The sequence below is a fragment of the Castor canadensis genome, chromosome 1 (genome assembly GCF_047511655.1).
Source record: "Castor canadensis chromosome 1, mCasCan1.hap1v2, whole genome shotgun sequence".
Taxonomy (NCBI): domain Eukaryota; kingdom Metazoa; phylum Chordata; class Mammalia; order Rodentia; family Castoridae; genus Castor; species Castor canadensis.
The window spans coordinates 26,962,019-27,022,966 of NC_133386.1; the positions used below are offsets into that span (position 1 = coordinate 26,962,019).

General features: G+C 39.7%; 2 protein-coding genes across 2 annotated transcripts; both read left to right on the plus strand.

Annotated features, from left to right (window-relative positions):
* Nucleotides 1-6,500: 6,500 nt before the first annotated feature.
* Ifngr1 (interferon gamma receptor 1) lies at nt 6,501-30,166 on the plus strand. The gene is made up of 7 exons (XM_020180397.2): nt 6,501-6,777; nt 15,410-15,524; nt 18,162-18,328; nt 19,821-19,993; nt 21,450-21,636; nt 27,175-27,296; nt 29,045-30,166. Exons 1-7 carry the CDS (start codon nt 6,690-6,692, stop codon nt 29,621-29,623), a joined length of 1,431 nt encoding a protein of 476 aa, XP_020035986.2. The 5' UTR covers nt 6,501-6,689; the 3' UTR covers nt 29,624-30,166.
* Nucleotides 30,167-40,408: 10,242 nt separating this feature from the next.
* Il22ra2 (interleukin 22 receptor subunit alpha 2) lies at nt 40,409-56,885 on the plus strand. The gene is made up of 5 exons (XM_020180402.2): nt 40,409-40,497; nt 42,335-42,470; nt 43,727-43,905; nt 53,688-53,857; nt 55,000-56,885. The coding sequence occupies exons 1-5, from the start codon at nt 40,437-40,439 to the stop codon at nt 55,180-55,182; spliced, it is 729 nt and encodes a 242-aa protein (XP_020035991.1). The 5' UTR covers nt 40,409-40,436; the 3' UTR covers nt 55,183-56,885.
* The last annotated feature ends 4,063 nt before the right edge of the window (nt 56,886-60,948 follow it).

Here is a 60,948-nt window from a genome sequence, read left to right on the forward strand (position 1 = left end):
CATACAACAAAAGGCAGATTGTCAAGAGAAAATCATACAAATTTGTTTAATATGTAAGTTTTTCATGACACGGGGCCTTCATAAAGAAAGACCCACACAAACAAGGGATACTGTTAGGTTTTCATGCTAGGTTTGATGCAGAAATGGATAGTGTGGAGAAGAATGGACAACGGGAATGGTATCTAACAGTTATAAACTGGTAGGAACTTAGCAAGGACTGTTTGTTCAGATTCTGCTCTGTGGCCCACTTCTAGAGAGAAAGGCATGAGGTCAGAGAGTCCTTTCACTTTTGCTATTTCTTCAAATGCCAAAGTACCATGTTTAGGAAGGTAGCATGTCCTAAACCCCATCAGTGGCTAATGCCTAAAATATGAACCAAGGAGGGTAGGGCATGGTGGCACACACCTATAATCCCAGCTACCCAGGAGGCAGCGATAGTAGGATAACAGTTGTAGGCGATCCCTAGCAAAAAGTTAGGGAGATCCTTTTCAAAACCAAGCCAGGAGTAGTGGCAACATGGTTGTGGTCCCAGTTACTGGGGAGGTGGAGGTAGTAGGGTTGTGCTCAGAGGCAGGCCCTTTTCAGTTTTTCACAAACTGAAAAAACAAATAGACCAGGGCATGGTTCAAGTGGCAGAACTCCTGGCAAGCACGAGGTTTGGAGTTCAATCTCAAGTATCACCAGAATTACAAAACAAAACAAGGTGGTGCTTAAGTCAAGAGGTATGTGACACAATTGAGATGGTGAGCCCATGGCTCAACTGTGAATTACAGAACACAGAGAAAATACATTTCTGCACAAAATTAAGGTTTTTGAGTAAATGTGACTGGGGGTTGGTATCTGAACTAATAAAGGGCAAGCTTGAAAGTTAATTTAAGAGCAATTAGCTGATTTCAGAAGGATTTACATCCCCAAAGGTATTTGTGTTTTCAAGTGAAGGAGGAGTGAGCCCTCAGAAACATGGAGGCACGGGGCCTTGTCTTTCTAGTGGAGAAATTCATTTACATTGCAAATAAACCCTTCTTTGTACTCCCAAGGAGAATTTGTTTATACTGCAGGACTCAGGTTTTCATATCTCAGAGGGGATGGGTGACTCTTTCTGGAATACAAATGTCCAGATTCATTTTGGAGATGGCCTTGCCTCAGTAGACACCAGCATGTGTATGATGACATCATTGCAGGGCCTTTGGGGTAAGAATTGGGGGAAAGGGGAGCAGGCATGATTGGTTGCTATAAATAACTTACATTCTGCTCTGCTTTAGAAATTCAGTATTGGCCCTCAAGACAACAGTAATAAATACAGATGCTAAAAATTTAACAGGAAGCATGTCCTTGCTTAGGAGTAATAGAAATAAAATTCTTTCTGTTGACCAAACAAAACATGCCTCTTGGCTGAACCCAGTCACGTACCTGCTACTATAAGGTACACTCAGCTTTTTGAAAAATGAACTGTCCTATTGTGGTTTGAGAGGGGTCCAAAAGATCCCTTTGCCCAAAGCCAAATATGGCATTTTTTTACTTTCCTCTCAATAACTCCAGTGTTACTATGGTGATAAGAATTGTTACAGTGCCAAAATATGTATTTGGAATGCTAACCCCCAAAAGATTATCAAATACTGATGGCCACAAATTAATTTGTTCAGCCATCATTACCCAGAGCATCTGCCTACAGAATATAGGACAGTTTACCTAAATGTTGACAAAAGATCAAAGTGGAGCTGGGCGTGGTGGTACACATCTGTAGTCTATCTCAGCACTCAGGTAGTGCTAAGTAAGTCTCAAGTAGGAGGACTCTGGGTGTCTGCCAGCAGTGAGAAGGCTCAGACACTGGAGTGGTGAGATCCCTTTCTGTGTACAGACTAGTGAGGAAGACACACTAAAAAAGAAAGTGATGGGGCACTGAGAACAAACTGCGCACTTCTTTAGGTTGCTCAGTTCCTTTTAGCAAAAGTTTTTATGTGATGCTGAGAATTACTTTCTCAAAGAACGTGGGAGCTGTCCTTTTTTTTTTTTTTTGAGACTGCCCACACGTGGCTAGAATTTAAGTTCAGTGAACTCTTTTAGTTGTAAGGAGAGAGATACTCTGATTGCCTTTAGGAGAAGGGATGTTGCATAGATGAGTGGCAAAGTGAGGAGAAGAAAGTCAACAATGAGCGAGTCTCCAGGGACCACAGAGGAGGACCTGTTCATGGCAGTTCCACCCAGCTGCTACTGCATCTGCAAGATCTCAGCATGGTCTTATTCTTATATCATCCCCTCCCCCCGCCAACTCCCAACAAGGCATCTTCTTTGCTTGCTACTCTAGTCTTCTAGCTTCTGTGCTTGAGCTAGTAGCCTCTTCTTTTCTCTCCACCCCCTCTACCAGCCATTCTCTTCTCCACCTGGGCTTACATTCCAACTCTCTGGATAAAAACTTACTTAGAGTCACCTGACATTGAGTAAGAGAAGAATTTCAGCACAGTTAAGAGATAGTCAAATTAACAGTGGCTTAAATCAATAGTGGTTTATGTTTCCTCTCATAACAAGAGTCCAGAAAGGTGGGTAGTCACATACGTTGGTCATCAACTCAACACTCAGCCATTAATGACTCAAGTTTTCAATCTTCTCATTCTTCCAGTTTTAGCTGTTGACTTTTCATCTTCTATCTTATTGTCTTATGATTGCAAGATGGCTACCGTAGAACTAGACTCATTGTGTCTATATTCAAAACAGGGAACTGGAAGAAGATCAAGACCACCTAGCTTTCTTGTTGCATTTGTTCTTTCTATGAGATGAAAAAGTACTCCAAGAACGCTCTCCAAACTTCCTACATTCATACACACATACTTTTGCTTATGTATCATTGAAAAAACTATGTCATATGACTACACTTAGCTGTCACAAAGGTTGGGAAAGAAGTATTGAGCTTTTAGAGCCTCTACAGTGGGAAAACAGTGAGAGTGGAGAAGAGCTGTTAGCAGACAGCTAATGAACAGTGTTTGCCACTGTGCCACTCACTGTATGTGGCATCCATCCTAGGCAGTGCTCTAAAACCAGCCATCTACTAGATGACTTTGCTGTCTATGGATGGATAACTGTCATCAAGCCAGGGCTTGGTCAGACATGATCAGATGTCAGCATGACAGCTAAGAAGAATGTGTAGGACAAGAATAGACAGTGCTTTGTTTAGTACTAGTATGACAGCCAAACACCTTTGCATTCTCATTTGACACCCAATTATAGCTTACTCAACCATAAATTTACCCAACCTGCTTCTGTTCCACATCTTTCTATAAGCTTGTTCTGTTCATTCATATATTTATTTGATAAATATTAAAGGAATGATAGGCACTTGTCCAGGAGATATGGCAGTGAAGAAAATAAGGGATTTAATTTCCAGAAGTAAAGAGAGCTAACTGAAAGAAATTTTATACGTATGTGTGTATACACATATTATGTACACATACACATATATGAATATCTTAAATCTTAGACTAAACCCTTTTTTATGCTCCTATAATCCTGTTGTTACCTTACTAATGATTTCCACAATTTAAGTAATTATTTGTGGAGAACATATTACACACATACACACACTTATACACACACACACAATTTCTATGAACTGTCCAGATGGTAATAAACACAACAACAAAACAAAGTTAAGTAAGGGGCAAGGTGGAACCAGAGCCCTGGACAAGTGTGAGAACATCAGCAAGCATATTGGCTATAATTTACATAATGAGCTAGAGAATTCAGAACCGTATGCTTCAGCTGCACACTTTCAAGCTGTGTCCTGTAAAGGGAAGCAGGTACTTCCTGTCCTGGAGAAAAGGGGAAGGAAGTGCACAGCTCCAGGGCCCAAGCACAGTGTGTGCTACACCCAGTCCCTGTTCCCACTGGATCATACTGTGCTTCTAATTTATTAATTTATTTTATTTAGCCTATTAACTTCTAAGCCATACAACTGTGGCCTTCAAAATGTAATCCTGTTCCTGAGCAACAACTTCAGTGTGTACTTGTCTTTGGAATGATCACCCTACATTTGCTTTCTTGGTGTTAAAGATTCACCTGAGGCTATAGTAGGCAATGATATATACTTGGATAGTCTCCAGCCTTTAGGCATTGGCTATTTAAGGTGGAAGCCACTGCTTACTTGCTTCTGTGTTGGCTTTACAAGATTTATATACTGGATTTAAAAATATGTATATTTTATTGATATTCTTCCTACCCTTCTTAGCCTGTGACCTGCCCTGCATACCCAATTTTATCAGTATACAACATAATTGCCACTTCCTTTACACAGAGTCTCCTAAGAACTTAGACTAAGTTAAGTCCCCATTTATGCCCCTTTAATCTCTTTGCGCTCCTTGGGAATGAAGTCACAATTTTGGTACTTATATAATATTTGTTTAATGCTTATCTCCCTTAGTAGACTGTAAACTTCATGAGGGGAGGGCAGGGGCCATGTCTGTCTTGCTCAGGTCTGTATCTCAGTTCCTAGCCTTGCTGAACACACATGGAAGCACTCAATAATATTTAGTGAATTAACAAGCATCTTTAGCCTCCAAGTGACCAGCACAGTGCCTTGGAAAAATGTTCCACAGTGGATGCTGTGATGATAAAACGTTGCCCAAATCCTTCTTCAGGAATAGAAGACTTAGTGCCATCTCTTCTCTGCCACAGGGGGTACTGCTAGTAGATACCCTCAGCTGTTAGCTTCTTTGGGGGAATAGCTCAGCTAGTCATGAAAGCTCCAAGCCATGTCTTCATTTAGAGGTAGCTTGCATTCAGTGCTGGAACTTACAGCCATGCCCTCATACCCATTCCGGACACCTCTACAAGGCCACCCCAACCTCAGAGCTCCCATGGGGTTTGCTGAAGTCTTTGTTGGGATGGCATCACAGATCAACTTCTTTCTCTGCCCTACTTCTTCCACCTCTTCATGAGGGTTTATATCAACAAAATTCCAGGAATAAATGCCCTACCCTTAATCCTCACTTCAAAGTCCACTTCCTGGTAAGCCTGTGATGGGCACTACAGAAACATTTGCAAACTGAGTATTATAATTGCTCCTACTCTATAAATCCTAAAGATAAGTTATTTATCCTTGCATCTCTATAATGACTAGAAAGTGCCTTTTATATGGGGCACATCATAAATACATCAAAGGAAATATCCTCCAAACTCAGTCAAGATTCAGTTAAAATCTTCCTGCTCAAAGTATGGTCCTCACACCACTGGTATTGGCATTCCCTAAGTACTTTGTCAGAAATGCAGAATGTCAGGCCCCAACCTGAATCAGACTTACTGAGTCTGAGTCTGCATTTTCACAAGATCCACGTGGTTCACGTGGACATTGAAGTTTGAGAAGTACTGAGCTAATTTATTATCTTAAATTAGCTATTTATTTATATAAATAAAATGACCTAGCTGATAATTCCTATCCAGTTTGTACAGTATCTTTATAAGTTTTTTTTTTTCTAAAATTTTGCTTAAAACTAGTGTAATGGTGTATTCTTTCATTCAACAACTACTAATGGAGTGCCTGGCAAAGATTTCCATGCTCTAAAGCTTACATTTGAAGAAGGGAGAGAAAAATAAAATCAATGTGCATATTGCATGTGTGTGTGTATGTGTGCGAGAAAGAGAGAGAAAGAGGGAAAGAGAGAGAAGTGTTATGAAAAAATAGGGTCAGGTAAAGAGGATAGGAGGAGAGTGGGTTGCAATTTAAAATTTTTGCAAAAGACCACGATAAGCAGAGAACTGAAGCCGGTGAGATAGTTAACCACATGCATATTTGAGCACAAGCCTTGAGTGTTATAGTAAGAGCAAGGATACCGAAGTGTCTGGAGCGGAATGGAAGAGATGAAAACTAAGATGTGATGAGAGAAGCAAGAGAGCAGATCTTTTGATGAGCGAGCGGCTGCTTAACAAGTCGCTATTTGACATTTCACGGCTTTTTCTCCAGGAATAAAGTCGTTTTTAGCCAAACCCATTCGATTTAGGTTGTGGGAGTTCGCACAAACCATTTCACCAGCGAAGCCTTAGGTTCCTCAAACAAAACTGCCAGAATTAAAGGCCTTTCAAGGGCTCGTTCCATTCTAAAACCTCAGGCTCCAAGACGCCTAGATGGCTAAATAAGGATGGTGACCGGGTGTGGACCGACTAAGGCAAAGGTCTGCAACCCCAGGACGCTACACAAACAGGAAGTGGAACTTCGGAACTTGGTGCCAAGCTGAAACAGCGTAGTAACCTTCGCACCCAAGTTCCTCGTGAGCAGTATGCGTGATATTGGTCGCGAAGGCCGTGTGCGTGGCGAGAGTCAGCTCCTCCCCGACGCAGCCGAGTCTGCCTCCCGGCGCCCCCGCCCATGCCCTTGCCGCCCTGGCCCCGCCCACTCAACGCCCCGCCCACACCCAGGCTCCGCCTCGCCAGCCTGGCCCCGCCTCCCTAGGCCCCGCCCCGCTGTTCTCCTCGTCCACTCCAGGCCTTCAGGTCAGAGTCTTGGCCCCGCCCTCATCAAATCCCGCCTCCTCCCAGAACTGTCTACCAATCCACGATCTGCTTCGTTGCTTCGTCGTCTCGACCCGGTCTCCCGTCGGAGAGCCGGCCGGGGTGGCGGACGTGACGCCAGGCTAAGGCTGGAGGGCCGCGCGGGGCGTCTCCCGCAGTCACTCCGGCCCGGGCCCGGAGCCATCGGTGGCAGCATGGCTCTCCTCGTTCTCCTCCTGATTCTTACAGTGCAGGCCGGGACCTGCGTTGCGATGAGCACCGCGGAGCCAGAGCTGTCCTCGGGTACTGTGTCCCGCGGTGGGTGGGAACGGGAGAGGGCGGGAGGCCGGGGCGGGAGCCGCCCCAGCCGGGAAGGTCCGGCGGTCGAGCCGCCCCCGCTTCCCCGCGGCCACGCTCGCCCTCGACCGCAGCACCCGGTCCCGGCCCTGTAGGGCGGCGGCCCTGGTCGCCGCGGAGGCGACACGAGTCACTGCGGTTTACACACTTGCGTTTCGCCTCTTCCGTCTCTGCCCACGCGGCACAACCCGCTTCTCAATATCTGCGGTTCTTTTCGTCTGCCTTTTAGTAAGTAAATGTTCAGGTCAGCATTGGATCCTTGGCCACAGCGAATGACATAACGACTTTATTCTCGGGGTGTGCCCCCAATCCCTTAGGGTCGGGAGAAGTTGTTCTGAGAACTTTTAAGTGGCTGTAATTGGTCCTGAAGTGGAGGGGTGCGTGCACTTGCTACCTGATTTGCTGGACAGCAGGTCCCTTTTCACAGCTTAGGTCCTCTGAGCATTTGATGCCCTCCTGACTGTGGAAATCTCCCAGGAAGCAAATACTGAGGATCGCTTTTCTGAAGCCCACAGTAACCGTGATTCGGCGCTCCAGGGAAGTCAGTAAAGCTCTTCCACCATCCCTCCCAGACCTTAGTCTTGAGCGACTCTGCCCTTTCCAGTTAGCTGCTGGAAGGCCTGGGGAGGCCTCCAGGCCCGAACCTCAGTGTTAGGAATTCCTTCATGAGATCCTATCCCATCCTCCTTTGGCTAGATCTTAAAGTCAAGCAAACAAATATTTAGACATTCCTTGGGACAGACACGATGCCAAGTTCTGGGGAAAGACAATTGTGGTTCTCAGAGTCTTCTTTAAAAAAATCGTGATTACCACAGCCAACAGTTAGGAAGCATCCAGCAATGTTGTGTTTGAACGCATCTCGTTTCCACAACACCTGTAACACTGGTGCTGTTGTATCCATTTATGGATGAGAAGTTGATGAGGCACAGAGGTCAGCCCCACTGCTAGAGAGGTCCGTGCTACTCAGTAGGGAGCTGGGTACTTTGGCTCCAGAGTCCAAGTATTTACCTCTGCCAGCTGCCATTAACTAGGGCACATTAGTCATCTACATGGACAGTTGCAGTATATTGTGACAAGAGCTTGAACCTATGCATAGGCTACAGGAAGGCATGGGTGTTTGACTGTCCCAGGGAGATACAGAGCCACGTGTGTCTGAAGAGGTGAAAGTGCTGAACTGGTAGAATAAAGAGTGCTTTATCACAGACTGTGTGTGTGGATACAGGGGAGATACTATAGGTGGAGAGGGAGGAACTAATTAATGAAGTGCTTTATCGCTTGTGTATAACAGCAAGGGATAGAAACATAGCTTTGACTAACTTCTCCAAAAAGAGTTGTTTATTGGCTTTGAGAATCCCAAGTTGAACAGAAAATCAGAGATGCCAGTGGGGCCTTAGGAAGCTTGATCAGGAACTCAAACTGCTAGATTTCACCCTTTCATGTTTCTGAGTGTCTGTGTTGACAGCTTTCCCTACTTGGCAGAAATCACGGATGCTAATAGTTATAGGGTTTTAAAATTCTGCAGCTTCTTCTAGTCTAACAAAATCCCTGGGGAAGGCTGTGATTTGCCTAGCTTGGTTAGGTGCCAGTTTGTGTGGGAAGACAGGGTTGAAGGGGGTGGGGGTGGGGAAGTTCCCAGAAGACGTGTGATGTTCCTGAAAGAAGAGCAGGTACTGAGCCTACAAAATAGAGGTGGCTGTTCCTGGCTTATTTTACATTGGGGAATGGCTTTATGCAGGATTACATAATGTCATTTGAAAAGATCAGCCATCTTATAAAATAATTTGAGGGTATATGTAGAGGAGGGGGCCCGTTAGGAGGCTGTGTTTAATTCCGGGGAGGAATACATAAGCAGTGGTAATTTAGATGGAGGAGGGAGGACCATTTGATGGACAGTTTAGGAGGCAAAATCAGTAAGGATCTGATTGGATGTGGGCAGAGAGGAGGATGACTCAGACTCCAGGCTGGGACAGAGTACTAGACCAAGTGCCAGGTTCTTCCTCCTGAGCGTGGGGCTCATTGTGACTGCACAGTTTGTTCACCCTCAAAGCCTGTCCTGGGAGTGGGGTTGTCTGCCTGCCTCCCGTGGGAAGATTTGTAGCCTTCAGAGTGCTCTTATTTTATACACACACACACACACCTTTTTTTTTTCTTTTCAGTGCATTTCTCTAGGTCTTGTGTTCCATATGCTTTCTTTTATTAGCACGGTACTGTTGTGCTGGAGGTGCATTGTGACATTTATAAAAGTACTTACAATGTATCTTAGCTAGATTCTGGCCCTCCTTCTCCTGTCTCCCCTTCCCTCTTCTTAGAACAGTTTCAACAGAGCTCATTTTTCTGTTTTCAAACATAAGTACATAATACTTCATATTTGCCTTCCTTTCACCCTTTCCTTATGCCCTCCTCCTCCCACTGGCAGCAACCCCTAGACAGGACCTGTCCTTCATTGTTGAAAAAGACATTTTTGTTTAAGATAGCTAAGCTATGCAGGGAGTTTCATTGTGACATTTCCATGTATGTATGTATCTATTATATCCCAAATTGGTTAATCCCTCCATTTTAGATTTGCATTTCCATTATGACTAAGGATATTGAACATATTTCCATGTATTTATTAGCCACTTAAACTTTTTTTTGAGACCTATGTGTTTTTTTGCCCATTTATTGACTATATTATGTGTTCTTTTGGTGTCCAGTTTTTTGAGCTCTCTGTATGTTCTGAATATTAATACCCTTTCAGGTAAACAGTTGTGAGAGATTTTTCTCCTGTTCTGTAGGCTATCTCTTCACTCTGGTGATCGTTTCCTTTGCTGTGCTTTTGAATTTGATACAATCCCATTTGTCAGTTCTCACTCTGATTTCCTAAGCTAGTGGAGTCCTATTCAGAAGTTCATTGCCTATGCAATGAATGTGTCTTGAAGTGTTTTTCCTATGTTTTTCTGTAGTAGTTTCAAAATTTTAGCTCTAACATTGAGGTCTTTGATCCAGTTTGAATTCTTGAGTTTATAGGATAGGAGATAGTTTCAGTCCTCTATGTAGGCATATCCAGTTTTCCTGCCATTTGCTAAAGAGGCTGTCTGTTTTCTTCAATGTATAGTTTTGGCTCCTTTGTCAAGGATCAGATGGTTATAGCTGCATGGTCTTATTTCTGAATCCTCTATTCTATTCCATTGGGCTACATATCAGTTTCTGTGCTATTACCAGGCTGTTTTTGTTGTGATAGCTCTGTAGAATTGCTTTTTCTAGTTTTGTGAGGAATACCTTATGGGGATTGCATTGAATCTGATCTGAGAACATGGTGGGGGGGGTTCCATCTTCTAGTATCTTCTTCAGTTTCTTCAGTTTTTTCATTGTAGAGGTTTTCGGCCTCTGGTTAGTTTATTTCTTTCTCTTGTCTTATTGCTCTGGCTAAGAATTCAAGTATTATGTTGAATATACAAATAGTAAGAATGGACATCTTCATCTCTGATTTAGAGGAAATGCTTTCAGTTTTTCCCCATTTTACTAAATGTGGGCCATAGGTTTGCCATATGTAGCCTTTATTATGTTGAGATATGTTCCTTTTCTTTCTAGTTTTTTTTCACGGCTTTATCATGAAGTGTCAGAGGCTTTTTTTGCATCTTATTGAGATGATCATGTGATTTTTTTTTCCTGTTCTATTTCCATGCATTGATTTGTGTATGTTGAAATATCCTTGCATCCCTGAAATGAAACCAACTTGATCATGATGTGTGATCTTTTTAATGTGTTGTTGACTTGATTTGGTTTGCAAGTGTTTTATTAAGAACTTTTGCCTGTATTCATCAAGAAAGTTGTTCTGTAATTTCTGTTTTTATTGTGTCCTGGTCCTGGAGCATTTGGTTTGAGTCAATATCAGATAACTTAGAAAACAAAAACAAATTTAATTACTAGCCCCTTTACCCTCCTTCTCTCCTTCTTTTTCTTCTCTCTCTTTCTCTCTCTCTCTCTCTTTCTGTCTCACTCTCTTTTTTAGAGATAGGGTCTCCTCACTATGTAGGCCCAGGTGGCCCCAAATTCTCAGCCTCCTGAGTGTTGGGATTGCAGGTGTGCACCACCATGCCTGACTCCCTATATCCTTAGTTCACAGTTTGTTCTTCCCACAGGGAGGATGATGTACCTGGTATAGTATGCACATATTTTATACAGTCTTTGCACACTATGTGTACAGCCCTTATTTCTGTCCTCTATGCACACCTAGGACATCACAGTATTAGACTATAGTCCACAGGTGTCCTTACTTTGCCTCCCTTGCCATGCTACATCACTGGCTACTATTGCCGAGCTGCTCTGGCTACTGCTCTGTGGTCCTTGCAGCATTCCCATGGCCTAGTCAGCAGCACTGCTGCCTCATCTGTTGATCTCTCCCTTGATGGCCTTTCACATCCTCTCTTCTGGCTTATCAACTTTCCTACAAAACAGTTGGCTATATATACCCCGAGCTCCCCCTTCTTTTCTACATTGTAATTAGAGCTTAGTGAGAAGCTGATACTTCCTTGCTGGGTTTGATTTTTGTTAAGCCTTCGGCTTTGTGTTCTAGAGTTTTGGGAATTAAATCTTAAAGTGGTAAAGTTTATTCTGGCTAGCATGCAGACATAACACCAAATAATTCTGAGCCCTTTTCCAAAAGCAGTGAGTTACACAAAACTGTCTGGGCATTTTCAAGGGGTGGCAGAATCTCTAAGATTATTTCAGTCTATGCAATCATTCTAGTAGAATCTTTCTCTAAACTCCATAGATAGTAATATTCTCTTGCTTTTTCTGCATATATTTTTATTTATACAATGTAAATATCTTATGGTAAACTGTAATTATAATCTGGATATATAGCAATTTAAACTTCAGGTTAAGAAATCTGAAACTTAACAAGAAAACTATCCTATCTCTTTATCATGGGATTTTGGCAAAGACAACAAAGGCAGATGTCTAATAACCACAGGGTTTGTCTTCTGGTAGTATTAAAACCACAGTTACATCTTTGGTGTGAATATGCAATAGTTTCTCTTTTAGTAGTGATTTCTGTCCATTGAAACGTCTTCCTCCTACGGGTTTGTCTTGATTGCTTTCAAAGCTAAGGCCTTGTCCTAGCCATGCTAGGCTTTTATTTAAATTATGGGAGCCACAGCTTGGTCCACATTAAAAACTAATGCTGCACAATCTGTTATTGTTTGTGACTTTATGATGTATGATTCAGAAACCCCTTCTAAATGTAAATTCACTTCGATATTCTACAGTTTTTAAATTGACTCCTATATTCCTTTTCCTCAAAACAGGAATTTCAGATTGAAAATATACCATTATAAAGTCATTTCTACCAGGAATATTAAAAAGAGGGACTTAAAAGGAAGTGAGGCCAGGTGTGGTGACTCTTGCCTCTAATCCCAGCTAGTTAGGAGGCAGAGATCAGGAGGATCATGGTTTAAGGCTAACCTTGGCAAAAAGTTAACAAGACTCCATTTGAACAAATAAACTGCTGGCATATTCATGTAATCCCAGCTACATGGGAGTCTTAGGTAGAAGGATCTCAGTTTGAGGCTAGCCCCAGACAAAAACACAAGACCCTATCCAAAGAATAACTAAAGGAAAAAAAGGGCTTAGGCATAGTTCAAATGGTAGAGCATTGACCTAACAAATGTGAGACTCTGAGTTCAAACCCTAGAACCACCAAAAAAAAAAAAAAAGAAAAGGAAGTAAGGAAGTGAAAGACTTACTGTTGGAAATCGGGAGGAGGAAGGTCCTTGCTATGTAGAGACAGAAGCTTAGTGAGTTGCTGTCACCCTCAGTGACATGGAAAGTTGAGGATGTGCCTAATGAACTGTGCAATGTAGCTCAGGAGATCTCTGAGCAGTGCTGACAGTGCCACCTAGTTCTTTCTGCTTCTTGTCTACAGTATGAGCCTAGACAGATTATTCTGGAAAGAACTGTTTAAAAAAGAGAAAGAAAGAAAACAGGACCTGATAGTTTGAAAATTGTCAGCCTCTGAAAAGGCAAAAAATGCTAAAATAAGGAAATTGGCTTCTAAAAGGATCCCAGGCTGGCCTCAAAGTCATGATCCCCATGCCTGAGCCTCCCAAGTGCTGGGATTACAGTTGTGTACCACCATACTTGTTTTCATTATGATTTTTCTTAGCATCAAGTACTTCTTCAGTCTGGTTGCAAAATTATGATTATTTGTATGATTTGTTATTTGACATTGATGTTGAATTGATCCTGAGAGACATAGGAAAAACATAGTTTTTATTTGTATTTAAACAATTGATTGTAAACTGAAGCTAGGTTGTTTCAGGAAGTTGGGGTACAGACACAGCATAGGGGAAAGAAAACCCACAAAACTCTTTAAGGAAGCCTCCTTAATACTGCCCCTGCAGTATTTGGGCAGAGGACACTTTACCAAACCAAAGGAGAAGAGCCAGGGCTAAATCTGGCAAGACCAATGGTCTGGGCTCACCGTTGTGAGTTACTTAGAGAACCCAAGATAATAGATTCCAGCAGGCATCTGCAGTGTTGCAAGAAGAGAAGTAGAAGGTTTGTAGGTGTCTGGGTACTGGCTGCAGAAGGGTCAAGGGTTTGAGTCTGTGAGACAGTGCCTAGCTTCAAAATCTCAGTCTGTTGGCCCAGAGTGTTACACTATTTTGTTAAATAATATGGATGTTAGATATTTTGGCAGTAACCAAATCTATTCTTGAGGAGCATGAAATAATGCAATCATGGTTTACTAGAAAGCATTGTTTGTAAATTAATTTTTCCTCCTAAATAAAAAAAGTATAAAAGCAAAGAAAGTCTCTATAATTTAATTGCCTATAAATGCATATTAGTTACCTAAATGACTTTATTTTTACAGTGTTGAGGATCATACTCAGAACCTCAGGAGTGCTTGGTAAGCACTCTTGTCACTGAGCTATACTCCCAAGCCTCTAAATGACTCTTGATCTGTGTTCTGCTTTGAAAAAATAATGTATTTGTTAAGTGATTATAAATTAAAACAGTGTGACACTTTGGGTTTAAATATTGGAATTCTGATTTTAGGAAAAACATAGAGGTTTTCTTCCACAGTAAGCAAATACCTTATGCACAAAAAATTAATATGTCACTTGATGGATGAGGAAATCTGAAATAATTATGTAGCAATATAACCAGGAAATAGCCCAGGCTTTTTAATGGCTGACCCAGGGAGTATTTTATTTTTTATTGCAGCAGTCCAGGAAAGCATCATTACTATCCAGAACACCTTGGAAAAATGGAAAGTTGGGCTTGGATGCACTCACATTTGTTTTTAAGCAGGTGCTCTACCTCTTAAGCCACACCTCTAGCCCTTTTAGATCTGGTTATTTTGGAGATAGGGTTTTACTTTTTGCCCAGGCTGACCTGGACCACAGTCCTTCTATTTTATGCTTTCCACCATAGCTTGGATGATAGATGCATGCCTCCACACCTAGCATTTTTTCATTGTCATGGGGTCTACCAAACTTTTTTGCGCCACTGGCCTGGCACCACAGTCCTCCCAATCTCAGCCTCCCAAGTAGCTAGAATCAAAGGTGTAAGCCTCCAGCACGTAGCATCTCAAAGTTTTGAGGATGATGATAAGTTATGTTTGGAAACCATGGTATCTACCCATATTGCCATTCATTTAGTGATTTTAATTTCATAAGTAAATCATGTTTAATGGAGTTTCCTAGTCAGGTAGGATGGAATGACCTTAAATTTGAGGTCATATCACTGTCTATGTCTATTGTTCATCCATCTACTCTCCCATGTGACTCTTTTGAGCCTGACCAACAATTTTTTTTTCTGAAATGGTTTAAAAGCATAAAGGCAAAAAGAAATTTTGACTATGTTTTATAAAATCCTTCATGTCCCAGGAAGTAAAATGTGAATGGAACTGGAATTGCCCATGACTGCTTCAGTCAGTAACTTTATACATTTTTTCTGTTACAGAAAAGGTGTTAAAGGCATAACAGTACGGGGTGTGGAGTTAAGAGCCAGGTGGCATTGTAGTATGAAATTGACCATTCCTGGTTGGCCAGTTCTTCTCTAGACATAGATTATAGTCTGTGCTACCATATATCATATTCTAGTGATTAAATGCATTAAGGATCATTACCACAATAGGTGGTGCATTTATTTATAACTCCTAAAACATGGGAATTTATTGCCTCTGGCTACATTTGTTTCCCTTATATCACAGTGGTGTTTCTGTAATTTAATATGAATCAGAGCTCTTCTGTATGTTTTTCAATAAAATACATTTCTTAAAATTTACCTTTAAAAAACAACTTGTGTAAATTTAAAGTATTTTACACACACACACACACACATCTTTCCCTCAAACTATATTCAAGCAGAGCAAACAGACATTGTACACACTCATGGGATACTTCAATACATAATATATAATATGTAATGATCAAATCAGACTTTATTCTTCATTGAAATAATTGTATCCTGGTGATTTCTACTTTTCTTCAAAAATACATATTTGACTAAAAGGGCATCTTAAAAGATTTTATAATGTTAATACATTAGTTTCTCACTATTGTCCATGTTACTTTTGGATTTCTTACAGTGCCTACACCAACCAATGTTGTAATTAAGTCTTATAACTTGGACCCTGTCCTGTGTTGGGAGTACCAGGCCATGGCACAGATTCCTGTTTTTACTGTACAAGTGAAGAACTACAAGTGAGTGTTGCTTTTTTTATCCGTCTTACTGTTTTTATCTAAATCTTTGCACATTCCACAACTCTCTGTGCTCAGAAAGCTGGACTTTTTACAGAAGTCTAGAAGCATGAAGAATGCAAATTAGTTTTTTGCAGAGTACTTCCTGCCTCTTATTTCTTCCTCCTGTCAACATTGAAGTAGAGAAATCTCACTAACTTCAAGGTTCTTTCTCTCTAGTCTCTTAATAAAGCAAAGATTTATTAATTTTTTACAAAGAGCAACTAAACTATTGCAATGAGTGGAAGCAAAAGGGAACACCACCTTGACAGAATTTAGCAGTGACTCAGAATCAACAGTTACAGCCCATGTCATCCCAAACTCGAAGAAAGATAGCAGTATGATTGCTTATGATTTGATTGAGGTTAAAAATTTTTGACAGGCACACTACAAAGTCAGTGTTTGTAGATACAAAACACCAGAACATGGTGACTTTTGTCTCATTATTATTGACATGTGGCTTGGGCATTTGACTTAGGTGTTAGCCCTCAGATACCCTTGCACAAGTTTTTTAAAGTAAATAATCAGGGGGAGAGACTTTCTGAGGATAAGAACATCCCATAACCCACTGGTTATTTCCATTATTATTGTGATAGGTGCAAAATTCATAATTTTTTAAAAGATTTATTCCATATTTCACTTAGTAGACTGACAAACAGTTCAAAAGTTTAGACTGGAGATGTGGCTCAAGCAGTAGAGCACCCACTCTGCAAGCATGAAGCCCTGAGTTCAAACCCACAAACTAACTCTGTTTGAAAACTAAAGAAAATAAAAGACATTCTCATATATTACTGGCATGAGTACACAATAGATCTGGCCTTGTGGAAGAAGTTGAAAGCATTTCACACAACTTCACATATTTACTTCGGTTGTTTTGGGTTTGTTTTTTGCTTTTGGGGAGGGCGGGGTATTCAATTGTTTGTTTGGTTTGTTTTGGTTTGGCAGTTATGGGAATCAAATCCAGAGCCTTGATCAAGCTAGGCAAGTACACTACTACTGACCTATGTCTCTGTCTCCCATGCATTTGCTTTTTGACTTAAGTCCACTTACCCTTAAAGTACACTGATAAAAATACAATTTAAAGAGCTTACCCATGTGTATGAGATTGATTGAACAAGTGACTATTCACCACAAAAATGGAGTACTACGTAGCTTTAAAAAATGAAAATTTCCAGTACTTGTATGTAGTTATTTCTGAGATATATTATTAAATTAAAAAGAAATTAAGCTCAATAAAGTATATATAGCATACTCCTTTGAAGGTAAGAAAGAATGAGAAGAAATATTCATGTAGGTAATTTCTGAATTTAAACAAAAGAAATACAGGAAGTGAAAATCTGAAGCTAATGAAATTGGCTCCCTATAGGGGAAGGTAGCAATGACATGGAAATGGGAGAATCTCCTGTCATCTCTTCCTTGGAGAAATGCTGGCTCCAAGGCTGAGCCAGGGGAAAGAGGAGGTTTTGGTTTTGGGGAACTTAGGGGCTTTTTGGTTTATTTTAGTGGGATATTTGTTGTTCTTTTGTTTTTGTGGTGATTGAGCCCAGGGCCTCATGCACACTAGGCAAGAGCTTTACCACAGAGCTACACCTCCAGAATGGGAGAGTACTAGGCAGCTAAAAAGTCCCCTTGTGACAGAATTTCTTTAAAAGTTGATGGGGTCATGTCAAAAAGATCCAGGAGTCACCTTGACTAGACTCTCTGGCCAAAGATTGAACAGTTTAAGTAGCAATATGAATAAGAACATACACATGGAGATAAGAAAGGAACCCATGTCTATGTTATTATTAAATAGTAGTCATAATAACAAATGGACAAAATGAAAAGCTCTTCCATGAACAAATAACTTCTAAGATTTTAAGGCATGGCAAATGAAGCTAATAGTTAAGATGCCATCCTATTCCTATAGTGCATGTTTTTTTTAGTAAAAAGATAATAAATTTCAAAAAATTGACTTCAGAATCTTTGTAATGTGTTTGATCTTATAATTGTGTCACACCTATGTTAATGGAATGAAGAATTCTTTATAAAGCATATTTTAAATATTTAAATAGGAAATGTGGTTTGTATAGGTCTTCTATTTTGAATTGAGCTCTCTTTATTGTAAAAGAATTTGTAGTACAAACTAAATATCCTTTATCTCAAATGTTTGAGACCAGAAGTGTTTAGTATTTCTGATTTTTTTCAAGATTTGGGAATATTTGCATATACATAATTAAATACCTTGGGGATAGGACCCAAGTCTAAACAGAAATTCATTTATGTTTAATATGCACCTTATACACACAGCATGAAGGCAATTTTATATAATATTTTAATTTTATGCACAAAACAAAGCTTTATGGTGTAGAATTTTCCTCTTGTAGTGTCATGTTGGCACTCAAAGTTTTGGATTTTGTAGCATACTGGATTTAGGATTTTTGGATTGAGGATGCTGGACTCATAACAAAAGAGTAAGAGCTTCCTACTTTGTCTGACTTCTTATTTTAACTCAGCTTTTCCTAGCCACTCTTTGCTGTGAATGAAAAGCAAGGCACAGTTCAACATTATACGGTAACAACAAAAATTATCTCTGTATTTCTTTATGGTGTTTCATTTTAGGAGTGGGGTATGGCTTGATGCCTGCACCAACATCTCGCTTCATTGTTGTAGTATTTTCCAACGAGTTGTTGACCCAGCAGATCCTCTCTGGGCCAGAGTTAAAGCTAGGCTTGGACAAAAAGAATCTGCCTATGTAGAGTCAAAAGAATTTACTTTGTGCATCCAAGGTAAGTAGAATGTATACATGTGTAAATTTTAAATTTGAAAATGCATGTGTCTTCTGTGTTTTCATTAACATATGCTACAAATAATCACAATGCCTAAGAAACACTGGAGGAATTCAGAGAATCACTATCATCCCTGTCTCCCGAGCCCCACAAGGAGATGCCTTTCACTTGGACCCTTCTGAACCATCAGGCTTCTACTCTTCACAAGCCTGGATCACTGCTGTCCACTGCACTTAGCACTTTCCCTCCCTGTCTGCTTGATTTATTTCAGTGTTACATTTGCAGAGGAGTTTGTTACAGGGCTCTCATTCGTTCCATCTCTGCTAAATCCTTAAAAACTCTTGAGGATTTTCATAGCAACTTAATCTGTTAAAAATTTTAGAGATCCTTCATCTCTCCAAACTCCATGATTTTCAGCCCCTCACTCTTCTAGCATCCCACACCATAGCATACCTCATCTCTTCCATCCCCATTACCACCAACTCCAGAAGCTTCAGAATCTGACCATGACATCCCCCATGGCAATGATAGCCTCACTTGGAGTAAAAGAGCCTTTAGTGGCTTGCCTTTCCTCCTGGGCTAGTCCTTCCGTGCAGTCTGTTGCTTCCCCTCTTCGATGACTTTCCTTTTATCTTCACTGCCTTCCCTGTTCAGCTTCTGTGCTTTGCTGCTCCATCTACTGCCTTGTCCATGATCTCCACAGCTTTGACTCTGCTTCTGCTTTCTAATTGCGCCACCTTGGGCTTTCCATGGTTCTTCCTCTGCTTGCCCTGTATGTATTTTGATTACTCAGAGCTCCTGCTACTGTCATCTGATACACACCATCTATACATCAAATTTGGCCCTCACAGATTTATCAAGGGTGTTCTAAGTACCAGAAAGTATGGCAGGCCTGAGATACATGGTTAAGGAAAAATACAACTACCTTGCACACAGTAGGTGACAGTAGATATGTGAAGCTTAGATAATTGGTTCACCAGCAAAGTCCCAAACATCAGACACATCGCCAGTTCTTGTGAACAGTTGAATGTCTATCTGCTTGTGATTTCCACAGTAAAAACTGAGCTGTTAACAAACTTTTATAGAGCCTCCATATCAGGTACACTGACTTTCAATGAGAGAAGAGAACTAGAAACCTTTTCATAAACAGTTTTTGGAAACTAGCTTTCTTAATCTACAGGAGAAAGATAAGTATTTAATAGACCTTCTATTACATCTGCATTTATTTTTACAACCAGATGTATTTCCCTGGAGCTACAGATGAAATTAAATTGCTAAGGAGGAGTTTGGATAAGAGAATTTCTTGCCTGAGATTTATTAAACATTTCTTTATGAAATATATTTAGAATGTCTTCTAGATCTTTATGGAGTAGCTTAAATGTGGTCCTTCTTAGAAAAAAAATAGAGTGAGTTGGCTGATGGATTTTGATGATTTTATGAATTACACTAGGAGTTCCAAGACCAGTATTAATTGCACTTCTCTCTCTGGCAGGAGAAATTGGACCACCTACAGTAGCTCTCAGAAGGAAGGAAGACCATGTCATTGTTGACATATTTCACCCATTAGTCATCGTAAACGGAGAAGTGCAAGGAACCATGTATGATGATGAAAATGCCTGCTACATATTCGAGTACAATGTGTATGTGAGAGTGAATGAAAGTGAGGTATGTGTTTCTATTGCCTCATTTTCAAAAATGGAAATTACCCTGTATTAGCCTAGGTTGTTTCTTTATGTGGTATAACAAAGTGGAATAGTTATGAATAGTCCACAAGATTCGTGAATCATGATTTTTGTTAAGAAGAAAACTGCCCGAGTGCTGTTGAAATTACCTGCTACAGACTTAATTAGCACCACTGACCACATGAATACATTTAAGGTTTTTCTTGGCCTGGCGCTGGTTGCTCATGCCTATAATCCTAACTCAGAGTACTGGGAGACTGAGATCAAGAGGATTGCAGTTGGAGACCAGCCTGGGGAAAAGTTCAGGAGAATCCATCTCAACCAGTGACTGGTGCAGTGGCATGTGCCTGTTATTCCAAGCTATGTGGGAGGCGGAAATTGGGAGGATTGTGGTTCCAGACCAACCTGAGCTTCTCAGTGGGAAAAAGCTGGGCACGGTGCTACACTTCTGTCATCCCAGTGATTGTAAGAAGCATTAAGTAGGTCCTAGTTCCACATAGGGTTCCTCTTGGAGCATTCCTTACTCTCAGTTACATTTCTTTCTTATCCTCCTCTACACTAAATTTTAAGGCACCACCATACTACCTGTATTAGTCATCTTCGTGTTACTAAAACAAAACACCTAAGACAACTTCTTAAAGAAAAGGTTTATTTAGCTTACCCTTTCAGAGGTCCAAAGGCATGGTGTATGCAGCTGCTTAGTTCTGGAGAGGGTAACCAGTGGTAGCACAGCACAAGTAATTGTATCTCCTCTATTTTTCTGTACTGGGGATTTAACCTATGATCTGACACATACTAGACAAGCACTGACCTATACCTGTAGCCTAAGTGGTTCCATCTCAAACCAGAGCAGAGTGGGCGAGACTGGGTTCTCATAATCTCTTTTAAGGACATGCCCCCAGTGACCTAAGGACCTCCCATAAGGCCCTAAGGTTCACAGCACTTCCCAATACCCCCACACTGGGACCGATCCTTTAACATGTGGACCTTTGGGGATCACTACCAAGACACAGCAACTCCTTTGTCTTCAGGCCATAATCCAGGTGATCATGCGCTGAGGCTGGCTGAGTGGATGGTGAGGTACCAGTGCTTCAGTCACTTCATCTATCACTGCAGCCTTCGTGTAATACCTCTAGTGTGCTTCCTGTAAATGCGTTTATCTCTCTCCAGCTAAATTGTACCACTCTAGGAGTAGAGTAAATGAATATTTGTTGATTTAACAGCTCATAGTGAACATTCCTGCTGCTTGAGGCTCCCATAAAGAACATTTTAATGGATGCATATCATCTTGCTATGTGGAAGTAACAAGGGGAATATTCTTTCTATCAAAGCTGTTCAGAGATGTATAATATTCACCATGCATGCATTTGCTTTAGGTGTTTGGCCAGGATAAGCACACTGTTTACATTAAAAAAGCCATGTTTTTTTCCCCTGTCTAGACCCCAGATACAAAGCACGTGCACCTGGAAGACGATTGCAATGAGACCCAGTGCCAGCTGAGCATCCCTGTGTCCTCCCTGAGCTCTGACTACTGCATCTCTGTGCAAGGAGTCTCCCATAAATGGGGTGTCACCACTGAGAAGTCCAAAGAAATTTGTATCTCCATTTTAAATAACACCCTAAAAGGTAAGTTCTTGCCATGTTTTTCTAAATACAGAATTTCAAACTAAAATACAAAAAGAGGTAAATTCATTTTCAATTTCAGTAAATCCCTCTTTCTTCACAGAAGCTCAAAATTAAATATCAGTCTGTTTCTCAGGCATTAAACTACACAAAACAATTTAGAAAGCGATGTAATAACCTTTTGACCCAGGAAAGAAGGAGTACATAGCAAATATGTAAAATTATGTGCAGAATGTGTGCATTTCAGATGTTCACTACAGATAATTTGTGATAAAGCAAAATTTTCTGTAGTCCGATAAAGCAAAATTTTCTCTAGTCCTACCACCCAAAAAGATACCCCATTACTCACAATTCAGAGTCCCCTTCCCATGGCATTTTCTTTGTGATTTTTCTACGCAGCCATGATTGTATTGTAGAGTATATAATTTTGTATCCTGCCTTCAGTATGTACTTCAGATATTTTAAATTTTTATTTGCAGTGTCTATAGAATATTTTATTATGTAAATTATATTGTTTTTCATTCGGTGTTCCGTCATTTTGAACTGCTCAGATTATGTAAGGTTTCGCTGCTAAATCACACCTGTAGATTGTGTAGATGAACACATTTTGTACTTTGTTATGATGTTTTTCAGTATCTTTTCTGGGCTAGACAATATGCTAAAAGGTTATAGTATAAATGCCTTTTTTAGAAAAAAATAAACACAGTATAATTTTTCATGGGAAATTTCCATGTGAAAAAATGAACTTGAAAAAGGGGAAAAACATTTCCAACAGGACAAAGTATGAATACTCTTTAATACGAACAGGGAAAGCCTGGGCATGTCCCGAGCAGTAGAGCACCCGCCAAGCAAGCACGAAGCCCTGGGTTCAATGCCCAGTATTGCCAAAGCATGTGTGTATATGTGAAAGCAAAACACATTTCAACATCAGATCAGTACAAATAATATGATCTCGATGAAAACCAGGAGAAGGAGTATAGATCCAATTTGCTACAGTAATACTTTAAGTGGGGAAAAAAATGTCAAATTGAAACCCAAACAAAACTGCCTTTTCATTAAGATTCTTAGGAAGCCAAGTTTAGACTAAAACTATCTAAAAACTGAGCCAGGTGCAGTGTGTTGTGCCTATAATTCCAGGTACCTAGGAGGCAGAGATCAGGAAGATTGCAGTTTGAGGCCAGCCTGGTCAAAAAGCAAGACTCCATCTCAATAAAAAAGCTGAGCATGGTGCAACACACCTAATAATCTCAGCTATGAGGGATGTCAAAGGTAGGAGGCTCTTGGTCTAAGGCTGACTCCTAGCAAAAATGCAGCCTCCTACCTAAAAAATAATTAAAGCAGAAGAGCTGGGAGTGACTCAAGAGGTAGGGCACCTGCCTAGCAAGCATGAGCTCCTGAGTTCAAACCCCAGTACATACCTCCAAAAACAAAAAAATCTAAAAACAGAAAATTTTGCTATGATGGACCTTTAAAACCATATACATTTTTTTCTAACTTATCAACTGTCTTTAAATGGTGAGATTTAATACTTCTGCCTACGATTATCAGTAATAATATTCATTCCATTTAAACTTTAATGATCAGAGAAAAGAAGATACTTTGCTTAAGATAAATACATCCCTTTGTTCAGCTGTCTCTCAAAGTGCTGTCCTTAGCTTCACTTGTTTTGCAGTAGTTAAATTAATATAGTACAGTTATCTTGAAAACGTAGTTGATTAATATCAGCTAACTTTATGGCCACACAGAAGTACTGAAAATAGTCACTGTCTGTAGAAAATCAAGGTATATGTTTTGCTTTTTATTAATATGTATTATTGTAGATATTGGTGTGGCTCAGTGTGATATTTCCACACATGGTTATAGCACGCACTACCTAATCCAGCTTCCCCATCCACTCTCCCTTCCTTCCCCCAACCCTTCCCAACATCGATTAGTCACTGTTCTGCGTTCAGTGTAAAAGAGAAATGCTGTACTTGTCTTGTGTCTGGCTTGTTTTTCTTAAATGATGTCATCTAATTCCATCAGTTTTTCTGCAAATGACAGGATCCATTTATCTGCTGGGTTAGCACCTACCCTGATTATCGTAGCTATTGTGAATATGCCACAATAAACATGGGCATGCAAGTATCTCTTTGGTGTGCTCATTTTATTTCTTTTGGAGATGGGATAGCAAGATCATATGGCATATGTATTTTTAGTTTTTTGAGGAACCTGCAAACTGTTCCCCTTAATGGTTATACTAATTTGCATTCCTAACAAAAGAGTATGAGAGTTCCTTTTCCTCCACATCTCTGCCAGCCTTTTGTTGTTACTGTTTTGGAAATAGTCACTCTGGCTAAGATGGTGTCTCATTGTAGTCTGGATTTGCATTTCCCTGATAGCTGATATTATCAAGCATTTTTTCATGTATTTGTTGACCATTTGTATTTCTTCTTTTACAAGTTTCTATTCAGATCATTTGCCCTTTTAAAAATAGGGTTGTTTGGACTTTTGTTAAGCTTTTTAATTCTTTATGTATTCCACATTAACCCTCTGTCAGATGAATAGTTAGCAATTATTTCTCCCATTCTATAGGCTGTCTCCATTCTGTTGATTGTTTCCTTTGCTGTGCGAAAGCTTTTTAGTTTGATGAAATCCCATTTGTGAATTTTTGCTTTTGTTTCCTGTGCCTTTGGGGTCCTGTCCAGAAAATCTTTGCCCATATCAATGTATTGAAGTTTCTCCCCTAGTTTTCTTCTAGAAGTTTCAGTTCCAGGTCTTAGATTTAGGCCTTTGATCATTTTAGTTGATCATCGTACAAGATAAGAGATAGTTTTAATCTTCTGTGTGTGAATACATAGTTTTCCCAGCAGCATGTTTTTTGAAGAGACTGTCCTTTCTCCAGTGCATGTTTTTGGTGCATTTGTAGAGAATCACTTGGCTCTTGCTGTGCAGGTTTATCTCTGGGACCTCATTCTGTTGTGTCTGTTGTTATGTTTTGGTGACTGTGACTACAAAGTCACAGTCTTGAAATCAAGTATTGTGATGCCTCCAGCTTTGTTCTTTTTGCTCAACTGCTGTGGCTATTTGTGCTTCCATATGAATTTTAGGATTGTTTTAGTTCTGTGAAGACTAAAATTAGTATTTGGATGAGAATTACATGAAATCTATAGATTATTTTGGGTAGAATGGACATTTTAACAATATTAATTCTTCTAATCCATGAATATGGATCTTTTCAGTTTTTTTTGTTTTGTTTGTTTGTGTGTATATCTTTAATTTCTTTCTTTAATTAAAAAACCAGTGTTTTGTAATTTTCATTGAAGAGATCTTTCACTTCCTTGGTGAAATTTACTTGTAAGATTTTTTTTAAGCTGTTGTGGATGAGATTGTTCCATGATTTCTTTCTCAGTAAATTTGTTTATTGTTGTCATATAGACAAAACACTAATTTTTGTATTTTAATTTTGTGTTGTACAACTTTACTGTGTCCCCACTTACCATTTCTAATAGTTTTCTGGTCTCTAGTTTTTCTATATGAGAATCATGTCTTCTGCAAACAGGGATGGTTTTATTTCCTCCCTTCCTATTTGTATGCCTTTTGTTTCTTTCTCTTGCAAAATTGCATTGGCTAAAACTTCTAGTGAGTGTGGACACCCCTGTCTTGTTCCTGATCTCAGAGGAAATGCTTTTACTTTTCCCCCATTCAGAATAGTATTGGCTGTGGGTTTGTCATCCTTGGTCTTTATTCTGTTGAGGCAGGAGATGTTGAATTTCTGCATCTGTTGAGATGACCCTATGATTTATCCTTCCTCCTGTTGATGTGATGTGTTGCACTTACTGATGTGGAACCACCCTTCCATCCTTGGAAAGAAGCCAACTTGATCATGGTAAATGATGGACACAATTTGCTAGTGTTTTGTTTAGAACTTTTGCATCTATGTTCTTGAGGATACTGGGCTATAGTTTTCTTTTTTGTTGTTGTCGTGTCAGTGTTTGGTTTTAGTAACTGATGTTGGCCTCACAGAATGAGTCTGGAAGGGCTCCCTCCCTTTTTGGTTCTGTAGGGTAGTTTGAGAAGAATTGTCATAGCTCTTTGCAACTTAGGTAAAATTCAGCAGTGGAGCCATCCAGTCATGGGCTTTTCTTTGCCAGGAAACTTTGTTAATGATTCTGTCTCATTGCTTGTTATTGATCTTTTCTGGTTTTTTATTTTCTTTTTTTAATGTTCTGTGGTTCCATTTTGGAGGTCATATGTGCCGAGAGATTTATCCATTTCATCTAGGTTTTCCAGTTTGTTAGCATATAGTTTTTCATAATAATCGCTAAAGTGTCTTTGTATTTCTGTAGTGTTGGTTGGGATGTCTCTTTTTCAACTTTAATTTTATTTAACAAATACCTTTTTTGAAGAATGTGAATCTAGGCTGAAAACACCCAAAATTCAATACTAATAACTTTCAGACCATTATATGAAAGTTTCAAAAGGTGAGTTAAAATAATACACCTATCCCAGATCTAAGTTTTTTAAAAATCCTGACTGTGAAAAAAAAGGACTAGTATGAAGGCCGCACTGTGGCAGCACTGTGGTCCCTGAGCAGCCATCACTTCCTCAGGCCATGCACACTGTGCTTCCGCAGCCCTGGGGGATTTCTGCCACACTGCTGGTATTCATTATGTTGCTATTTTATTTTTTACTGTTGTAATGATTTAATTTTTCCACACACTATAATTGGCATGATGTAAGCATTCATTAGGCAGTAACTTCCAGTTAGTATTTCAAAGAAGCAACTTTGGGGTAGAAACTAGAGATAGTAAAATGCCAGAAAGGAGGCAAACACAGCCACAATATATAGAGTACTGTTATTCTTTATAAGAGCGGACCATGAAAAATGCTAAAGATTGTTCTGTGAAAATAAAAAAGACTTGTAGAGCAAAGTACACAGTGATGATAGCTGCTTTATGTGCTCTAACCCAGATCTTCCCCGGTTTCTACAGTTACTCTTTATATCCTGTTTGTAATCAAGGACTTTATCCTCTGAAACAAACATTGCTATGTGTTTTTGTGTTGTGTTTGTGTGTGCATGTGTATGTGTGCGCACATCTGTGTATCTTTGTAAGGATTTGCAGTCTTGAAATAAAAGTAGCAATGCGAGAAGTAGGGCTAAATTATTTTAAGTAATCATATTGGCAGAATTAATTTCTTAGGAGAGTTTTAAATATTTTTCTTTCGCCTTTTTAATTGAGAGAAAAGGGTAAGCCTGGAAATACCCTGTTGTTGTGGCTGTAAGGAGGTTGTTAGGAGGTAACTATTTTGACTCCGCTGTGACGTGGCTGTGTAGCTCCAGGAAGGCTCAGACCTATGGAGCTGGGAAGAATCAGATTGCTGTCTAGGAGAATACCAAGAGCTTTATTCAGATTGCCTGAGTTCTTTTCCAGTGCTCTCTTAAGCTGGGATCATATCAGTTGACTGATATGCATATCTGTTAAGGATCAGTGCTAACCTTTTTGATGAATGGTAGCAGATTTCTATTTTAATTCTAACGTGTGACTTTTCTTTGTTTAGATTCTGCTTGGATTGCACTTGTTGCCACTTTCCTCTTTCTACTGCTTGTCTCGGTACTTGTATGTCTCCTAATTAAGAGGAATCCATTTAAGAGAAAAAGCATCATGTTACCGAAATCCTTGGTAATGTATTTAAATATATTTCTTCAGGTTTATTATTTTTTTTTCTGAATGTTACATTGAACCTTTTTTGACAGTTTCTTCAATTTTATTTCTAAAGCAGAATGATTTCCACATCATTCAGGAGAATGACATGACATGCCAAACATCGTTACATTTAATCTTAATACAGTACTTTTCATTAAAGAGAAGGAATCTTTCAGTCTGCCACACATCCAAAACTACATTTTGAGCTGTGCACCAGGCCAGTGCAGTGAGAAGCTTAGAGTCTAGTGGGAAGAAATGATTAGTATTTGAGTAGCTACTGTGTGATAGGTTCAAAGACAGGCTTAGAGAAACGCAGTGAGGACTCCATGCAGCTCTGGTGGGTGGTGGTCCAGAGGCAGTGATGTCTCAGCAATCTTCAGATACTTAGGGACAGTATATAGTAAATCCCAGAGTCCAGAAAGCCTGGTTTTTGCAAAAAATGCAAAACTTTATTATGGTTGAAGTCTCCAAGGAAAGAGGGCCAAAAATGAGACTCTCACAGAAATTCGATACTTAAATGCCTAACATTTTAATCTTTTGAAATGATGAAAAAAATATTTAAATATAACAGAATGGTAACTATCTGAATCAAATATGAGGAGAATAATATCTGTGCCAGGCACTGGTGGCTCTCACCTGTAATCCTAGTTGAGATCAGGAGGATCACAGTTCAAGTCCAGTGTGGGCAAAAAGTTTGCAAGACCCCCATCTCAACAGAAAAAAAACTGGGTGTTGTGGCACACACCTGTCATCTTAGCTAAGAGAAGAAGATGAGGTTCGTAGTCCAGGCCAAGCTGGGCAGAAAGTGAGACCCTATCTCAAAAATAACCAGAGCAAAAAGGGCTCAAGTGATAGAATGCTTGCCTAGCAAGCACAAAGTTCTGAGTTCAAACCCTAATACCATCAAAAAAATAAAAAATAATAATAATATCTGTGGTGTTCAAAGAGTGCGTTGAAATTTGCTGTAATAAAAAGACTACCTTTAAGTAAAGTGAACAAGAACTATCAACAGTTAATAGACAACTCATATGTGAATTATAATAGTCATCCTTACTAGTAATTAAGCACAAAGCCACCTTGTATTATGCCATTTTATGCTCACTAGAGCAATAAAAACAAACCTGACTGTCTAATACTACTGCTGGTAGTAAAACTGATATTTGCCAGTGGAAAGTAATATAGCCTTGGTAAGAAGGTGAGTATGCATGGATGTCCAGCGTCATGGTGCCATAAACATGCCGTGTCCATCAAAGAAGTTCTTCCAGTCTGTTATTCTAAGGGAACAATTTCATAAATAAAAAGACTGAAAGATTCACCATGTTCTGTAGTAGTATAAATTGGAAATGCTTTATTAAAGAAATGATCAGCATTAAAGAAATGATCAGTATAAAAATAATATATGAGTTGCTGAAAATTACAACAATGGAGGTAAATAATAAAACTTACATAGAATAAGTATTTGTGCTCTCATTGCAAAGTAACATCCATCCATGTGGAAGGTGATATGCACAAAGTATATATTGGTAAGATATTAAGTGACTTCATTTGTTTTTAATCTTAAGTACTTTTCATTGAAAAGAAAAAACAAACACATCATTCAGTTATGTTATCCTAAATATGTCATTTGGTAATCTATTACTTTCAGGGCTTTTTTTTTTTTTTTTTTTTTGAGAATAGACATTTAAGTTTAATAATTTACTTTCTTTACTCACTTCTCCCCATAGCTGTCCGTGGTAAGAAGTGCCACTTCGGAGACAAAACCTGAGTCTAAATATGTATCACTCATCACATCATGCCAGCCATTTGTTCTGGAAAACGAGACGATGATCTGTGAAGAGCAGTCATCTCCAGAAACGATTCTAGCCACACCAACAGAAGACGGTCCAGGAAAAGCAGGACATGGGGATGAACTCTCTAGTGAAACACAAGTGGTGATTGCTGAAGAAAATATTCCTGATCTGACCCCTAGCAGCTCTCCAACTCCAAAAGACAGGGAGAATTCTTTCACTTCAAGTAGTAACCATTCAGAACCCTGCAGCTTCACCTTAAACTCCTATCACTCCAGAAATGGTTCTGACAGTGGCCTCGTGGGATCAGACAGCTTTGTGTCTGACTCCGAATTTCCCCCAAATAATAAAACTGAAATAAAGACAGAAGGACAAGAGTCTATAACACTGAGAAACGCCCCCACCAATTTTGGTTATGATAAGCCACATGTGCTCGTGGATGTAACTGTAGGTGATGGTGACAAAGAGACTTTAATTGGTTACAGACTTACATCAGATTCCAAAGAGTTCTCGTGAGATCGGCTGAGGTGCACCAACTTTGAAGTATCTGCATTTCCTGGTGGCTTTTCTGCTTTGATTTCATAAAAGTGTCATGCCGTCAGACATCGTGTCTTGGTTGATACTCACCAGATGGAGTATCTTGCTTTAGACAAATGTCTGATAAGTGCCTGTTGGCACTGTCCCACGTGATCTGAAACTATGAAGACTTCAAAGCACCTGTGGTAGCATGTGAACCTTTCCATCCACAGTAGCAGTGGAACTGTCCTGTCAGCCTGGCATCCACCATAGCCAGTGACACTTCCCATCACTTCAGAATGTATTGTGGAGTTTTTCCTTTCTGTGCCTCATTTGTGCTGTTTTTGTAAGTTTTATATCTATAGTATTTTTAAGTCCTTAATTCTGAGAGCTTTTCAAAGTTAGATTTAAAATCTAATTCAAACTGATAGAATTAATAGGGCATATAAATAGAAACATGTACAGATTTTTATGGAAAATTACACAATTTTATGGAAACAATTTTATGGAAAATTGTTTCAGAAATAAAGGATTTAAAAACTTTGTTTTGGTATTCATTTATTCATATACTTGAGCAGTCTTTCACAGTTAACCAGAATATTTTTTTATCTATTGTTTGTTTCTATGCCTTAATCCTATGGAAATACTTTCTAATTGTTTATACCTAATTTTTAAAACAATCTGAAAAAAAATCTCCAAAAGCAGTCCCTTTATGTCTGTTTTTCAGTATGCACCCAGTCCCCTGTTCCAAGTGGTTTGGGAAGAAAAGCAGATTTCTCTGTCAAGTAGGGGATTGAGTAGTCTGGAGCAGAAGGTGGCGGTCACAGCTGTGGGTTTGGAGGGAGGAGCCTTGGCAAGTGTCTTATGGAAAGAGACACCTCTGTGAGCAGCAAACCAATAATTCCTATCTTACAGGAGTTCTTGGAATTACTAAAAGGATAGAAAAATTAAGACTCACATGAATTAATGGGCAAAAAAAATTTAATACAGTTAAGTAAATTAGCAAACAAATCATGACAAAATATTTCTCCTCACTTAAAAATGCAAATTAAAATGCAAAGTTATTTTATTCTATTTGTGGAAGGAAAAAGATAGTAGTTGATACTGGCGTCATTTGTATGAAATTGTTATACTCACTTATATTGGGGTCAGTGTCTTGTGAATTGCTTTTCAAACTGCTGTGCTGGTGCATAACACATTCTATAAAAGTACATGTCCTTCAACAGACTTGGATCTCTCGTGGAAGATTATTTTTTAAATCCTTGTAGGATACACACATTAGAATGAGAACATAAAAAGCAAAAATATGAGAATAATTGAAATAGCCAAGAAAAAAGTCATAGTTACTGGCCTCCAAAAAGATGACATATATTGTACCATGCATCAGTCCAATCTTTACCTCTTGTCGAATGCCATTCTCCCCTGTGGTCTGTATGTCCAAATCTCTTAAAGACACTAGTCATTGGATTAGGCCCATTCTAGTTCAGTGTGACCTCATCTGGATTCCATCTGCAAGATACTCCATATCCACAAGGTTCACATGCATAGATTCAACCTAACTGTGAATCAAAAATATTTGGGAAGCAATTGCATCTGTGCTAAAGGTGTACAGACTTTTTTTTCCTTATTACTGTTCCCTATTTACATAGCGTTTACATTGTATTAGGTGTAACAAGTGATCTAGGGATATATGGTTCTTATGCCTAATAAGAACCAGCTTAGACACTAAATGCCAGCATTGTTTGCATGGTCTTTGGTGTGCCTCATTCGGGAGGGGTAATACTTCCCCTGCATGGTCCTTCTATGCATCCATGTTGTGGAGCTTGATCCCTTCACCACTTTCCACCAGACCTACCAATCTGGAATGAAGAATGAATGAGCACATGAGTGCCTGTAACCCTCTGATGCAGATGAATGACTCTTGTAGCTAGCTGGTGAGGCTAGTACTGTACAGCCTTAAAATTAAGTTTCAGAAAGAACTCTTGTCAGGAAGAGGATTTTGTGAATTAACACAAGTAGAAATATTTTTAGAGCCCAAAGGTCTTAGAAATACAGCATAGTAACAACTCAGAATTCAAATAAAACATTGAAGAAACAGGGTTGGGGCCTTACGGAGTTAGGGATGAGAGAGGTGCCACAGAGCTTGGGACAGTTGCAGCCCAGAGGTTATGGAGTCAGATAAGAGTTGGCATGTGGGAGCCCAAGGCCCAGGATGGTCCTAGGATAGGAACTCCTCTGGGATGTGGGTTTGACTGATGGAGGGACTTGAGGCAGGGGGAAAGAAAGAGCCCTCCGAATTGAGGTAAAACCCCTGTTTGGGGGAAATGGTATATTTAAATGGGTTCATTATAGAGTAAGAGACCTTGGAATCCAGTGAAATCAATGAGTTCTCTGGTTTGTGTGGGCATTTGAGAGGGGATGAGAAATGGCATCATACAATACAGGCTCCTGAGTGTCAGGATAGAACTTCTGTGCAAGCAGATTAAGTTCCGAGAAGTATATTTTGAGGGACTAGAACTTGGGTTTACTTCTCTCTAAAACCCATGGTTTTGCCACTGTCATCTGATTTCTCTAACTTTCTATATATATATAAAAAGGACCACTAAACCTTCCACTTGTCTTTGAACAATCTGAATATGTGTCATGAGTTATTTAACTTTGAAAACCCAGCAACCACATCCAGAAATAGCCATTGGTAAGGCTGGAAATACAATTTAATAAGTTACCTATAGTGGTCACTCAATTGCCCATACTGTTGCACTAAAATTGTTTTTTAAGTTATGATTTTATAATGCAAAGGATGTTTTCACTACTCTGAGGCTTGTGAGAATTTTCAAATTTTGTTTGGAGACAGAGATATCCCGTTGGACTGATACACACCTGGGCAGCTATCTGGCCATATTTTATCTTTGTTCTTTCTTTTCCTCTTTTTACCTTCTGGTTTTTTTTCATTACCTTTGTTCTCAAATTACCAATTAAATTTCAAGTTGAATAGTACATGCTAATCTATCTCTCTGTGCTTCAACTCCAAGAAATCAAAGCAGTGTAAGAGGGGGGATTTCCAAATTGGGCATGGTCAGCATCTTTTACTTCTCCAAAATTCATGAAAAAGTAACAATAAGAATTAAAATTAAACAGTTCCTCCACTTGGAAAATTTGATCTTAATACTCTCCTCAAAAACCCTTGGGTCAGAAAAAGAAATCCAAATTGTAGAATTACTAAATTAAAAAAATAATGAAAATACCACATTTCAGAACCCTGGAGGAGCCTATGGGATACATCTCATGGTAAATACCTGATGGGAACAAATCAGAAGCAAGGAGTTTCATTTTGAAAAAACACTAACAAGTTAAAAAGAAGGAAAACACAAGGAAAGAATTTTATTTTTTTATTTTACTTACTTGTTTTGGTGGGGAGTGGGGTTTGAACTCAGTGCTTCGTGGTTGCAAAACAGATGCTCTTCCACTTGAGCCATACCTCCAGTCCATTTTGCTGTGTTTTTTTTTTTTTTGAAGATGGGGGTCTCTAGAACTCTTTGTCCAGGTTGGTATGGAAAGTTGATCCACCAAATCTCAGCCTCCCAAGTAGCTAGGATTGCAGGTGTGAGCCAGCAACAGAGGCTCAGAAGGAAAGGTTGAAGGAGATAAGAATGAGACATGAAATTTTTAAAAATTAGAATGCACGACTTATTATAAAATCCATTTCTTGGAAAAAATTTAAAGTTAAATACCCAATTTACTACAAGTACAATAATAAAACGAGGAACAATATAATTACTCAAAATAGGAATTATAAGGGGAAATGAGATAAAAAGGAAATTGAATAAATCATAAGGGAATAACTTGCTCAGCTCTATGCAAGTAAATGTAAAGGCATGAATGAGACAGGTGATGGCACACACCTGAAATCTTAGCACTCAAGAGGTTGAGATAGGAGAATCACAAGTTCAAGGCCAGCCTGGGCTACATAGACAGACCCTGTCCAAAAGAAATAAAAAGTATGAATGAAATAGATACTTTTCTAAAGAAAATATAATTTGCAGAAACTGAGTGTAAATGAGATAGAAAAATCTAAGCAGACTTAGTTACTATAGAATTAGACCAAGAAAAGTGCCAAAGAACCTCTCCCACATGCTCCACTCTCACTACCTAGAAAAGCCCCAGATGTTGTCTCAGGGAAACCTCTCCAACCCTTACAATGTAGATAATTCCTGCTTTCACAGACCATATTGATCAGCTGAAGAGTTGGCTGTAGCACCATGTCATTTGCAAAGGCGAGTATTACCCACTCAGTTGTCTTTCAGTAACTGAAAAACCCACAATGACCTCTCAGGCCAGAGAATCTCAGGCCCCTTCCTCAATACTCCCACCCAGATCATAAAAAGCACAGAAGCAGTGGTTCACAGTGGTTCACACCTGTAATCCCACTTCTCAGGAGGCAGAGGTTGGGCTTATCATAGTTGAAGGCCAGCCCATGCAAAAAGTTCAGGAGACCCCATCTCAACCAATACTAGCTGGACGTAGCACTACATGCCTGTTATCCTAGCTATGTGGGAAGCATAAGTAGGAGGACTGTGGCCCAGGCTGACCTAAACATAAACAGGAGACCCTAGTCAAAAATAACTAAAGTTAAAAGACCTAGAGGCATGGCTCAAGTGGTATAGTACCTACTGTGCCCAAGTTCAAACCCCAGTACTTAAAAAGAAAGAAAGAAAAGAGCAGAAAACTATCCTCCTGTTCTTTTAGCTTAAATCATGCAAATGCATGTCAGCTGCTAACACCACATTTTCCCATTGAATCCCTAAATTTGTGCTAAGTGCTTGCTGTGGTCCCAGCTCCATCCTAGGTGGGAGGGCAGTGAAAGGTGGGGAACCAAACAGGGACCAAAAAGCACAAAGTCCCTGACTTCATGGAGCTTATATTCTAGTGAGAAGCATAGACATCAGGATTAAGATACAACATAGCCTATAGCCTATCAAATGCTAGTGAGTGTTATGAGCACAAAGTAAACAGGAGAGGCAGACAGCTGGTGGGGGAAGTACAGCTTCATGCAGTGTGTGCAGAAATCCCCTAAGTCCTCTAATTAGGTAATATCTGAGCAGGGACCAGAAGGAGGTGAGGGAGTAAGCCTGGGTCTCTCAGGAAAAGCATTCAAACAGAGGGGCCAATTCTGGTGTGGGGATGTACCCGGCATGCTTAAGAAATGACAAAAAGTCACCCAGGCTTGCGTGCTGAGGTGAGGAGGAGAGCTGACAGGGCACAAATTTAGAGGTAATGGGGCGCATTATAAAGGGCCAAGTAAAGAACTGTACAAACTGAATTTCATTCTGAATGAGCTGGGAAGACATTGGAGTGTTCTCAGCCAAATGATCTAATCTCACATGTAAAAGGCACCCTCCTTCAACGCAAAGGTCAGTGGTAAAGACAGGGAGACCAGTCATGAGGCTGTGGCCAAAACCCTGCAAGAGATCCTGGTAGCAGGAATCCAAGGTGTTGCAATGAGGAAGTGACACTGTTTGGATTCTGGTTATACCCTGAAGGTCTTTCCAGGGTCAAAACCACACACCTAAATGTGCTTGTATGTAAGTCTAACCACTCATGACATTGAGTAGGGATTCAAAGTCAGTAAAGGACTTTGACTGAGAATAATCAAAGACAGATCGTCTATTAAGAAAAATATGAACAGAAATGTTGTGGGAGGATGAACACAATGCAAATATTTTGTAAATATGTATGTAAATGGAAAAATGAGAACTTTGGAACTGTTCCAGGAAGGGGGGTGAGAGGGCGATAAAGGAGAAATGATGGTGGGGGTTAATTCAAATATGATATATTTGATATAATGTAAGAACTTTTGTAAATGCTACAATGTACCCTCACCCAACACAACAATAAAAAAGAAAAAGATGAACAAAAACCAGAAAGAAGTTAAGTTAATGAAGCTCTAAGGTTTGCGAATGGAAATTTTAAAATACAAGCTAAGTAACCCTTATTTAAAATGTTTGGGACCAGAAAAGTTTTAGATTTTGGATTTTTTTTCAGATTTTGGAATATTTGCATATAAGTAATGAAATATCTTGGAGATAGGACCCAAGTCTAAACATGAAATTCACATATGTTTCATATATGACTTATACATAGCCCAAAGGTCATGCCATACAATATTTGTAATGCACCTGCATTTATACTGTGACCCATCAGTAAAGTCAGGTGTGGCATTTTCCACTTGTGGCGTTATATCAGTACTCAAAGAGTTTCAGATTTTGGAACATTTCAGATTTTAGTCTTTTGGACCATGGATTCTCAACCTGTGGTGTATTAGGGTTCACAGTCCAAAAATTTACCTTAATCAAACATATGATTAGTCATTGTGCTTATAGAATAACAAAGTTCCTTCTTTTCTGAATTCTGGTCTATAAGCTATTTTGAATTTCAAATCAATTTTTTCCAGAATGAAGAACTGTTTTTTAAGGTCATAGACATTCCTCGGGGAAGGGATGAGAGTCTGGCAAATAAGAATGGAAAATAGAGGGCTAGAGGTGTGGCTCAAGCAGCAGAGTACCTGGCAAGCGCCAAGTCCCAAATTCAAATCCCAGTACTGCCAAAAACAAAAAGAAGGGACAATTTCTCACCTGTTGGCATTACAAGTATGTGGTTCTCCACAGGACAAGTTCAAGTTATAATTCAAGATGAAACTTTGAAAAGATGCCCAGATGAAGCAGAGTATGGTGGTGCTCATCTGTGTTCCCAGCACTTGGGGGCTGAGACAAGAGGCTCATGAGTTTGAGGCCAGTATGGGTTACAAAGCAAGATCTTGTCTCAATTCCCACCACCACCACGATCAAACAGATGCCCAGATGCCTTGAATGACAGGAAGAGCCTGGAGCAGAACCAAGAAACATCATCATTCCATCCCCCTTGGATGAACACTACCAAAGCCACCCTGAACACCCTTTTTCAACTCTCTTCTGAAGGACAATAAGGAATATTTGCTACCAGGACCTGGTTGAAAAAATGACTTTGGCTCCATAAGGACTGATTCTGCTACCTGGTTCATTTTTGCCTCCCTGGTGCCTAGCACAGTGCCTGGCTACCAGCAGATTCTCAATCAACGTGTGAGCAAATGAACAATGAGAGGAGTGGATGACCAAATCTTTTTTGACCTCATTCTGTGGAATGAATGTTACAAGTGAAGAATAGTGCAATAGTGATTTATGATAATCCCCAGACCTTGAGGACCCTAAGGTCAGCCAGGTCTGACTCACCCCTCACTTAGGGACTGCTTGATCTAGAACACTGGTCAAGTCATTCTAACTCTCTCAATGCCTTAGTTTCTTCATCAGTAATACTGGGATAATAATTATCAACCTCCCAGGCTTGTTGAGAGGATTAGCTAAAATAATCTATGAATAGAAGCTAGTGCCCCATAACTATGACATCTTACTATTGACTTGAAAATGGCACTAAAATATCAAAAGGAGTTTCATAAAGAGGGCTTCTTATAAACTTTTACATCATTTCTCCTTTGTTATGAAAAGTTAAATAAAAAAGTAGAGAATACACTAGACTTCTGTGTACCTAATTCCCAGTTTCAACAATTTATCTGCTTGTGACCAGTCGCCCCCCTTCCTGACCCCTTGTAATTTTAAAGCAAAATATCAGACATGGTGACATTTCATCTGTTATACTCCAATATATATCTCTAAAAAAATATATATAATAACCAAAATCCCATGTCGCACCTAAAAATAATTAACAGTGATTCCCTACTTAGATGAACTTTTGGTCTGCCAGAAGGCACAAGGAGAAAGGAAGAAGAGAATCAAGACTGTCCAAGGCAGGAGCCCAGGCAAGTTCTTTCCAGACACAACATGATGGAGGAATCCACTGTCACTGTCAAGGTAGACTCTCCCTCCCGAGGGATAAAGGGAAGGCAGGAAGAAGGCAGAGAATGAGTTTGAAGCCAGCATTTTATGCCTGAAGCAAGGCAGAGAGAGGCCCCCAATTAACTGTCACAAAATGACATTTCATTTGAAACAATTCTGGCAAATTCTTCTGCTTCCCAATTAGTGAAAAAACATAGTTTAATCTTATCTTTTCATCTGCCTTGAGGCTTTTACACCATTTATGATATTACGCAATGAGAGGACTCACTGAATGTTGATAAACTGGCTTGGTTTCTGAAAGTTAACACAGCACAACAACTCATGTCTTTGGCAAATTCAGTTCTTAAAGAGTTTACACTTTTCCTCTTCCTCCTAATTTACTCTCATCAGTTCTACAAAGTTTGTAACTTACTGAAAACCCCAATTTCATTCTCTGCTGCTCTATATACAAAACCTTGAAATAGTCTCCTTTTCTTCACCTGAAAGAATTTGATTGCTTCAAAATAAGATATACCGGTGTTGAAGACATTGAACATCAGCAGTTCAGATCCAGATTATCACTCCCCACTCCCCCATTTAAAAAAGCAAGGTTGGTACAAAGTCTAGAATTCAGTGGCAATATCAGAAAGTAAGTGATGCTACAGAGGCAGGACCGGGTGCACCAAGACGGTGAAAAGGGAACATAGGATACGTTGAGTACAAATAGTTGATATATTCTCTATAAAAGAATGAATAGAGAAATCTTAAATCGACTGAAGCCACCATAAGAAAGGGACTAAGGTAGAATGAAGAAAACTAGAGGAGATGAACCAATTGTGGTTAGAATACATGGAAATTCCACAAGGAAACTCCCTGCATAGGTACCTTTATCTCAAACAAGCAAATACGTCATTTTTTCCCTTTTTTTCCTTTTTCTTTTTTCTTCTACAAAATCAGAGAACAGGAGCAAAATCATTAAAAAAAAAATTACAAAAAAGAAAATAAAAAAGCATAATTGATGGTTGAGCATGAGGGGCACCTGTCATCCCAGCTACTCCAGAGGTGTAGATACAAGGACTGTAGTCTGAGACCAGCCCAGGGCAAAAGGCATAAGACCCTATTTAAAAAATAATACCCAAAGCAGAAAAGGCTGGGAGCGTGGCTCAAGTGGTAGAGCACCTGTCTTGAAGCAAGAGGCCCCGAGCATTGCCAAAAATAAATAAATAAATATAAAAACATCAGTGACCTTATAGACAATGACAACTTCAGCTGGAGAAGACAGGGGTCTGGTTTCAGAACTCTGACACAGCACAGAGGTGCTGGAAAACCTGGTATTGTCCTTATAAGCCTTTGCATACAGCCTGGAATTTATTGTGTGACAATGGTGGTGACCTTGTCCACTTGTGTCTGAGGACAGTCCTCCTGCCAGGACCCAGCTCCACCCAAGACCTCAGTGTCTCACTAGCCTATGTATCTAGTATTTCTATCACAAACACTGGGTGGAGGGGTCAGGGCTGGCCAGGAGGGTCTACCTTTGAGAATGGCTTCCCTTCTGCTCCTTTCTTCATGTGGAAAATCAATCTTCCCCCTTTCTTTGACCCCGTTCTCTAGCTGTCCTTATAGCTCTTCCAGTTTTCCCTTAGCCTCCTACAGCTCTAGTCTCAGCTAATCTTTGTGGTGTGTGGGGAGATGAAGTGACTTCGCAGTCACCTTTTGAAACATTTTATCTCCTATTTAAGAAGGAAAGAAAGAGAAGTCACAGCCTTTTCTTAGTTAGTTATTGTCTATGTCCCCACCTGCCGCGAGAGGTAAGCTTCAGGAAGGCAGGGGCTGTCTTGTCTGCAGCTCAGAGCAATGCCTAGTTTATGGTAGATCAACACACATTTCTTAAATGTGAATGAATGAATGAGTGAATGAATGAATACTGCTCAGCAGCCATCACTATTCCTCATCAAGGGAACTGTTCCACTGAGAACCTGAACAACAATGACTATACTAGAGAAAAAGACGACAGAATTCATTTCCTCTTTTAACCTCTGGAGTCTGTTGTTTTAACAACTCCCCAAAAAATTTTATGACGTTCTTATGCTTCAGTTGTATAGTTTAGCATCTCTAAAAACATGTGGAATTTTTTTTGTAAAGCGATGTAATGAATCATATGGAAAGAAGATGACCTAATTCGATCAGATTTCAAAGAAGATATGAAAAAGACCTAATGTCACTCAACCCATTAACACACTCCTCCACATTCAGGGTTTTAAGACATCATGTAGCTTGACAGGCTCAAAAATCTTTATCAAGGTTGCTGAAAATTGGGAGTGGAGAAAAGTGGGATGGAGAAGAAAGAGGCATGGCTGAAGGTGGCTCAAGGCTGTCATGGGAAGGAGATGCATGTACAGAGGTAGTGGGTGCCTGAGGCATACCAGGAAGGTTAATTGGGGAGCTACCAACAAAAGGAGGAACAGAAAGAACCAGTGAGAGGTTTCCACTCTGAATAAAATTGCCAGGGGTGCTGGTGGCTGTAACTGCCAAGCACAACACTCACAATCGCCCTGCAGGCCAAGTCCTGGTCCCTGGCAGTCTCCAGAATCTTAAGCCAGATTTCTTAAGGCAGGTGAGTTGCTTGATTCACTCCCCTGTGTACAGCTTGCACAATTTGGGTCCTACCTTGCCCTTGGGGCCTGCTAGAAAAGCCCCAACAAAAACACTCTGTAGTATAAACATGACTTACAGAAAATGGTTTTGGGTTTTGTTTGTTTTGAAGTGATTCTTATACTATAACAGATGGCAAAATAACATAATGCAACAAAATAAATTTATATCAAGTAAACAATTACTATTGGCTAAGCCCAAAAAGGGGGTGGTCAGCTTGCATTTTATAGTTCCCTCTTCCGAGTTGTCACCTCAGTGAAGGGAACACTGGCTGCCTGACCATCCCACTTGCCACCATGACGCCTAAGCATTGCTTTCTAGCCTTCCTTATCAGGTTCCTCCTGGCTGGCAGAGGAGGTAAGTCCTTCCTTTCCTCACTTTGTCACTTGAGTCTCATCGTGGGGTGATTAGAAATTATATTGGTGCTTTTCTGGGCTTTGTAAAGATTTCAGCTTTGTTAGGTCACTAAATGGTCGTAGCTGGCATGGGATCACTTTCTCTCTGCAGCTGATAAGTGGTGCCTACTACAGAGGAGGTTCTCTCATGGGTGCAAGGAACTTCCTAAGGGCCAAATGCATGCACACCTCTCTCCCTGAGTTAGAATTTGTTTTCCCTTGAAGGGACACTAGCAAGTAGTGGTTATAAGCACAGGCCCGTAAGCTAAACCGTCAGGGTCTAGAACACCCTGTGCCTCAGTTTTCTCGTCTGTGGAATGGTGGTGTTAGGTCACTGTGAAGATTCAGAGAGTTGATGTGTATGCAAACTACTTAGAGCAGTGTGTGTACAGAATAGGGACTAGAAACAACTTGAGATAATTCATGGTTGGTGTTTGCAGAGAGTTCTTCGAGTGTGCAGAGCATCTTATCAGCACAACGTACCTGTTGGTAAGCCCCTGGAGTCCCAACTCAACAGATGGGTGCTCTCAGTATAAGTGGCTTAAGGAAGTGCCCACAACCATTGCCCATACCATTGTTCCATGACTATTCAGAAAAGTAACCAAAGCTCCCATTCGCTTTCCGGAAATCCATGAATTAGTGTAGCCTTGCCTCTCTCTGGCCCCTAGTAACAACAAGGACTCATTTAGCAGCAATTCAATGCTACCAAAATGACAATGGCCCTGCATTGTACAAACAAGATATACAACTTGGGCATGATACACAACTTCTTTAAGCCTCAGCTTCCATATCCAGAAAATTCAGTAATAAAAACACCTACCTTATTTGGTGGTTGTGGGAATTAGATAGATCGAGAAGAACTGGTATGGAGCTAATACCTATATGTTATATGCTGACTATTCATAGCTGTTTAATGTTCAGTGAATGTCAATGAAGAGAAGGAGGAAAAGAGAGGAAGGAGGAGGAAGAGGAACATTCTCAGCCTTTAGGTGCTCTGCTCCTTCCATTAGCTCCTCTCTCCCGAGATTTTGTTCTTAGTTTTCTGTGGCCAGTGAGAGGCAGGCTCTGGAGTCAGACTACCTGAGTTCAAAATCAGATTCACCATTTGCTGCTAGACAAGTTCTTCACTATCCTAGGCTTGGTCTTTAACCTGTAAGAGGAAATCTAGAGTAGTACCATTCTCATGGAATTGCTAGGAAGTGTAATGAGTGAATATAGCTAAAAATCCCTCAGTGCCTGGTGCACAGTGAGTTGTTATGGTGTGTGGGTAGTAGGAGTGAAGTTGTTAGAGAAGTGAGAAAAGAGGGGGCAGACACAGTGGCTTATGCCTGTAATCCCAGCTACATGGAAGGTAGAGTTAGGAGAATTGTGGTTTGGGACTAGTCCAGGCAAAGTGTTAGGGAGAGCCTTTCTAAAAAAAAATAAGCCAAGTGTAGGGGGGCAAACCTGTAATAGAAGCTAAGAGAGAAGCAGAGGTAGAAAGGCCATAGTCCAAGGCTGGCCTGGGAAAAAGTGTGAGACCCTATGTGAGGGAAGGGAAGGGAAGGGTAGGGAAGAGGAGAGGAGGGAAGGGAAGGGAAAGGAAGAGGAGGGGAGGGGAGGGGAGGGGAGAGGAGGGAAGGGACTTTACTGTGTATCAAAATCATCACAATGAAGAGTAAAAATGTTGATTTCTGGCCTCCACCTCCACTACCTGCACTTAAAGCAGGGAATCCTGACACAGGTATTACATTTAAAAACTTGCGCTAATAACAGTGCTCATAGTAATGTACAATGCTTTCCTTCTCTTGCTAATTTAGAAACCCAGCCAGTCCATGATTCTCTGAAGCCCCAGAAGGTCCAATTTCAGTCTCGAAATTTTCGCAACGTTTTGCACTGGCAGCCTGGGAGGGCCCTTTCTGGCAACAGCAGTGTATATTTTGTGCAGTACAAAATGTGAGTACATTGAGCTATTCCTCTAACTGACAGAAGGCTATAGGGAAAACATGTTCTGGAATGCAGCAGAGTGTTAAGATCTGGACTTTATTCGGGGGGTTTCAGAGAGCTGAAAAGAAGCTGAGATGGGGACCGAAGTGACTTTCTTCTAGGAAGGCTGCCTGCTGACTGGAAGTTATGATGACATGAGGACTCCAGAATACTTGGATCCTTTCCTGTCTCTTTAATATTTTCACAATGCTGATTTATAGTTTTGAAAACTTTCATTTGGTTGTATGCAATTCATGTGGGCTTACTGATAAAATCTGTGCTCTTTCAAACAGGACAAAACAAGGTATTATGTTATAAGAGAAGTCAGTCATTACAGCTAAGTTTAGCTAGCCAAGACAAAATCTCATCAATGAACAACAATTAAAAACCATCCAGTTGTGCCCTGTGTTTGTTGTTGGCTCAGCTTTAATCCTAACACTGAACACTGCCATCGCTGTGTAGACTGCAGGGTACAGAGACCAGCCATATTCCTCATTACATGGCTAGCAGGGTAGATTTCAAGTCCTTCAACAAGGGGATCCTTTCTCCCCACCCTCTACCTCCTGTCTGCTCCCCATCATCGCCTTACTGTGTTTGCTCTGATTTGTGACTGGTAAGGTAGAATGCTTGTCTTCCCTTTGGCTGTGACAATGTCCCCTCAGCCCACCCGTCTGCCTCTTTACCTTGCCACCTTTTTGCAATGGTTTTCCTCTGTCTCTTCCTGCCCCCGAATCACAGAGCTCTGTACAGAGCCCTGACTATAACTTCCACTCAGTTTTCAATAAGGAGATGAGCAATGCGTGTTAGGTAAGCTTCACCTGAGGTGACAGGCAGTAGTAACTTCTCAGAATCAGTCTTCTTACTCAACAGCAAGCTGATGAGAAGTGGCGAAAAACCACAAAGAGTTGAAACCTCAAAAACAATAAGGATGTGGAAGATGAGTACTTAAAAATGGAAGCTGGTTCATAGACCAGAGAACTACTTGACTAAGTACTAAAATATTAAAACTCCAGTGTCAGTGATGCAGGTGTCAAGGCTGCATATATCCTCACCAAGCTTGCCCTTTGGTTAGCAAGAAGGAAATGTTAAGTATTCTTAAAGATCACCATAGTGGCACTGATGTTAGCTGGCAGGTTTCAACCTGCATAAAAAGTAATATACTGGAAAAACGGAAGGCCCCTTTGATGAAGAAAACACTGGGATCATTGTTTTCCTCCCTTTTCCAGGTATGGACAGAAACAATGGGAAAATAAAGAGGACTGTTGGGGGACCCAAGAACTCTTTTGTGACCTTACCAATGAAACCTTAGATCTGCAGGAGCCTTATTATGGGAGGGTGAAGACGACCTGGGCTGGAAAGTACTCAGATTGGAGCTTGACGCCTCGCTTCACGCCCTGGTGGGAAAGTGAGTTTGTGTGGTTACTTTACCTTTGTTCTTCCTGCCCTTGAAGAGCCTCCCAAAGCTCAGGCAGACCCTGGACTCTGCTGTGCTCGGGCCTCTGCCATCCCACTTGGCAGACTCCTCGGAACAACTCTATGGGGAGTAGCCTTTAGTATGCTCATGTGACGGCCCAGGAAATCAAGTGCACAGGTTCAGTCATTGCACAAGTTTCGGGCCTATATTGCTTGAATGGGGGTTCGAATTCTGCTCTATTAACTGCAGTCTTCATTCTGACTCTGACATGCTGCCAGATCATTACTTCTTTAAAAAAAAAGAAAGTATGTAAGGAGGACAGAAACCATATTGTGCAATCCTCCCACAAATAAGAGGGGTTAAGTTCCAGAAAATACTCATTTTAGAAGAATTTTCTGTTGAGGAAATGAAGACTTTTAGTTGCCTCCCCAAAAGGACAGCCAAAAGTACTCTCTCCGTATCCATTTCTGGATACTGTTTATTCCTTTCCTACTTCAGTCGTAATCACAGATCTAATAATCTAAGATGTAAATTATAAAATTAACTGTTATCAACAGATATTATATAAAGTATCACAGGAAAGGAAGAGAGAAAAGAGAGAGGGTTATAAAGATACAAATAACAGGAAAGAAAATACGAGCATTTTGCATTATCCTCATAGTTGTGAGTCATGAGGCTGTACTTAGTACTTATAAACTCTATCCTCATTCTTAACTCATCCTTCACTTTCTTTTCAGCCAACACCTCAGTTCCTTATTCATGAAGAATCCTTTTGGTCTTTCTTGTATTAGCTTGACACAACCTTACATTAATTTCATCACTGAATATAGTTTTAAGGGGCATTTTAGAGGATACCTAGCATTCTTCTACCTACCCCACTGCATTTGTAGCAACTGTATTCCCCTTGATAATCAGAACTGCTCACCCCAGAGCGTGCAACAACCTCATTTTCCCTTTGTTGGTTAAATGATACCAGGAACTGTAAATGGTTAGGAGACAGCCACAACTTCCAATTCTTTGAATTTTTTTTTTTTTTTATAAATCAGAAGAATTAAAGGTCAAGCTTTTTGGAAGCAAAAATTTCATGAGTTGCTCACCATGTGTAATAGTGAGAGCTGTCTCTCTCACTTGCAGTTTTAAATCCTAGACCAGCGTATTCTATGTTGGTCACAGGTTTAGAGCATATACCAATTCACATTCCACTTCACATGGTAACTGTCTCTCAAACTGAGATTTCAATTATGCATTTCACCTTATAAAGCCAGAGAGTTCTGAGTGATGAGATATATGGTAAGGCAAAATAAGCCTGTGAGTATGAGACCTCACTTTTTCTTCCACAGTAATAGCTTCTTTGTCATAAACGATGTGGTGTGGAGTAACAAGCAGATGGATAGGGCATTCATTGCATCTCTGGTTTGTTGTGGGGGAGGACTCTTCCAATAAAACCATGAGAGCAGCAAAGAAAACCCATTGAAATAGAAGGGTGCATTCCAATGTTTCTTGCCCCCTCCCTGTGAGAAGATACCAGAAAAACAAAGTCTACCTGCAGCCAGGTGGCAGATGAGCGCCTCTGGAGTATTGCACCACAATAAGGCCTCAACATTGGTTTTTTCTGGGCAGTTGGACCATTAGTTGGGTCAGCCTGACCTTTGTAAGAGGAAGTCCATGTTGTTGAGTCTACGCAGAGGCTCCTTCACTTACAATAAGGTTATGTCCCAATGAAACCCTTGTAAATTGGAAATGTCATAAGTCAAAAATTAATTTGTTATAGCTCACCTACTGAACCTCACAACTTAGCAACACAGTGCACTGTGATGTTGGGTATTTCCCTGCATGATTGCAGGGCTGACTGTGAGCTGCTGCTTCTGCACTGCCCAGTGTCACAGAGAGAATCTTACTGCATATGGCTAGTCTGGGAAAAGAGAAAGTTCAAAATTCTGTAGAAAGTATAGATTCTACTGAATGTACATCACTCTCACACCAGTATAAAGTAGAGTCATCATAAGCCGGGGACTATCTATATAGCCTCTATCCTGTTCAACCATTTTGTTCATGAGCTTATAAAGTCCTGCTGGATATGAGGGAAACAGAATGTCACTATGCCTACCTAGATCTTTTAGAGTATTATTGAGATTAATCCACTCACCTTACAACTTAACCATATAACATATAAAGTACAATGGTTTTAATATAGTCACATGTATGTATAAATATCACTCACAGTTGATTTTAGAACATTTTTATCATTTCAAAAAGAAACTCCATGCTCTCTGGCTCTCACCTTCTTACCCCTTCATTCTCACAACTCCCCAAATTTTAAGCAACTACTAATCTACTTTCTTTCTCTATGTGGAGTTCCCTCTTCTTGACTGAATCACATAATATGTGGTCTCTTATAACTGGCTTCTTTCCCTTACAATAATTTTTTCAAAGTTTATCCATGCCTTAATACATATCAATATTTCATTTCCTTATATGGATGAATAATATTCCAATATTTGTGTGTACCACCTTTTATATCTGCATTCCTCAGCTGATGGACATTTTGACTGTTATGAATAATGTGCTATAAACAAGTTTGTGTGGAAATACATTTTTCTCTTAGGTACATACCTAGGATTAGAATTTCTGGGTCTCATGATAATATTATGTCTAGTCATTTGAGGAACTAGCAGTCTGCTTTCAAAGCATCTTCCATTCCCCAGGGCAGTGTGTGAGTGTCCAGTTTCTGCACATCCCGTCATCACTTCTTACATGACTCTTGATTCTAGCCATCCTAGTGGCTATGACATGGTATGTCATGTGGTTTTCATTTGCATTTCTCTGAAGCTCAAAAATGTAGAGGTCTTTAGATGTGTTCATTGGCCATTTATATATCTCCCTCAGAGAATTCATAATTCAGATTCTTTACCCAATTTTAAAATTTAACTGTTTATTTTTGAGCTGTAAGAGTTCATTATCTATTCTGAATGTCAGTCCCTTATCAGGTATAATTGTCAAATATTTTGTTTCATTCTTTTGGGTGATTTTTCACTATTTTGATGGTGTCTTTACAACACAAAGGCTTTTAGCTCGTTGAAGGCTAATTTATCTACTTTTTCTTTTATTACTTATACTATTGGTGAGTAGTTTGCCAAGAACAGTTTGCCAAATCCAAGTTCATAAAGGTTCGCCTTATGTTTTAATAGACTCTATTTTATGTTTAAGTCTTTGATTCATTTTGAATTAGTTTTTATATACAGTGTGAGGTAAAGAGTCAATGTCATTTTTTTTATGGCTGTCCAATAGTCCCAGTACCATTGGTTAAAAAGACTAGTCTATTTCCCTTATTGAAAATCTGTTGCGCGTAGAAGTGTTTATTTCCAGGCTCTTGATTCCATTCCAGTGATGTATATATCTGTCATTGTGCCAGAATCACAATGTCTTGATTACTGCTGCTTTGTAGTAAGTTTTGGGGAAACATGAGCTGCCCTACTTTGTTATTTTTCAAGCTTATTTTGGTTATTATGGGTCCCTTGCAATTGCTTTGCCATAGGTGACTGCTGCATCACATTCATATGGACACCAAAATAGTCGCATTCTGGATCTTAAATTCTGAGACATCTTACATTTCATTGCAAAGGGCCAAAGGAGACAAGGCAGGAGAGAAGGGTAGAGGTTACTCGGTTACAAGCTGTAGGTTGAAAAGGCCAAAAGAACAAAACTATACTCTTGAGTGTATATTAAAACTTTAACTCAAGTCTCATCAAAGCCAACCACCAAGACTACTGTACCCTGTCACATAAAAACCACCATGACTATTATTATTTTTATTTATTTTTGGTGATGTTGGGGTTTGAACTCAGGGCCTCACACTTCCTGGGTAGGCACTCTACCACTTGAGCCACTCCACCAGCCCTCATTGTGACCATTAATCCCAACCAATCCAGAAGGAGCAGTTACTTCCTACCAACTGACCTCTTATCCCAAAGCTTTCCCCACTTTGCATAACCTTGGCCCTCTCATCTATATCAGGTGTAGGCTCAATGTAATCAGTACTTTCCTTCCCCAAAGTTTATAAAAATACTCTTACTTCTAGGTCCAGCAGACATTTTCCAGCTGCTACCAACCTTCCTATTGGTAGTTGTAGGAACTGTCCCAGGAGGTCTTCTTTTTCTGGCTAACATCTGTAATGGCTTAATAAACTCTTTTATTCCTGAGATCCTTTGATCTCAATAGTTTTGGGTGAATAATACTGTGGATCCATCCAGTACCTCTTCTAACTGGTGCAATGTCCAATTAGATCGAAACTAACGGGATCATGTCCATAATGGTAAACACAATAGAACTCAGGGGGAAAAAAGTTTTGTTTTTGACTTGGCTGGTTGGTTGGTTTGTGTTATGTACTTTCCAATTAGCAGAAGGGAGGAAAGGAATTGAGCAAATCAATGTATATGTAACACATTGTTTCTTGGGATAACTTGACGCTCAACCACAAGACACTCAATAGACAATTCCTTAGTAAGGAAAAGAAGATTGCACACTAAGCTGGTGTATACCAATGAGGGGAATCTGTGAAGTACTTCATTATACTCAAGCCTAGAAACGGGATCACATTCAAATAACTCATCTATGAAGCCTCCTGTAGTCTGATCCATTAGGCCCATCAGGTAACTATAGCCAAAGACACTGGTTGAGATGAGGTGACACTTTGTCTCAATCATACTTAAATTGGAATAGCAGTTAAGAATGATTTAAGTTCTCTCTACGTGATCACTGTCCATAAAAGAAAATAAACCTTGGGCAGAGTTTTTTAAAAGCCTTTTTATGCAAGGTCTCATAGGTAGAAGAGTAAGAAATCCAGTCTACAAAACAGTTAAAATTGAAGCTAGTCTTTAGAAGCAATTGTGAGGCACCCTACCCACTCAGCTGCCTCCTCAGCCTCTTGCTTGGCCCTCTCCTCCATGTTCCTAGACCCTGAACTAATGAGGGCCTATATGCTTTGGCTCACTTGAGGCCTGTTCTGAGCAGCGAGATGTTATCTCTCATTAAGAAGTTCTGATTCCTGGTGCCTCTCTAGAGGCAAAGCAAGATTAAAAAGAAAAAAAAAATACTTAAGTTAAAATAGCATTTGATGCTTTGTAAGATTTCAATATTACCTGTCCCCAGAATTTCTTAGATAAAAATATATGTGAACTTTCGGATAGGCCTGATATTCTAATAGTGTAGGCTACAGTCAGATTAAAGGATCATCTCGCCTCTTCACTCATTCAGCAATTATTTATAAGGGACTTACTATATTCCAGGCATTCTTCTAGGTCCTAGAGGAAATAGGGCAAGCCTGGCAAACATATAGAAGTCTTTTTCTTCCTAGAGCTTTGTGTTTTGTAAGGAAAAGAGCTATGAATAAAACAATCACACACCAGTAAAATGATACTGTGACAGGTGAGACAAAAGAAAGATGCACAGGCATATAAGATCATAGCCCAGGAGGGACCTGACCAGATATGTGTGGGGAGGGGACCCTTGAGCTGATACCTGAAGATGAACAGGGCTAATCAGACAGAGGGTCAGTAAAGCATTCCAGTCATAGGAAGAAGCTCTCTGGCAAGACAGCTGGTATGGCGAAGTAGGGCAGGTAAGAGGGAGTGTGAAATGAGGTGAGACTGGAAATGTGTGCCAGGCAATGAGAATTTTCTGTTAAGGAGCTATACTTCCTCCAGAAAAAAATGTAATTTTGAGCAACTTTTTTTTTTTGGCAGTGCTGGGCGTTGAATCCAAGGCCTGGTGCATTCCAGGCAACCAGTCTACCATTGAGCTACATTCCTAGCCCCCTAAATGTAATTTTAATTAGAGGAACACATGATCAGTTTTATGTGGCCAAGTTCACTTTGGCTGCATTGGAGAAACAGATCAGAAAGAGGATAGAGTGGATGCAGGTATGTGAGGAATAACAGGCTACCATAGAAAGCTATAGGAGACAAATTTTGGCTTAAATCAAGACAATGACAAGGACTATAGAAAACATATCATTGGAGGGCTGTTTAGTCAGAATTTTTCAGGATTTGGTGACAGGTTGGGTAGACTGGCAAGGAATAGCATGTCAAAGATGATCTCTAGGTCTCTTTCCTGCATAGCTAGATAGGAAGGGATTTCATGGGAGCACAAGTTTTGAGGTATGCAGGGCAATCAGGATTACAAGTTCCATTTTGAATTTTTTTTTTTTTTTTTTTTTTTTTTTTTTTGCGGTACTGGGGCTTGAACTCAGGTCCTTGAGCCACTGCACCAGCCCTGTGTTTTGTGAAAGGTTTTTTAAGATAGAGTCTCCCAGCTATTTGCCTGGGTTGGCTTCGAACTGTGATTCTCCTGATCTCTTGCCTCCTGAGTAGCTAGGATTACAGGTGTGAGCCACCGGCGCCTGGCTGAATATGTTGAATTTAAGATGCTTTGAAATCTCTGAGTCGAATGTCTGTACAGATTCAGGACTTAAAGGTAAAGTCTTTATTAGAGTCATAAGTCATTTGTAGATATTGCAATGGACTTTGATAAGATTGGCTGGGAAGAGAGCACTGAGTGAGAGACAATTTGTAAAACCAGATACAAAGGGAATCTCATCAGAAAATGCTAGAGTAGGATAAATTTTAGAAGGGGATTTATGAGGACTAGACAAAGAGGTTAAAATAAATCAGTTGATTGATGTATTCATGTGCAGAGAATGTCTCAAGGAGAAAGAAATCTGGGCATGGGGTTGGGGTGCAATTCAGCAGTACAGCATTTGCCTAACATATATGACGCCCTATTCCATCTCAGCACTGGTGCCAAAAAAAAGGTGTGGGGGAGAGAGTGGTCATTGAGTAAAGTGCTGTGAGGCCAAGTAATCTTGAATTGGTCTTGGAACACAGTTAGAATGGATGAGTGGAGAATGGTTACTCTGTTGCAAAGTCCAGCCTCACAGGTCACAGACCAGGAGCCTCTGTGAGGCTTGCAGCTCAACTCAGCTCACTGATTCTTCTAGGCCAATGCCTGAAGTATGCACTTCCCACAAAAGGTGAATAACACTGTATTTAAGATTAACTGTAACACTGACCAATTAAAATCTAAGATAAAGAGTTGATGTACTTATAATATGATTTTTCATAAAGATCTATATTCAGAATGTACAAAGAACTCTTAAAAATCAATAATAAGACAGACAAGCAATTAAAAAATAAACAAAAGACTTGAACAGGCTCTGCACAAAAGTGGATAATCAAGTGACCAATAAATCTGTTAAAAGTTGTTCAATTCCATTATTAGAGAAATAAAGCCTAAAAACACAATGAACTAGTACTACATACTTACTGCAATGGCTGAAATAAAAAAATTTGGAGATAATAATGCCAAATATTTAAAGCATATGAAAAAATAGGACCTTTCATTTATGTTTGAAGGGACTGTTAATTGGTATAGTCATGGTAGAAAATTGACAATATCAACAAAACCTAAAAATATGTAAACCATATGACCCAATGGAACTCCTAGGTACATACCTGACAAAATGCATGTTCCCACAAACACATATATAAGAATATTCATAGCAGTTTACTTATAATAGCCCTAAATAGGAAACAACCTAAAAGTCTGTGAATAACCAGGGATAAAATTATAATATTCATGCAATTGTTCAAAAGAAGGAACTACTGATACCTGGAAAAATGAATATGGATGTGTGCATGTATATACACATACAGACATATGTTTTTGTCTGCACACATATATTTGTTTGTTAAAGCTGCCATAACAGGACTACAAACTGGGGCTTTGATAAGAGTTTGTTTTCCCACAGTTATGGATGCTGGAAATCCAAGATCAAGGTTTTCAGCAGGCACTGTCTTTAACTATAGTTATATTCTGAGGTATTACAGTAGGGAACAAAATCCAGCCTATACTGATGTGTATGTTTAAGTGAAAGAAGTCAGACCAAAAAGTATATATTGTATAAAGGTATAAGTGATTGTAAGATTTATTTCAAAATGAATCTACATGGTAATAGAGGTCAGGAAAATCATGAAGTGGAGAACTAGGGGGACATAAAGGAGGTTTCTGAGGTGCCTATAACATTCTGTTTCTGGATCAGGTGATAGCTTTATAGGGGTGTTGTTAGTAAACAAATCTTTATAATTTATTTGTGTCTATCTTATATAGGTATATCTTATGTCTTTAAAATAAAATTTCAAATGAAGCTACAAAAAGAAAGTATCAACTTTTGAATAGGTGCTCACAAAAACACACAAAAAAACAGATACATACAAACAAAAAATAAGCAAGACATGACCAGCAGTTCAAGTATTTTATAATATTAGAAGTAGATGATTAAAGATATAGCACAGGGACTCAAACATAAGTGAAGGACAGAATGTTATTTGCTTTAAAAGCAGATGGACTGAAAAAGATTTAAACAGACCTCATAGAAATGAAAAGTTTAAATCATTGAAAAATTTAAAAATCATGTATGGATTAAAGATCAGATTAGACATAACTGAAAAATAAGCTGATGGGCTAGACAACAGGGCTGAAGAAATTTAAAATTCTCCACTGAGGAAAAAAGATGAAAAAATAAAAGAGAATCTAAAACACATGAAGAAGAGAATAAGAAGTTCTAGTAGATGTTGACTCAAAATTCCAGAAGAGCATGTTGATAAATGAACAGAGATAGACCAGTAGGTAGGTAGGTAGATAGATAGATAGATAGATAGATAGATAGGTTGATAGATAGATAGATGGATGATAGGTAAATAGATGATAGATAGATAACAGATAGGTAGATGGATAGATAATGGTGATAGATAGATAGATAGATGATAGATGATAGATAATAGGTAGATAGATTATAAATAGATGGTAGATGATAGAGAGATGCACAGATAGATAATAGATAAATGATAGATAATAGAAGACAGATAGATGATAGATAGATTGACAGATGGATGATAAATAGATAAATAGTTGATAGACTGATGGATCATAGATAGATGATAGAATGATGGATGATAAATAGATAAATAGATGATAGATTGATAGAGGGATGCTAGATAGATGATAGATAGATAGATAGATAGATAGATAGATAGATAGATAGATAGGTGTGATATATACATATCCATTTCTTACTTATAGACATACATGGAGTAAGAGAAAGAGAGTGAATGGCCAGTTCTCAAGAATTAGAAAAGATGTGAAATCTATAAACTGGAAATCACAATGCATACCAAACAAGAAAATCAATGCTTAGAAATTCAGTATTGAATCTGGGGACAATTAAAATGATTGTGCATGTGGTTCTCTTTCTTTGTTAGTAATGATCTGGTTTTTGGGAACTTTTAAAATGCATATCAAAAATTCTCTCTTTTGATTTTCCAATCCTTTTCATAATATGGAAAAAACTTGGGCAAATTTTATAGCTATAAATCTTCAAATGGTTTTAATGCTGCTTTGAAATTGTACATCTTTAAGGATCTGTATAATATCTACCTTTCTGTAAGATCTCCCAACAAATAGTTTTTTATACTTAATTTTCTAAAGCAATCACTGTGGGCTGAGGAAATGATTAATGGTCTCTTAATGCTGAAATAGAAGGTGTCAGTGTTTGCAAATTTAAAATTATCTTCAAAGAAACTTCTCAGATGTTTGTATTGTAGGTTCGTAATGATTTTTCCAGATTTCTAAATTTTATGTCTCACCATGACACAGAGCATATCCATGTGTAATAGTTCATGTTTTCAATGACTTGTCAAATTTTCTTATTCTTTCTCCAGTGAAAATAGATCCTCCAGTCGTGAATCTAACCCGTGTCAATGGATCTTTGTTGGTAGTTCTCCATACTCCAGATTTGCCATATAGAGACCTAAAAGGAAAAAACGTATCTGCAGAAAATTACTATGACTTAGTATACCGAGTTTTCACACTTAATGATTCACTAGAAAAGGTAAATCAGATGAACACATGTTAGTATTTTTTATTGTTTATTGTCTTTTGTTCTGTTTTTTGACTCAGGAGCTCACAATGTAGTCCAGGCTGGTCTCAAACTCCTGATCCTCCTGCCTCAGCCTTCCTGAGTGCTGGAATTACAGGTGTGCACCACCTGCCCAGCCTCTATTGTGTATTTAACTAACATTTTGGCCATATTTTATATTCTCTCTCTTGCTACACTTATCTCCTTTTATTTTTCCCTACCTTTTTAAATTCTTTCTCACTTTTACCCTCAATGATAAACAATTAGCACTTGTATCACCACCAGTATTCATGTGAGTATATATTGCATGTGTGTATGTGTGTGGGGTGTGTGTGTACATGTGTGTGGGGGTGGGGGTGTACATGTGTGTGGGGGTGTGCCCTGTCACTCAGCTTGTCTCTCTTTGGTCTTCCCTATATAGCTATAAGTTGATAGTAACAATACTTAACACCTTATTTACTTTAATAGTTTTTAATCACAGCATAATACATTTATATCAATTTTTCTGTGGCAGTTTGCTAAAAAAATCCACCATCAGTGCCTTTAACTGAGTTTGGTGGCAAGCTGAAAGTTTCTTTGCTGGTGTCTGTTTAAGAAAGTGTTCCTTTGGTTGGAAGGAAAAAGAAGCCCATTCAAAGTCCTTCGAATGCAGAAGCAAGGAATGGAGTTTCATTAGGGGATAATGAGCAATCTCACGGACAGCCCAAAACAGGAAACCCAGTGCTGTCAGACCCAGGAAGGACCAGAAGAGGGAAACAGCAAGTGATTCCGTGGGATCATGCTGTCTCTGACTTTCTGTCGGGGGCCATGTGTGGCACATCTACAGTTAACTCTCTTCGCTGCACAGCTCAAACTCGTGAAAAACAGGCTCTCATCTTTGGGCTAGTCAATCAGCAGCCCTCAGTGAGAAGTCAGATAGCACCTTCTTGGCCACTTGAATTGTCCTTCACCAGATTATGGTCCTGAACTCTGGGGAGAAGGACATGTCTAGGAAAGAACCCTCCCACTCAATTACTATCCTAACCACGTACAACTCACTGATTTTAACAAAAACAAAGCAAATCAACAATTTACTGGAAACCATTTATAATCTGATTTTTCTCCCTTGTGTGTAGGAGAAAAAAGTATATGAAGGGGCTCACAGAGTTGTCAGAATCGAAGCTCTCACACCTCGCTCCCGGTACTGCGTAGTGGCTGAAATATATCAGCCCATGTTAGACCGAAGCAGCCAGAGAAGTGCAAAGAGATGTGTGGAAATCCCAAGAATTGATATGGACAGTTCTGCCATACAGAAATGAGAGGCATTTTGAGAATGGCACGCCTCGTGTTTGCATAATCTTATTCAAAGTCATTTTCATATTTTCTTAGAGCAGTGGTCACCATTACTTTCAGGGACTTCTTAGTTTATCCATTCCTTCTTTCTCTGTATGTCTCTTGCAAAATAAACTTGAACAACACCCCTTAAAAATTAGAATTTAAAGAAGAAGCAAAGAATAAAGGACTCTATGAAATACAGAACTTTACTTCTAAAGTAACATTCCTAACTTCATTCTTCTACAACAGCAAAATAAAAATTAAGAACCAAGCACTAATAAGCATTTAATAAAATGGTGAGATAATTTTGTTACCATTACAGCTGAGGGAATCCTGAAGCAATCATATTTGTCACTCCATTGGGCCACTTCAATTTGATGTAGACATTGCTATTTAAAATTTTTATATGAATGAATATTTTTCTGTATGTTTCTATTTTATATGACTACCCTTTTCATACATTTATTTTCCATTATGAATCATTTCTACTTTGTGAATCAAAATTTGTTTTAGATTCTAGCCTATGAAAAAAAGGGGAATTTTTAAAAAAACTTCTCATGATCTCTAAATCAATATCTCACTGAAGATGATGAACAATAATAGATAACTGTTGAAAAATGGCAGTATAATTTCCCCTCATTTAACACATACTCACATTAAGTTTATCTTTTCTTTCTTCCTTTGTTTAAAATATTGCCTTGGAAAAATTTGTTCTTATCTTGAAATTAGGTATAATAATTTTAGCCATAAATAGAAAAAGACTAGTTACCACACTAACTAGTAAATTTCACACTAATAACTCAACGCTCCTTGGCAAATGGACTCTTTCTGGTAGCACCTCCCAACCTTTGACATGGGAGGATCTTATGAGTGACAGTTTAATTGGACACAGTCAGGTCCATGTAGGGCGCTCGCCCACCTTTATGCTGGAGGCTTGCAGTGGGTGGTTCATTTGTCTGGGTGAGAGACTGGTACAGACAGTTTTATTTTGTTTTGAGATTAAAAAGCTAAATTGAAGCCCTATGAACCCCATTGCCTCTCATAAGGAAAGACAGGATGGCCTAAGACTCAGAAAGCTGCCTTCCTCACTTTGGGGTCAGTCCTTACATGTAGGAGGAGATGTGTATCAGAGAACATTTGCACAATTGCACATGAAAATTGCCCCAAAATGTGATTTCAAACATTACAATCGGTACTTCTGGTTATACACAATTACTCACAGCAATGTATGGATTACAAGTTATTCACAAATGCATGGGGGAGATTTAAAAAAAAAAAAACCCCAGAGCTAGAGAATTGGTTTCATTGCTTTCTTTTGTGGTCAGAAAACTGACTCGAGAAAAAACTAGAGACTGAAAAAAAATGACTTTTAACTCTGTTTTTGAATTATACATTTAAATTTTTCTTTTTCTTTTTTTTGTTTATTACTTTTTCAACCCTTTGTTCTTTTGGGAGTAGGGTGAAGAATTGAGAGAGACGTGATAGGTGGGGAATAGAGACTGGATGTGTAACAGCATCTCAGTGTATGAAACTCAGTAATACTAAAGCCTGATAATAAAAAGGGAATTACAGTTGCCTCATGGAAGTTATTTAGGTAACATCAGGTTTTGCTTCTATTTTGTTTGTTTTGCTTTGGTTTTGCCTTCATGCCTGAGGACTTAGGCATGCTTAGGAAAGTAGAAAATACTTCATGAAAAAGAGGAATTGTCACATTCTGCATCATGTTATGAATACATTGTCATATTATTTTAATAAATATTTTAATTTTTTGCTTTTAATTTTGAAATATTTGTTATTTGGGCTTTTAAAGGGAGAACACAATGCTTAAGTCTGTCAGATGAAGTCCTTCTTAGACACCTTAGCCCACACTAAGTTCCAGCCAGGGAAGACCAAACAGTAAACACCAATGCTTTTGGCCAGGCAGTCATAAGAGTGAAATTGCCATTTGATCACAGGGCATGCTCAGTGAGTGCCTGGAGTGACTGTCAGGCCAAAAGCATTGGCGCCATCTTTGTCTCCTCCATTTCTTTGACTTCTGTATTCAATGCATCAATAAATCCTATTGGATCTACCTCAAAATATGACATGTTATACAACCACTTTACTCCAGGCCATCATCATGTCCCAGCTGGATGATGACTGCAGTCACCTCACTGGCCTCCTGCTCTACCAACCTTACTATAATCTCAACAAGATAATCAGACAGAACTCTCACATGTGAACCGTAGACCCCCAATAGCTTTCCATCTTGTATCCAACAGCCTCATAATGGTCTCCCAAGCCCGAACAAGCTGTTTCCTGTTCTCACTGACTCTCACATGTCATTCTTCCCTCAGTCTCACCTTGCTTACTTTACTCTAGAACACCAACTGCATTGCTTGCTCCTAAATATAAATTCTTGGCTTCAAGGTGACCAACTGTTTTCTGGAAGGCTGAGCCCCTGGTTTCCATAGATCGGTCTCTCAACTCCATCAGGTCTTTGCTAAAACGTCCCTTGATCACTCATATTTCCCTGGTCACCTGCCCCCTGCAGCAATCTATACCCCTCATTTTTTTCATAGCACTTGAACCACCTGACCACTATGTTGTTTACTCCTTGATCTTCTTTATTAGTTATCTTTCCCCTCATCTACTAGAAGGGAAAGGCAGGTATAGATTGGATATGAAGTATCCTCCAAAAAAGGCTCATGTGATGAAGGCTTGGTCCCCAAATAGTGGTACTATTGAGAGGTGATGGATCATGAAGGTGCTGACTTCAGTGGATTAATTCACTGATGAGTTCATAGCTGAATAGGCTATTAGGGAGTAGGACCTAATTGGAGGAAGCAGTTCATAAAGAGTATGCCTTTGTAGGGTATACCTTGTCCCTAGACTCTTCCTCTCTCTATCTATTTCTGCTTCTTGGTTGTCATGAGGTAGTCAGCTTCCCTCCAGCCATGACGTATTGCTTAACACACAGCCAAGTGACTATGGACTGAAATCACTTCTACCATTGATTTTATCAGGTACTTTGTCACAATGACTGAAACTGATTAACACAGCAGGGGCTTTTTGACTTTGTTTTGCTTTGATTTAATCTCAGAAAGCCTATTTCATCTTGCACTTGATCAAAGTTCTTTGAGGGAGGGACAACAGAAAGGATCTGACCTCTGTTGTGCTGATAGATGTACCTGCTGAGTGATACCCGCAGGATAGAGATAGGACTGAAGGGAAGGTTCTGGTGGACCTGCAAGACATGAAGTTTATTTAATAGCAAGGGCCATGTAATTCTGGGGAGATGGCTAAATAACAGAGAAGAATATATAGAGCCTAGAGAGGGGTTAAGCCCTCTAGGATCTATAGCTCCCCAGTAAGAAATAGGGCTATGAATATTGCTTAGAATAAGGCTTTCCAGGTCAGAGGCCTTTTTTGCCATCCTCATAGCAATTTGACTCTCTTCCCTTCCTCCCCCTGGTTCCCCAAGCATCTGTCTTTTGGGGAATCTAGCTAAAGGCCTGCCTGCTTACCAGGAGCCACCAAATGGTGACAAAGAGTCTCAGCCCAATCCTGTGCCTTGACTGGGAGAGTAGATGGAGTTACAGGCATTTTCTCATACACATCTCTCAGCAAGCCCAGGTTTCAGTCTGTCTGAGCTCTACATTTGCACATACACTATTTCTTCAGTTCTCACACTGGCCCATAGGTCATCATGATTGTTCCTACATTATAGGTGAGCCTCTGTAGGTTAAGTGATTGGCCAAAGTCTGGAAGCCCACCTATCTAATTCCACAGCTTAAACTTTTAAAATCTGATCCTCTGTAGCTTCTTCCTCGTGTTTGAATAGATTTCCTCTTATTTCCTTGAATAATATAATGTTAACATTGCCCTATTGACATTGGGGACTTTTTTCTAGTGTCCACATATTGAAGGGCAAGTGTTGACTCTTAGGACAAGAAGGCATGGAAATAGAGAGGTCTGAGGGAGTAGTAGACAGCTGGTGGCTGATAATTGCCTCTCAGGGACAAGTAAGAGCAGTACCTAAAAGTGCCTACACAATTGAAAGTTAGCATTCACTAGAAAGATCCCTTTTTTGGGAGGTACTGATGTTTGAACTCAGGGCTTTGCACACACTAGGCAAGTACTCTACCACTTTAGCCATGTCCCCAGTCTTTTTGCTTTTAAAGAGCAACTCACACTTTTCACCTGGCCACCCTCAGACAGAGATCCTCCTACCTCCACCTCCCATGTAGCTGAGATCACAGGCATGTGCATCTAAGTCTGCCTGGCTTGTTCCTGAGATAGGGTCTTGCTAACTTTTGCCAGGCTATTTTGAACTGAGATCCTTCTATCTCCACCCTCCAAGTATCTATCTGGGATTACAGGATGGACCACCATACCCTGCCCTTGGAAAGACCTCTTAAGTCAGCATTACCCAACATTCAGTCACTAATAAGTTCCATATCTAAATAGCTTTTAAGGCAAGTGTCAATAAATTCTATGATACTTTGATTTCAAGCAAAAAGGAGAAATTTTCTAAATTAAGTTCCAAGTTTTAAAGTAAGAAAAAAATAAAAAAATTGGTGAGATCAAACCTGATCTCAAATGAATTCCAGATAAGCCTTTTAAAACTATAATCTTTTGAAATTCTTACACTGAACAACTTGGTTTCCTTAACTGACATATCATTTACCAAAGGAATAGTTGACTTTGGAAAGCAACTGTTTTTCATTATTTGGGCAGGTTTTCTTGGTTTATTTTATCCTTCTGTTTGAGATCATGATCTCTGGAAAGGAAAATAGGCCTTTGTGCTTTAAACAATAGCAAGACTTCCCACATAGACAATTGCTGGATGTGCCCTGGGCCAAACCACCAAAACCTCTCCTGTTCAAGGAGAGACATTTTGGTGACAGTGTTCCCAAGACATACATTTTCTCTTCAGCTGTGACCTCAATTCCTTTTGGTACTTCAACAGCAGCCACCCTCTCTTAACACACAGCTGCTGGCCTGATATGGACATGGGCTGGTCCTGTGGGCATTCCTTCCCTCCCAGGGGCCCTGTGCCCACCTCTCTGTGACCCCGCAGTCAGATACAGAGATCAGCCAGCTATGTTGGCCTGACAACTCTCACAAGTGCGCTCCTTCTACCAGATATTTGCATTCAGTGGCTTTTGTCTATAAAAGATTAATTCAGACCAAATTACTTTGCCCTGCACAATGATTGTCCTGATTGCACACAGCACTGCCTTTTAGGCAGAAAGGCCCCTACCCTGCCCCTGAAATCATACTGTGCCCAAGGGTGATGGGCATGGAGTTGGGTCTGTCTAATCCTTTTAAAGGTTTATCCTCTTTTTATGCTAGCCACTGATCCCAAGACTCCCACAAGACACCCCCAGAACCCAGCTCTCTCTCTCTGTTCTTTTCCTAATTGTCACCTTATCAAAGGGGGTTTCCTAACTCCTCCCACACACATATGCACAGGGCAATCACCTGGTAGGACCTGACTCAAGTAGGTCAGTCATAGCTCTTTTCAAATATTGATATGGGGACAGAAGCTGCTGACTCCTCTGGAATCATGCACTGTAAGAATCTGCTGAGCCTGGAGCTGCCAGAGGCAACCATCCCCAACAGATGGAGAAGGAAGTCACCAGGAAGGACAACAGAGCAGTGAGAAGAGACAGCTCTCTGGTGATATCCAAGGAAATCCAGCTATGCTGAAAACCAACCCAGTTTCTGAACTGTGACTTTAATGAACAAATAGATTACTTTTTCTT

Excerpts from the sequence above, each read along its gene's own strand:
- Ifngr1 (XM_020180397.2), top strand. The coding sequence starts at position 6,690 with ATGGCTCTCCTCGTTCTCCTCCTGATTCTTACAGTGCAGGCCGGGACC. Across the intron at positions 15,525-18,161 it reads GTACAAGTGAAGAACTACAA|GAGTGGGGTATGGCTTGATG; the intron begins GTGAGTGTTGCT and ends GTTTCATTTTAG. Across the intron at positions 21,637-27,174 it reads TTTAAATAACACCCTAAAAG|ATTCTGCTTGGATTGCACTT; the intron begins GTAAGTTCTTGC and ends TTCTTTGTTTAG.
- Il22ra2 (XM_020180402.2), top strand. The coding sequence starts at position 40,437 with ATGACGCCTAAGCATTGCTTTCTAGCCTTCCTTATCAGGTTCCTCCTG. Across the intron at positions 43,906-53,687 it reads CTTCACGCCCTGGTGGGAAA|TGAAAATAGATCCTCCAGTC; the intron begins GTGAGTTTGTGT and ends TTCTTTCTCCAG. Across the intron at positions 53,858-54,999 it reads TTAATGATTCACTAGAAAAG|GAGAAAAAAGTATATGAAGG; the intron begins GTAAATCAGATG and ends CCTTGTGTGTAG.